General features: G+C 43.4%; 2 protein-coding genes, 1 long non-coding RNA gene and 1 pseudogene across 4 annotated transcripts in view; 1 reads left to right on the plus strand and 3 right to left on the minus strand.

Annotated features, from left to right (window-relative positions):
- Nucleotides 1–10,615: 10,615 nt before the first annotated feature.
- Nucleotides 10,616–39,974, minus strand: DGKE (diacylglycerol kinase epsilon). Its single transcript, XM_070357276.1, has 12 exons — nt 39,775–39,974; nt 38,886–39,362; nt 31,033–31,192; nt 29,354–29,473; nt 26,593–26,736; nt 26,196–26,353; nt 25,765–25,816; nt 21,536–21,649; nt 20,473–20,544; nt 16,607–16,734; nt 16,271–16,382; nt 10,616–15,896 (listed from the first exon to the last, which is right to left on the minus strand). The coding sequence occupies exons 2-12, from the start codon at nt 39,338–39,340 to the stop codon at nt 15,717–15,719; spliced, it is 1,695 nt and encodes a 564-aa protein (XP_070213377.1). The 5' UTR covers nt 39,341–39,362; nt 39,775–39,974; the 3' UTR covers nt 10,616–15,716.
- A 13,772-nt stretch (nt 39,975–53,746) lies between these two features.
- Nucleotides 53,747–57,868, minus strand: LOC138992039 (uncharacterized). The gene is made up of 3 exons (XR_011467842.1): nt 56,462–57,868; nt 54,472–54,536; nt 53,747–53,882 (listed from the first exon to the last, which is right to left on the minus strand). It is a non-coding gene; the product is annotated as an uncharacterized lncRNA (long non-coding RNA).
- Nucleotides 54,421–71,679, plus strand: part of C19H17orf67 (chromosome 19 C17orf67 homolog) — a 29,399-nt gene continuing 12,140 nt past the window's right edge. For both annotated transcript variants that reach the window (XM_005905704.3, XM_070388898.1), the window contains exons 1-2: nt 54,421–54,491; nt 55,410–55,510. In XM_005905704.3, the coding sequence (XP_005905766.1) occupies nt 54,437–54,491; nt 55,410–55,510 (156 nt within the window). In that variant the 5' untranslated portion in view covers nt 54,421–54,436. The remainder of the gene's footprint in view (nt 54,492–55,409; nt 55,511–71,679) is intronic.
- The window catches only part of LOC102277630 (sorting nexin-7-like), a 19,867-nt pseudogene continuing 7,201 nt past the window's right edge, over nt 59,014–71,679 (minus strand).

The following is a 71,679-nucleotide window of genomic DNA, read 5'->3' on the forward strand; positions in this document are numbered from 1 at the left end:
CCAAGTAAAAACAAGCCAGCACCAAAGGACAAATAGTATATGGATTCCGCTTCAATGAAGTACTTAGAATAGGCACGTTCGTAGAGACAAAAAGCAGAAGAGTTGACCAGATACCGGAAGAAGTGAGAACTAGGGAGCTGTTGTTTTGTGGGCTTGGAGTTTTTGTTTGGAATGATGAAAAGCTTCTGGAGATGAATGGCGGCGATAGTTGCATAATGTTTGTGAGTATACTTTGTTGTTGCTCAGTCACTAAATAGTGTCTGACTCTTTTCGACTCCATTGATTGCAGCACATCAGGCTTCCCTGTCCTTTGCTATCTCCTGGAGTTTGCTCAGATTCATGTCCGTTGAGTCAGTGATGTTATTTAACTATCTCATCCTCTGCCACCCTCGTCTTTTTCCTTCAATCTTTCCCAGCTTCAGGGTCTTTTCCAATGAGTCAGCTCTTTGCATTAGGTGCCAAAGTATTGGAGCTTCAGTTTCAGCATGAGTCCTTTCAATGAGTATTCAGGGTTGATTTCCTTTAATCAACTCTCAAGTTGATTTCCTTGAGAGTCCAGGGGACTCTCAAGAGTCTTCTCCAGCATCACATTTTGAAGGCATCAATTCTTTGGCATTCAGCCTTCGAAAAACCATAGCTTTGACTAGACGGACCTTGGTCAGCAAAGTGATATCTCTGGTTTTTAATACACTTAAGTTTGTCATAGCTTTTCTCCCAAGGAGCTAGCGTCTTAATTTCATGGCTGCTGTCTCTGTTCACAGTGATTTTGGAGCCCAAGAAAATAAAATCAGTCACTGCTTTTACTTTTTCCCCATCTGTTTGCCATGACGTGATGGGACCAGATGCCGTGATCTTAGTTTTTTAAATGTTGAGTTTTAGGCCAGCTTTTTCACTCTTCTTCGCCCTCATCCAGAGTCTCTTTAGATCCTCTTTACTTTCTGCTGTTAGAGTGATATCATCTCCATATCTGAGGTTGTTGATATTTCTCCCTGCAATCTGATTCCAGCTTGTGCTTCATCCAGCCTGGCATTTTGCATGATGTGCTCTGCATATATGTTAAATAAATAGGGTGACAATACACAGCCTTGACATACTCCTTTCTCAGTTTTGAACCAGTCCATTGTTCTATCTTTGGTTCTAACTGTTGCTTCCTGACCTGCATACAGGCTTCTCAGGAGGCAGGTAAGGTGGTCTGGTATTCCCATCTCTTTAGAATTTTCCAGTTTGTTGTGATCCACACAGTCAAAGGTTTTAGCGTAGTCAGTGAAGCAGAAGTAGATGTTTTTCTGGAATTCTCTAGCTTTTACTATGATCCAACAGGTGTTGGCAATTTGATCTCTGGTTCCTCTTCCTCTTCTAAATCCAGCTTGTACACCTGGAATTCCCCGGTTCACATACTGCTAAAGCCTAACTTGAAGGATTTTGAGCAGCTTACTCACTTAGAAAATTGAAATTATTATCTGCTCTGCCTTGTCAATTGGGTTTTGTGAGGAATAAAGAAAATACTTCGTATAAAATTGCATTATAAATGATCAAATGCTCTACAAATGTGAGTTATTATGCTACTTAATTCCAGACCATATGGTTCCAGTTTACTTACTTTCTTACCACCCTTCAAATAACAGGTTCTTACTAGTCTTCTCTCTTCCCCCTGTTGTCTGGGTGTTTCATTGGCCTAGAGTCTATTGCCATTACCTGAATCATGTTCACAAGCTTTGGTGTCAGATCCTAAAGGTCGCTGCTGCTCTTACCAAATTAAAGCAAGCCTCTTGCATTATGTTAGAGCTTATTGTTTTTCTAAGAAACAGGAACTGACTGCAGCTCGGCTCCTCCTTTCCCAAAAGAAGAAAGCGAGTTATTTAAAACAGTGCTTCTTAAACCACTTGTAGTGAAATAGCAGATGTTTTGTTTCTTTTTAAAAATTTCCAGTACACTGTAAAATATTAATAAAGAGAAACACCAATTAAGTAGAGTCAAGAGACAAGAAGGGAGAGCTCTGAGACCCTGTGATGATAGCAGAGCCCAAGAGGAAGAAGAAACATCCCTCTTCTTTCGTGGCCAGGACTCAGCCTTTGAAAAGCCATGGAGTCTGTGTTAACTACAGCCCTTGCAACTTCCTCCCCACCCCCGCCAATAAAAGTGTGTTCCTTGCCTTCCTCATGGTTGTAGACCTTGAGTTGCAATTCTCTACTGATTGTGTATAATTGCTGGAGAACTAGCTGGTAGTCCAGTTTTAGATCAACAGCATCAGGTATCAATATTTTTATAAAATATAATAAGGAGAAAAATGACATAAAGAGACATACACAATAAAAAACACATTTTTATTAGGATTAGATCCAATAGCCAGCTATCAAGATAGCTATACAAATTCAAACTCTTAACTCTCAGTTTCTGCACTTAAATAGTCTAAAATAGTCTGTGGGTCAAATTTTGAGGAGGACAGATTTTAAAGGTTACAAAAGGGACTTCCCTGGTGGTGCAGTGGGTATGAATCCTCCTGTCAATGCAGGGGACATGGGTTTGATCCCTGGTCCAGGAAGGTTTCACATTAAGCTCAAGCACCATGACTACAGAGCCCACGTAGTATATCCACACACCTAGAGCCTGTGCTCTGCATCGGGAGAAGCCAGCACAATGAGAGGCCTGAGCACCACCACCCAGAGTAGCTCCTGCTTGCTGCAACTAGAGAAAGCCCGGGCGAAGCAATGAAGACCCAGTGCAGCCAAAGATAAGTAAATAAAATAAATTTATTTTAAAAATAAAGGTTACATGATTATATTATTAAACAGGACAGTAAACTATTTAAAATAATGAAATAAGTTTTATCATTGATAATACTTTACCAGTATTAACTCCTATCATCTTAATAATACTGTTGTAAAATTCAAACATTATAAATCTAAAGAAAATAGCCATACATATCATGGATTGGAATACAGGTCTCCCTGAAGCATGTCTAGCACTCAATTGACTAGTATGCTTTGATAATTAATCTGATCAATTCAAAAGATACAAATATTCTATCCTTTACTTTGTTATTTACTTGAATTTACATAATTGTAAATCAGTTAATGTTCACATGAGTTTATAATTTATTATTTTAATCACATAATTAGCAAATAATTTTCAGTATATTCACATTAGGTTTCAACTGGGGAAAAGTTCTATATTGTTTTATTATTTATTATAGATATCTCTTTTTTTTATTTTTAAAAATAAAAGTGTAAAAAAAAAATAAATAAATAAAAATAAAGGTTACAAGAGCATTTTGTGAAAATGAAGCCCAGTAGAAAATCTGATTGCTTGCTGGTCGGTGGATGGGCTTTCTGGGTCCAATCAACTGCAGGGGAGGAATTGTCACATGTCTAAATATGGCTGTAGCATCTTGACTCTTCAGCTGGTCTAATAATTAAATTCATAAAAGACAGATTAACAGAAAAACACACAAATTTATGTACATATGGGGCCTAGTAAAGATATGAAGTCCCAAAGGACAGTCAGGTAATTGAAGCTTCTGTAACATCCTGAGCTAAGGGAAGAGGCAGGGGTACAAAGGGGAGGAAGGCCATTGGTAGGAAGGCAGAGGAGATGCTTGAAAAACAAATGTCCTGTTCTGCTGATGAGTTTCTTAGGTAATAAGGTATATCTGGTAATAGCTCTCTTTTTGGTACAGGCTCCTTTCCAACGTAAATTTAGGCAACTGAGGGGGTTGTAAGGGCTTCCCAGGTGGCGCTAGTGGTAAAGAACCTGGGTTGGGAAGATCCCCTGGAGGAGGAAATGGCAACCCACTCCAGTATTGCTGCCTGAAAAAATATTGTGGACAGAGGAGCCTGGTGGGCTGCAGTCCATAGCGTCGTGAAGAGTTGGACACGACTGAAGTGACTTGGCACGTATGCACAGGAAAGGTAAAGAAATTTTCTTGCATCTACTGGCTTTTTGACTACTGTTAGCCCAAACTAAAACTCATGCCAAAGTGGCATATATGGGAGACCCACTCTGTTCCTGTTCATGGTCCTTGGCAGAGCTTTGGTTGGAGCATTTCACAGAGAATGGAGCCTGAGATACATGTAGCCATGCTCCACGAGCACTCACAGGCTCCAGGAGAGCACACAGGCTCCAGAAGTACACACGGGCTCAGCAAGCACACATGGGCTCTGCGAGCGCACATGGGCTCCAGGGGCACTCACAGGCTCCAGAGGCAGACACGGGCTCCAGGAGCGCACACGGGCTCCGCGAGTACACACGGGCTCCGCGAGCACACAGCACTGCAGTTTGCCTGGGTTGCTGAGTGCAGCCCGTCAGCAACTTCATATGTTCAAATACTGTTGGGTACCCACCTGTGCTGGAAACTGGAGGCTAAGTATTCCATAATTCATAGAATTTTCACAAAGACATGCAAATACTCATCAGTTTGAATGCAAAGATGACCAGGGTGAGCAACCTGTCATCAAGAAGCTCAGTGTACACAGATTTCTCATAGATGAATTTACCTCTGTCTCCTCACAAGTAATACAAAATTTTTATTTTCTAGTTCCCACAAATTAAATTTCTACATATAGGCAACATGTAGCCCTTTCAGCTCCTTAAAAATCTAATTATTTCCATGTGTAGCATCCTTGTTTCTTTGTCTGGGGGAGTCCTTTTGAAGACTGTGCCTAGCACAATGATGAAAGTGAAAGTTGCTCAGTTGTGTCTGACTCTTTGTGATCCCATGGACTATACAGCCCATGGAATTCTCCAGGCCAGAATACTGGAGTGGGTAGCCATTCTCTTCTCCAGGGGATCTTCCCAACCCAGGGATCGAACCCAGGTCTCCCACCTTGCAGGTGGATTCTTTGCAAGCGGAGCCACAAGGGAAGCCCAAGAATACTGGAGTGGGTAGCCTATCCCTTCTCTAGTGGATCTTCCCAACCCAGGAATCGAACCAGGGTCTCCCACACTGCAGGAAGATTCTTTACCAGTTGAGCCACAAGGGAAGCCCCAGCACAATGGTATATCTGCCTATACTCAACTTTATAAAAATAATTACATTGATTAATTGTTGGCTGTGCTGGGTCTCTGACGTTGTGTGAGTGCTTTCTCCACTTTCAGAGAGCAGGAGTCACTCTCTAGTTGTATGCAGGTTCCTCACTGCTGTGGCTTGTTGCAGGGCACAGGCTCTGGGCCCACGGGCTTCAGTAGTTGGCGCACGTGGGCTGGGTAGTTCCAGCTACTGGGCTCTAGAGCACAGGCTCGATAGTGGTGATGCGTGGGCTAAGCTGTTCTGCGGCATGTGGGATCTGCCTAGGTTGGAGACTGAACCTGTGTCTCCTGAATTGGCAGGCAGAGTTCCTTATAACCAAGCCAAAAGGGAAGCCCCTATATTCAACTTTTTTAATACTGTCGGCTGTGAGGTTGATGATGAAAAAGCAGCAGGGATGAGGGCCTGGGATTAACATCCAGCCCTGAGTTATCTGTCTGTAAAATGAAGTTCATAATGTCCACCTCACAAAATTGTGGGTTATGAGATAAGGGTAAATAAAAGCCTGTAGCATGATACTCAAGTGCCCAAGCTGTAATTTCAGAAGTCAAAATGTGAGGAGTTCCCTGGCAGTCCAAGGGTTATGATAGGGTAGATTAATAGGATAGTTATAAAGACAGTTGTCGAAGTCCCAGTAGGGGACTACAGATAGAGAAACCCAGGAAGCTTTGGGATACCATTCTACGTTAATGATCTCTCAAGAAAGCTATCAGAATGTCATGGAACAAAGTGGGCTTACTTAACTATAAAGCCATAAATAAAAGCACAAGATATGCCCCAGGACATTAGGTGAAAGAAAAATGTCACCACCCTTCTGATTTAATAAGCATTCAAGCTGGTTTTAGAAAAGGCAGAGGAACCAGAGATCAAATTGCCAACATCCGCTGGATCATCAAAAAAGCAAGAGAGTTCCAGAAAAATATCTATTTCTGCTTTATTGACTATGCCAAAGCCTTTGACTGTGTGGATCACAATAAACTGTGGAAAATTCTGAAAGAGATGGGAATACCAGACCACCTGACCTGCCTCTTGAGAAACCTATATGCAGGTCAGGAAGCAACAGTTAGAACTGGACATGGAACAACAGACTGGTTCCAAATAGGAAAAGGAGTACATCAAGGCTGTATATTGTCACCCTGCTTATTTAACTTCTATGCAGAGTACATCATGAGAAATGCTGGGCTGGAAGAAGCACAAGCTGGAATCAAGACTGCCGGGAGAAATATCAATAACCTCAGATATGCAGATGACACCACCCTTATGGCAGAAAGTGAAGAGGAACTAAAAAGCCTCTTGATGAAAGTGCAAGAGGAGAGTGAAAAAGTTGGCCTAAAGCTCAACATTCAGAAAACTAAGATCATGGCATCTGGTCCCATCACTTCATGGCAAATAGATGGGGAAACAGTGGAAACAGTGACAGACTTTATTTTTGGGGGCTCCAAAATCACTGCAGATGTGGTTGCAGCCATGAAATTAAAAGACGCTTACTCCTTGGAAGGAAAGCTATGACCAACCTACATAGCATATTGAAAAGCAGAGACATTGCTTTGCCAACAAAGGTCCATCTAGTCAAGGCTATGGTTTTTCCAGTGGTCATGTATGGATGTGAGAGATGGACTGTGAAGAAAGCTGAGTGCCAAAGAATTGATGCTCTTGAACTGTGGTGTTGGAGAAGACTCTTGAGAGTCCCTTGGACTGCAAGGAGATCCAACCAGTCCATCCTAAAGGAGATCGGTCCTGGCTGTTCATTGGAAGGACTGATGCTGAAGCTGAAACTCCAATACTTTGGCCACCTCATGCGAAGAGTTGACTCATTGGAAAAGATTCTGATGCTGGGAGGGATTGGGGGCAGGAGGAGAAGGGGACAACAGAGGATGAGATGGCTGGATGGCATCACCGACTTGATGGACATGAGTTTGAGTAAATTCCGGGAGTTGGTGATGGATAGAGAGGCCTGGCATGCTGCAATTCATGGGGTCACAAAGAGTTGGACACGACTGAGCGACTGAACTGACTGACTGAGTGATGGCTGGGGCTTCCCAGGCGGTACAGGGGTAACGAATCCACTGGCTGAGGCAGGAGACGCAACAGACATGGGTTCAATCTCTGCGTTGGGAAGATCCCTTATAGAAGGAAATGGCAACCCACTCCAGTATTCTTGTCTGGGAAATTCCATGGACAGAGGAGCCTGGTGGGCTATAGTCCAGGGGGTCTCAAAGAGTCAGACATGACTGAGTACACACTCACCAACATGGTAATCCCAGTTTGACCTCATAGGGTCAGACAATTTTCTGCCCAATTCAAAGGAAGTGTTAGTGATGTAAGTCCGATGTCTCCTCAAAGAAGGTGGTCTTTCCCCCTCCCCTAATTTCCTTTGATTATAAAATTGTAGCCCACTTAATCCTTGGGGTAGAGCTCTGTCACCTGCCCACTTGATCTCTTTGAAAGTGTTAGTCTTTGAAAACCTGAAAGGGTTAGTCTTTGTGACCCCATGGACTGTAGCTTGCCAGGCTCCTCTGTCCATGGAATTCTCCAGGCAAAAATACTGGAGTGGGTAGCCATTCCCTTCTCCAGGGGATTTTCCTGACCTGGAGACTGAATGCAGGTTTCCTGCATTGCAGGCAGATCCTTCACTGTCTGAGCCACCATGGAAGCCCTACTTCTTGCCTGTCACTTTGCCTCTTGCTGAATTCCTACTGCTCTCAGACAAAAAACCTGGGCCTCAGTAAGTCCAGACGCCAGGTCAGTCAGTTCAGTTGCTCAGTCATGTCCAACTCTTTTCGACCCCATGGACCGCAGCACACCAGGCTTCCCTGTCCATCACCAACTCCCAGAGCTTGCTCAAACTCACATCCATTGAATGGGTGATGCCATCCAACCGTCTCATGCTCTGTTGTCCCCTTCTCCTCCTGCCCTCAATCTTTCCCAGCATCAGAGTCTTTTCCAATGAGTCAGTTCTTTGCATCTGATGGCCAAAGTATTGGCGCTTCAGCATCCGTCCTTCCAGTGAATATTCAGGACTGATTTCCTTTAGGTTTGATCTCTTTGCTGTCCAAGGGACTCTCAAGAGTCTTCTCCAACACCACAGTTCAAAAGCATCAATTCTTCAGCACTCAGTTTTCTTTATAGTCCAACTCTCACATCCATACATGACTACTGGAAAAACTATAGCTTTGACTAGATGGACCTTTATTGGTAAAGTAATGTCTCTGCTTTTTAATATGCTATCTAGATTGGTCATAGCTTTTCTTTCAAGGAGCAAGCATCTTTTAATTTTATGGCTACAATCACCATCTGCAGTGATTTTGGAGCCCCTCAAAATAAAGTCTCTCACTATTTCCATTGTTCTCCATCTATTTGTCATGAAGTGATGGGACCGGATGCCAAGATCTTTGTTTTTTGAATGTTGAGTTTTAAGTCATCTTTTTCTGCTCTCCTCTTCCACTTCATCAAGAAGCTTTGTAGTTCCTTTTTGCTTTCTGCCACAAAGGTGGTGTCATGTGCCTATCAGAGGTTATTGATATTTCTCCTGACAGTCTTGATTCCAGCTTGTGCTTCATCCAGTTTGGAATTTCACAAGATGTACTCTGCATATAAGTTAAATAAGCAGGATGACAATATACAGCCCTGATGTACTCTTCCCAATTTGGAACCAGTCCGTTGTTCTATCACACCAGCTATGTGATTCTAATTAAAAGACTGTAGGGGACTTCCTGGTGGTCCAGTGGTTAAGAATTTGCCATTCAATGCAGGGGCCTGTGGGTTTGAACCCCGGTTGCGGAACTGAGATCCTTGGGGCAACTAAGCCTGTGAGTACTAGGCCATGACTACTGAGCCTGAGAGGCACACCCAGAGAGTCCAGATATCACAACCAAGAGCCCTCATGCTGCAACTAAGACTGGACACAGCTGGAAAAAGAAGACCGTGGGTTCCAGGCCTGAGCAGGGTTTTGGCTGGGTCCCAATCCTGGCCACATGGGCTCAAGTCCAAATTCGAGGTGCACAGTTTCAGTCTGGACTTGGTGCTTTCTCTGCCATGGCCTGGATTCAATCCCTGGTTGTGAAACTGAGATCCTACAATTGTGTGATACAGCTGGAAGTTAATAAAAGAAGGTGAAAACGTAGAACTGTCAGGGGCTAGTTTCTTAATAGAGAGGCTTCCTTATGAACTTCTGTAAGTATAAAGGAATTCATGTTTCAAATCTTTGATTCAGAAAATGTGCATTATAATTGGCATAGTTAAGAAGGGCAATGAGCAATGAGTTTTATTTTCAAAAAATTGTAAAAATGGAATTTTTGTAAAGATGACCGCTTCAGCTGGACTGTAGGCTCTCCTTCCTCTAATGAAATGAATACAAACTTTTGCCACAAAATGTCATGTGAAAGCCAGATCATAGTTGTTAAACCATAAAGCTTTATAAAAATTCAAATGGGGACTTCCCTGGTCGTCCAGTGGTTAAGACTTTATTTCCGGTGCAGGGGACTCAGACTACATCCCTGGTTGGGGTGCAGACAAAAAAAATAAAAATTCAAGTGGAAGGAAGTGCAAATTTCTGCCAGGTGTGATACCTTCACTTTCCCCCTAATATAATCTTCATATAAGTCAGTGGGAAAGAAAGAAAGAAAGTCGCTCAGTCGTGTCCGACTCTTTGCGACCCCATGGATTGTAGCCTACCTACCAGGCTCTTCCGTCCATGGGATTTTCCAGGCAAGAATACTGGAGTGGGTTGCCATTTCCTTCTCCAGGGGATCTTCCCGACTGAGGGATTGAACCAGGGTCTCCCACATTATAGGCAGACGCTTTACCATCTGAGCCACCAGGGAAGTCAAAGTCAGTGGGAGGCTACAGGTAATTAGTTGCCAACCCATATTTTGTAATTTTTTTAACTTTTTATATTGTACTGGGATGTAGCCGATGAACAGTGTTGTGATAGTTTCAGGTGAACAGCTGAGGAGGACTCAGTCATGCATATACTTGTATCTGTTCTCCCCGGAGCCTCCCTCCCACCCAGGCTGCCACATAACATTGAGCAGAGTTGTGTGTGCTACCCAATAGGTCCCTGGCCAACCCACTTTAAAATTACGGTTAATGTAAAAAACCCACGTTTCTACCTTTTCTAGAAAGATGCGTTCTGCTCCCCTGTGGTCAGTGCTCTAGTTTGAACAGTCCCACCACCCTCTCCTTCATTACCTGCCTCTTTCCTCTAAGCAGCTGAATCTGCAACCTCTATGTTGGCCTATCACCCACTTTCACAGCGGGGCTCAGGCAGAACAAGTAACTTGCCTAGTGTTAAACAGTGGCAGAGGCTGAGTTTTCAACCCAGATACTGCAAATAAATTCTATACTTATTCCACTGTATCAGCTGAAAATGAGATGAATTCACCTTATTTGACTTCCTTTACTGCTCTACTCTGCCCTGAGTCAGTCCTTAAGTATGTATTTTTTTATCCATTCAGGCGGATCTGACCCTGAACTTGTCACACACTGTAACCTCTGCCCTGCTGTACAAGTGCCATCTTGTGTGAAACTAACTCAAACTTGTTTTTTTCTCATTGTTGTATCAAAAAAACAACACAGAATCACACTTTTCAAATGCTGTGCTTTACATTTTATTAAAAAACAAGCAAACATCTTCAACATCAAATGCTTTAATTCATGTTTTTCTGTCAAGCATTGACCACATTATAGACCCAACACAACGAAAGCAATTAACACAGGGTAATTCGTGATAGGGACAGAGTACGGAGGCCAAGGGGGCAGAAAGTGCACAGGACCAGCTGGCTGCTTGAGCTGCTCGTCCTTGACACTGTGGTTCACAAGAGCCAGTTCAGTCAGTTCACCTGCAAGTAATCACGGCCAAGGATCTGGCTGCTCTAAACTTGCTTAAAACAGAATTAAAATCCGAGTTTGCTTACTGTTGGGCTCATTCAAGTTGATCAAATTGGAGAGAAAGAGTGCTGGCAGAGCCCAGAACGGGAGTCCTGTGTTCTCATGAGCCATCGTCACCCAAGTACACAAAGTGCCCGTCCTTACTGTAGGAGTTTGCTCAGTAGCCCAGGCTCCTCATCTGATCAGAAGTCCCTTTGCCTGGACAACGTTAGAGCAGCAAGGAAAGCAACCTAACTTGCCAGCTCTCTTCCCCGTTTTGGGTCAGTCATCAAAAAGCACCACAAGACGGCGACTTCCTGTAGTTTACCTTGTAAAGCGCGTTCTGCTTTGACATTTCCCTTTAGCGGTGAAGTGGCTTGGGGGGCGTTTTTGCAGAGACTGAGGAAGCGTCCTAGGTCCACCGTCAGCAGAACACTTAAATTTATAGCCTTTAGGTGACGATTTCTGCCGACACTTCTGTAGATGACTAACCTCAATCATTAAATTTTGTGAACGTCCCTATTAGAGGGTGACAGTTTTTGATACTTTCTCCAGAACCTTAGAATATACCTTTTTGAAACCTGTGAACCTCATGCACTGACGGCACTGTCAGGGCCGTGAGGGTAAATGTGTGTGTATTTACAAAACTAAAATGAATTAAATACACGACCATTTCTATACTTCACTAAAATTAGAAGTACGAGGAACAGAGGCTAATCAGTGCTTTGCTATTCAACAAAATGCCTTCAAAATGTGAGAAGTAGCCAAGTGGCCATATTCCAAGCAGCAACCGAGACATCCAAAATACTCTTTTTAATGTAAAAATCAGTAGAAAATGAACCAGGTGACAGAGTCATTATACTGGCTTCCAAACTCTTTGAAAGAAAATAGTGGAATTTTTTTTTTTTTTGAAAAAAGGAAGTGCTTTGTCTACTGAAATCTGATCTGAAGCAGCACCCCAGCATGGGGAGAAAGCAGGGGCCCTCCAGGGGTCCATTCCACCAGCCCCAAAGCACCGCCTGTCCTCCAAGACTCCACAGATCACAGCCCCAAACCCACACAGCTGCACAGGAAAACCTGGGGCTACCAACTTTTATGTAATACAGCTTATCAATCTGGATAGGATATGACAAGTTTTTCAGAGTTCCTTTAAAGGAAAAACAATTTAAGAGTATCTAATTAATTCAAATTTTCGGCATGGTATCTACCGGGCAAAAGCCCTGGGTGAATGCAGGAGGTGCAGATGAGTAACTAACATTTCAGTTGCATCAGAAGCACCAGAGGTGCAGACGTCCCTCATCTCAAGACACCCTGCTTCCTGAAGTCAAGGGCTGGTTCCCGGGCTGAGGCTCCCACACTGTGAACCAGCTCGCATGGTGACTCTGATACTACAGGCAGCCTGCAGGGCATATTCTGAGAAACGGGAGACAAGCCTCCAGGAGAAATCTGAGAAAGGCAGGGGTATACTTTTAAAAGGCAAACCCAAACAACCTCTTCTGTCTTACTGCTGAGAACAGACCTTCATTCAGATTGAGATAGAGTAACAACACTATTTTTTCTTTTTAAATTTCTAGAAATTTTTAATAAATCTACCTCTACCTACATTGCTATCCCAAATTAGGTAGAATTTTTTTTTAAAAAGTCTGAATATAAAGTGCTGGTTCTTGTTTCAGTATTATCAGCTTGAGGGAAAACCACATAAAATTATCACCCGTTCTATTGACCTTTTCAGCTGAACAAGTACAAATTACGTATTCGGATCCACATGTATATGTAAATTAATATCATCTTTAAATTTTTTGGTCAGTGCAAATTTAAAATTCCATAATATACATTAAGTACAATTTTGCTTTATATTACAAATGCACACTATTTTCTTTTGACATGCTGGTAGTATTCATTTTTACAGCAAAAAGGACTGTTCACAATTTCTGAGTCACAGTATATTTTCCAGCTCTAGGTAGGCAAACATTTCAAAAAGCAAATACTACACGTTTTTGACACATCCTAAAAAAATAAAAATAAATAATTTTGACTATAACATTTCATAAACGTTAGCTACAATAGGGTTCACAGCTAATAGTTGAAGAAAACATAAAACACCTTTAAGATCATGTAATCTTATCCTTTGGCAACTTGTATGTTACAACACAAGTCAGTTTGATTTCCATTAAACAAAAAAAAGCACTGAAAATTCTCAACATCTACTTATGGGATCCCTAAGAAGCTGCCAGGGATTCAGTATTTAACCTACTAAGATTGCAAGGAGCTAGGAATTGTATTAGAATAAAAGGAGAAATCTGAAAACAGACATGAATACAAGCTTTACTTCACATATTTCTTCCTGAGCATTTAGAAGTTACTATTTTTAAATCAGAATAGTTTGAAATGGAACAGAAAAATTCTATGGCAAATCATTTTTTATAAAGTGTGGACTCTCTGGTAATGTCAACAATTGCTACCCTAATATATAACTTGCAAACATGAGTCTTATAAATTGTATTTATTTAAAACAAGGTACTTGCCTATCCATTTATTTGAAATGCTGGGTAAATGTGCCTAAAAAGAGAATTTTTCTAAAATATGTTATATGATATGATATTCTGAAGTAACTTTCCTAAAAAAATTAAGTCTGAATGAGTGAATAAGGTTAACAGATAAACTTCGTGAAGGTCAAACTTCAGTGGATTATGAAAATGAAAGACCAGTTTGTTTTTAAGTAAATGAGGGTGTTTTATATGACTCTGTTCTAAATCCAATGTAACATTATAGCTAGAATACAGTTTTAAAAGTAAAAAAAAAACTATATAGTTATTTTGATTATTTTAATTGATACCCCCTATTAACTATTTACTTTGATTATTATATAATTAGTACTATGAATTATAGATAAAATATAGCCTAAAGCAAAGTGAATCTAACAGTATATTTGTAAAATGTGGTATCGGTAACAATTTTGATCACAAATTAAACAATGAAGCTCATTATACTCAAAACATGATCAGCCCATGAAAGAAAATCTGCACTCTCTCCCAACCACCACCACAGGTAGCTACTGTGAATGGTGTGTGAGTAAGGTGAAAACAGATCTTCTCACAAAATCTTACAATACTAGAATTTAGCTGCTCACATTGAGATCTGGGAAGAGATTACTTTAAGCAAAATAAAAGCATTCTAATGTAACTGACTACTACTGTATACATTTCTTAGTTGTTCCTTCAAAACATGGCCTGGGCCTGAAGGTGACTGAAATTTAAGCTTCTGGCAACTCATAATAGACAACAGATTCATCCACAGATCTTTAAGGGGAGCTAATGGTGTTTGGTGGAAGATACATTCTAGTTCTTCAGAGATTAATGGCATAAAAGACCACCAAATCCACAAATGGGCCATCTGTCCTAAAAATACCAGGCTGGGGACCCCCTGGGGCAGCCTCGCTGTGGAACCTGAGGGAGCAGACTGGGGAGCAGCAGAGGAGCACCCTCGGAATATTTCTGAAGAATAAGAATATCCAGATAATATATCTATCAGAAGAATTATGGGTTTTAATTATTACTTAGGCTACATTTCTATCTGTGAGTAGCAGAATTTATGATCAATTTAACTTATTAAATAAAGCAACATATTGTAAACACTAAACACAGGTATACCACGGTGAAGAAAATAAATAAGTAAAAAAAATATATCTCTCATTTTAAAATAAATATGATACAAACATTTTAGCAGAGGATTCTATCCATTTCCCCAAGGGAAAATTCTGTTAAGTATTTTGGATATACTCCTGTATTTCAAAATACTGTAAGACCACCAATTTTTAAAAATGTATCAATCAATACTGAACTTGTTTTGAGCAATTAACCTGACTGGTAAATTTTCCTTAGTATATATTTTTTGAATTGTTGACACTGTCTTTTAATCAGAAGAGAATTTGGTGAACAGTCCGATTTGAAACTTGTAACTTTTTTTTTTTTTTTTTGACTGCCACTCCGCACAATTTTAGTTCCCTGACAGGGGATTGAACCCCATACCCTCTGCAGTGGAAGCATAGAGTCTTAACCACTAGAATGCCAGGGAAGTCCTGAAACTTAAAACTTTCAATGCAAAGTGCTCTGAATGTGGATTTTTACAACTTGCCTAGGTGGTCCCCTTTTGGCTATACTGGAGTATAACAAGATGGCAGATTTCAGCTCAACTCGGTCATTAACAGAGTTAACCAAACAACAGCAGGAGACTGAAAGTGTCCTTAAAATAAAATTTAAAACAAAAAATCTGAGTGTTGCCTTCCTTTTACATTTCTCCTTTTAGGGTTTCCTGGAAATAGATATTTATGTGTCCACTTGGTGCTGGGCTGCAAGAAGTCTTAAGAGACATGCTGCAGGAGGATGCCCAGCATGACACCAACCATCTCCTTTCAAAAAAGCAAGTCATTTTTAAATGTTACAGTGTCATCACACTCAACATTAAAATGGCAATGATTTTCCACCCACACCTGGCTGGATATACGTGTCCAATCCACTGTGTGGTTCAAGAATAAGGACCGGGAGGGAGCACACAGGTCAGCGAGCCTACCCGCAGACACAGAGCCTTTGTGGAATGTTCTGTGACTTTCTGCTAGTGCTGTACGGTCAAAGTGTTTGCTGCAAAAAGAGCAGGCATTTGTAAACAACCGGAGGTCTGGCTGTTTTTGGAATGCTATTTACATAAATGCATACCCACTCTACTACTGATGAAGTGAAGACTAAGCTAGTTGACAGCTCTTTTTTGGATGAACGGGTATCTAGTTGTTTGCGAGGATTCTACACTAAGTCCTCATGTCCTCCTCCATCTACTCCGTTTCCTTTGTATCCTCTTGATCTGAAGTACTAGAGACGTCGTCATCCGTTTGTTCTCCAGAGAAATACAACATCAGGGCGTGTGTCTTGTGGGTTATGGTGACAGTGCAGGGCCCCTGGGCCCACGGCTCCCCATCTACCTGCATGGGCATCATCGAGCACTTCAAGATCAGCTAGAATTATGGGGAAAAATGGGAAAACAGTTAGTCCCCAGAAAGCTCAGACAAATCTTCCTTAATAACATCTTGAGTCCTTTAACCCATCTTAGGGACATTTCTTAGCACTGTACTCTTAGAAAATTAATCTGAATATATTTTATTCTTCAATTGTTTAAAGGATTCTTTTTCATTGGACACTTCACTTCTTCAACTGGACTGAGGGCCGTATTTCCTGTCTTTCCCCATCCTACTCAGCCCGGGTACAGGATGACCGATAGCATGGGCTGTAAACCACATGTTTGTTTAGGGAAAGCTATAGTATATTATCTTCTAAACCTCAATGGCTTAGAAATGAGACAAATTATCCACTATAGCAATATTTCACCTACTCGCACTGTATGTGCTTGTCCTATTCGAAAAGGATTCGCCAGTTTCACTTGAATCTGAGCACAGTGGAAAGACCCATATACTCCGACGACTTCCAATAAACCATCATCATGCCTAAAATTGGACAAAGGAAACATGGATTATGTGATGCGGTAAAATAGAACTAGCCACAATAGGACAATTACTTTTCAGCATAGGTGGACCGTCAGCTTATTAACTACTGACATTAATGAGGTATACAAAAAAGAAAATCTGTGGTAAAAATGTTAAAAGTCTACAAAGAACAGACTGCTTTAAAGAAACCAGTGTCATAAAAAACCAGTTGCAAATGTACATACCTGGCTAGAGGGTAAGTCTCGTCTCCCATCCCTTCCCACAGTCTGCAGCCACCACCCCAGTAGCCGATATTCAGAACGATAATGCCTTCCAAATTCGGCAGTTCTACTCGCTCACCATCCAGCTCTAGCTTTAAAGAAATACAAGGAGTAAGTTACTTTAGGGCACACTACTTTCAGACACAGCCACTCAGAATCCTATCCACTTTCACATACATGTGAAAGCTGGTTGGAAGACTGCTTCCTACCCAGGTAATCTAGCCTTTCTCATTTGTTCAATGTTTATTGTAATAAATGAATAACAGTGAATTTTTTTAAATCAACGACATCCTTTTTCTTACATCCCATTATTTTTTCAGGCTTTACCTAACTTGCTGTTTTAACAGCATCGCACACTGCCAACCCCTTCCTCTTTCCCTGAAATATTCTCTTCCTTTGCTTTCTGGGAACCAGACTACTTCTCTGGGCGTCCCTCTGCCACTGCTGAGAGCTCCACTCTCAGCCTCACACTGAAGGCATTTCACACAGCCATGTACTGGGCTCCCTTCTCTTCTCTACACACTCTGGATGGAAAGCTGAGCCACTTCTGTCTTGCTAATTGCTATCTCTGTGCTGAAGGCTCTATTTTTTGTTGGTGCAGGAAAGTGAACTGGGCTAGATCTGTATATCCAACTGCCCACAAAACATTTCCCACTGACTGTGGCTCCTAAAACTCTCATGCACAAAGCTGAGTTAAGCATCTTCTCTGCCATCTACTTTCCCAGGAAAGGTTAGCACCAGCTGTCCTCACCCCCTAACTAGAAACCTGGAAATTACCTTTGACCTCTGTCTCTTCACCTTCCATACCAATTAAGCACTAAAACCACTGATGCTACTTCTAAGTCTCCATCCCTTGCCGTCATTCCTGACCACACCCTAGTCCAGCAGCCACCGTTTCTCTAGCTCTGCTCTCCTCTTATTCACCTCTCAAAGGCTGGTTAGACTGACACTTATCCCGATTACGTCCCTTCAATGGCTGGACTCAGTGTTCACGATGAACTCCAAGTGCCTTTATAACAAGTCACCAGTTTCTCTGTGACCTCAGCCTCTGCCTGGTTCTCCAGCATCAGCTCTCGCCACTGTCTCTCCTGCAGGTTACACTCCAGCCCGAACACACTCAAATATGCTATGTTCTCTCCTGCCTCTGGGCCTTTGCCCATGTTGTTCTTAGCCCAGAATAACGTTTATTTCCTTCATTTAGCTAAGTTTTAATTTGCAGATTACAGTTTGTAACTTCTTCCAGAAAGACTTCCTCATCAGTCACTTTCCCTAGACAGTTTCCAGTCTGTGGGTTATGTTCAGCTCAGTTCAGTTCAGTCACTCAGTCATGTCCAACTCTTTGTGAGCCCATGGACTGCACCACACCAGGCTTCCCTGCCCACTACCAACTCCCGGAGCTTGATCAAACGCAAGTCCAATGTGTTGGTGATGCCATCCAATCATCTCATCCTCTGTTGTCCCCTTCTTCTCCTGCCCTCAATCTTTCCCAGCATCAGGGTCTTTTCCAATGAGTCGGTTCTTCCCATCAAGTGGCCAAAGCATTGGAGTTTCAGCTTCAGCATCAGTCCTTCCAATAAATATTCAGGATTGATTTCCTTTAGGATGCACTGGTTGGATCTCCTTGCTGTCCAAGGGACTTTCAAGAGTCTTCTCCAACACCACAGTTCAGAAGCATCAATTCTTCAGTGCTCAGCTTTCTTTATAGTCCAACATCCATACATGACTACTGGAAAAACCACAGCTTTGACTAGACGGACCTTTGTTGGCAAAGTTAATGTCTCTGCTTTTTAGTATGTGGTCTAGGTTGGTCATCGCTTTTCTTCCAAGGAGCAAGCATCTTTTAATTTCATGGCTGTGGTCACCATCTGCAGTGATTTTGAAGCCCCCCCCAAATAAAGCCTCTGTTTCCACTGTTTCTCCATCTATTTGCCATGAAGTGATGGAACAGGATGCCATAATCTTAGTTTTCTGAATGTTGAGTTTTAAGCCAACTTTTTCACTCTCCTCCTTCACTTTTATCAAGAGGCTCTTTAGTAGTTCTTCGCTTTCTGCCATTAAGTGGGGTGTTGTCTGCATATCTGACGTTATTGATATTTCTCCCAGGAATCTTGATTCCAGCTTGTGCTTCATCCAGTTTGGCATTTTGCATGATGTGTTCTGCATATAAGGTAAATAAACAGGGTGACAATATACAGCCTTATGTATTCCCTTCCCGATTTGGAATCAGTCTGTTGTTCCATGTCCAGTTCTTTTTTTTTTTTTCCATGTCCAGTTCTAATTGTTGCTTCTTGACCTGCATACATATTTCTCAGGAGGCAGGTAAGGTGGTCTGGTGTTCCCATCTCTTGAAGAATTTTCCACAGTTTGTTGTGATCCACACAGTTAAAGGCTTTGGCATAGTCGATAAAGCAGAAGTAGATGTTTTCCTGGGACTCTCTTGCTTTTTTATGATCCAATGGATGTTGGCAATTTGATCTCTGCTTCTTCTGCCTTTTCTAAATTCAGCCTGAACATCTGGAAGTTCACGGTTCACATACTGTTGAAGCCTGGCATGGAGAATGTTGAGCATTACTTTGCTAGCATGTGAGATGAATGCAATTGTGTGGTAATCTGAACATTCTTTGGCATTGCCTTTCTTTGGGATTGGTATGAGAACTGACCTTTTCCAGTCCTGTGGTCACTGCTGAGTTTTCCAAATTTGCTGGCATATTGAGTGCAGGACTTTCACAGGATCATCTTTTAGGATTTGAAAAAGTTCAATTAGAATTCCATCACCTCCACTAATTTTGTTCACATTGTAAGGCCCACTTGACTTCATATTCCATGATGTCTGGCTCTAGATGAGTGATCACACCATTGTGGTTATCTGAGTCTTTAAGATCTTTTTTGTACAGTTCTTCTGTGTATATAATTCCTGTAAGACTCCGTATTTTCCTTATATTATTTCTTATGCCATATTACAATGTGGTTTAAATGTCTTTCTTCTCTCCAGACTGCAAACTTAGTGACAGTGAGAGATTTGTCACTGTATGTCTAGTACCTAACACTGTGCCTGGCATTTAATGGGTGGTTTCACAGGTGATTTTTGTATAAACAGACGATTAGACAAAAAAATGTGCTACCTCATACGCTTTACTCTACCCAAGTAATCAAAGTCCAGGAAAAAGGAAATAGGATAAAGCAGAAGGGAACATTCTTCACAGCCAACCTCACCATTCCCCCTGTGCCGTGAGCTCAGAGTCTGTCTAACCAGAGCAGCAGCTTTCCGAGCTGAGTGTGCTTTGAGGCTCCTCCTTCTCTGCTCATTTTCCACTCTTTCCCTAAGCTGTTTATTGTCTGGCTCTTTCCTTACTTTTTTTTGGCCATGCTGTACGGCACAGAACAAAGATACATTACAACCATAACAGGAATTAAACTCTGGGCTTCATCTTCTCTGAGAGTCCGTGACTCAGGCACTGTTGTCACAGAGCTTCACACTGGTCATCACACATGATGAACAGCATACAGATGCTGTTCAGTATAAGAGTTAAACAGACTCTGGAGTTACATAAACCTGGGTTTAAATGCTGGTTACCTGTATCCTTGGGCACTCTGTGAACCTGGGCAAGTTATTTAATTTCAAATAGCTTCATGAGTGATGGGAATATAGTAGTATCTGCCTTACAGGCTGTGGTGAGAATTTAGTGGGAAATGTGTATGAAGCACTTAGAGGTGTCTGGTACACAATAAATACTCCATTTGTGTTATCGAAATATGTTAATAGAAAATTCAGCATTTTTGTTTAAAAAAAGTTCATAGTCCAGAGACCACCTAAAAGTTTAAAAGCTTACCTCAACTTTTTTATTCAAATCTTTACATTCTTGCACTAAACAATCTTTGGTTCCATAAAATAAGTAAACAGCCTATGAGAAATGGACAGAAAATATGATATTAAAGCAATCTAACAAGCCCTGTAAGCTAGAAAAAGACACTGAACCAAAGCTCCCTGATGTGACGACTGAGTCACGTATCCACAGAGTGGACTAGAGACTGATGGGAGAAGGAACCATTATTACTACAGAGTTCAGCCCATTTTTTTAGGGGAATGTAGGATTAGGTGGTTTGTGCTTAAATGGTGTTTTCTCCCAGTTTATCCAAAAAGCTACACCTTATAAAGAAAATTTTGCCTTTTCCTAGTACTTAACATTACTTAATGAAAGTAATGCAGGCAAATCTAGCAAACATTTTATAATCACTTTTGAATATAGAAAGGTTGATGGAAGCATTGAGATGCTAATTACCATACTGTATAAACAGCAATACTATTGTGTTGGTAACTATATTAATAAAAGGGAGCTATTCATAAATTTCAAATATTTGTAAAAAAAGAACCAGGAACAGATAACTGTAAAACAGAACCAGCATCTATTTGTCACATCCTGTTGCTCAATCACCAAAAGTCATTAAAAAAAGGAATCAATTGTACTAGAAACCAGTTAAAACTGTGGTAAACAAACGCTCCTTTCTTGCCTCGTTTGCCTTGTAGAGTCTTTTCAGGCCTATGCAATCTACTTTTCCACTAACGGCTTCATCAAAAATTTATCTTGCCTAAATTTACTTCCAATTCTAGTTGCCATTTGAGTAAGATAAGCTACCATATATTCCATTTAGTAGGCATCTAAGCAAAATATGCTCTAAACATTGCAACTGGGAGTTAAAAAATTTTGTCATGGATACTTTAATAAAATACATTTAAGGATCTAATTTGACAGTCTTATACAAAATGGAGCAGGCAAATGTTTCCGTAAGTTAGTTCTATCTCAATCTAGTTGAAAGAGTGCTAGGTATAATTGAACTATTGATTTTTACTGTACCTTAGGTGATAAGCAGGAAATGTTATTTTATCCAACACACCTTATTAAGAATTCTGCTAGAAAACAGAGATGGGGCCTTCTCACGATGAGCGTGAAAATTGAGGGCCATGAGAGCATCAGGTCCAATAGAAAAATAGTTGTTCATTGTGAATTCCTGTGGAAAAGGGTAAACAACAGATTATGCTTCCATCCATGCCTGTGTCATTTATTAAACATATAAATCTTAGTCTTTATGTTCTTTATGAAAACTGAGTCATTTACTTTTTACATAAGCTATTTTATGCTATCCAATGACATTTCCAGAGATAAAGCTTCAGTTTAAAGGCTGATTCTTTAAGACAAAATTTCACTTTCCATTTCTGGTTAATATGCTACATCTAAACAGTTCTACTCTACACCCAGGCTTTCAAATCCTGTGTTCTCAATATTTGCTTGTACTTCCAGCACTTCTCAGGTTCTCAGCTTTTTCAGTCTCCATTAGGCTATTGGTGCTTGCTCAGTTTATCTTACTTCCCAGTCCAGCCTGGGTTCCTCAACTGAGCTGCACTTGGTCTTCTCCCTGAGCAATAGCTTGCATATCTGACTTCTTGTTCAGTGGGTCAGACTAAAGGTTGACATGCCCCGAATATTAATGCATTTTCTTCCTATTCAAACCTGAAACCCTATTTTTCTTATTTTGGTTAATGTCATTTTCACGTATCCTGTCATAAAAACTAGAAATCTTGTAGTAAAGTTTTTTTTCCCCCCGCTTCCCCTAATAGCAATCAGTTGCCAAGTCTTGATCAATACTACTTCTAAAATGTCTCTGAACAGGGAAAGTGCTGAGTCATGGTCTGGAAATGCTGAGTCATAGTGAGGAAGGTGCTGTGTTATGGTGAGGAAGTAAGTAGTTCTCCTCCTAAGATTCCCTTTGTTTTGTCACAGTGCAGGTTTCTTCCCTATTTTCACATTATCCCCAGTATTTTTCTTTTTCTTATTTTCTTTCTTGTTTTTATATATTATTAATTTTAAATTGGGGTTTAGCTGCTTTACAATGTTACATTAGTTTCCACTGTACAACCAAGTGAATCAGCTCTATGTATACACACGTCCCCTCGCCCTTGGACATCTCTCCCCATAGCCACTCCCCACCCCACCCATCTAGGTCACCGCAGAGCACCAAACTGAGCTCCCTGTATTATACAGAAGCTTCCCACTAGCTAGCGATTTTACACACGGTAGTGTGTAGATATGTCAATGCTCTCGATTCATCCCACCGTCTCCTCCCTGTTGCGTCCCCAGGTCCATTCTCTATGTCTGTAGCTCTACTCCTGACTTGCAAATCAGGAGTTGCAAGGTTCATCAGTACCATTTTTCTAGATTCTACATATATGCATTAATATACAGTATTTGCTTTTCTCTCTGACTTACCTCACTATGTATGACAGACTCTAGGGCCATTCACATCCCTATAAATGACACAACATAATTCCTTTTTATGGCTGAGTATAGAAAGAGCGCCTGAAGAACCATGGATGGAGGTTCGTAACATTGTACAGGAGGCGGTGATCAAAACCATCCCAAGAAGAAGAAATGCAAAAAGGTAAAATGGCATTTTTATCTCCTCTGAGGAGACCTTGCAAATAGCTGAAAAAATAAGAGAAGCGGAAGGCAAAGGAGAAAAGGAAAAATATACCCATCTGAACGCAGATTTCCAAAGAATAGTAAGGAGAGATAAGAAAGCCTTCCTCAGTGATTAATGCGAAGAAATAGAGGAAAACAATAGAATGAAAAAGACTAAAGATCTCTTCAAGAAAATTAAGAGATACCAAAGGAACATTTCATGCAAAGATGGGCACAATAAAGGACAGAAAAGGTATGGACCTAGTAGAAGCAGAAGATATTAAGAAGAGGTGGCAAGAATACACAGAAGAACTATACAAAAAAGATCTTCATGACCCAGATAATCACGATGGTGTGATCACTCACCTAGAGCCAGACATCCTGAAATGTGAAATCAAGTGGGCCTTAGAAAGCATCACTACGAACAAATCTAGTGGAGGTGATGGAATTCCAGCTAAACTATTTCAAATCCTGAAAGATGATGCTGTGAAAGTGCTGCACTCAATATGCCAGCAGATTTGGAAAACTCAGCAATGGCCACAGGACTGGAAAAGGTTTGTTTTCATTCAAAGAAAGGTAATGCCAAAGAATGCTCAAACTACCGCACAATTGTACTTATCTCACACACTAGCAAAGTAATGCTTGAAGTTCTCTAAGTGAGGCTTCAACAGTACGTGAACCGTGAACTTCCAGATGTTCAGGCTGGATTTAGAAAAGGCAGAAGCAGCAGAGATCAAATTGCCAACATCCATTGGATTATAGAAAAAGCAAGAGAATTCCAGAAAAACATCTGCTTCACTGACTATACTAAAGCCTTTAACTGTGTGGATCACAATACACTGTGGAAAATTCTTCAAGAGATGGGAATACCAGACCATCTTATCTGCCTCCTGAGAAATTGCTATGCAGGTCAAGAAGCAACAGTTAGAACTGAACATGGAACAACAGACTGGTTCAAAATTTGGAAAGGTGTATGTCAAGGCTGTATATTGTCACCCTGTTTATTTAACTTATATGCAGAGTACATCATGCAAAATGCTGAACTGGATGAAGCAGAAGCTGGAATCAAGACTGAAGGGAGAAACATCAATAATCTCAGATATGCAGATGACGACATTCTAATGGCAGAAAGCAAAGAGGAACTACAGAGCCTCTTGATGAAGGTGAAAGAAGAGAGCGAAAAAGTTGGCTTAAAACTCAACATTCAGAAAAGTAAGATCATGGCATTCGGTCCCATCACTTCATGGCAAATAGATGGGGGAACATGGAAACAGTGACACACTTTATTTTTGTGGTCTCCCAAATCACTGCAGATGGTGACTGCAGCCATGAAGTTCAAAGATTCTTGCTCCTTGGAAGAAAAGTGATGACCAACTTAGACAGCATATTAAAAAGCAGAGATATTACTTTGTTGACAAAGGTCAGTATAGTCAAAGCTATGTTTTTTTCAGTAGTCATGTATGGATATGAGAGTTGGACTATAAAGAAAGCTGAGCACCAAAGAATTGATGCTTTTGAACTATGGTGTTGGAGAAGACTCTTGAGAGTCCCTTGGACTGCAAGGAGATCAAACCAGTCAATCCTAAAGGAAATCATACCTGAATATTCATTGGAAGGACTGATGCTGAAGCTGAAGCTCCAATACTTTGGCCACCTGATGTGAAGAGTTGACTCATTGGAAAAGACCCTGATTCTGGGAAAGATTGAAGGTAGGAGGAGAAGGGGATGACAGAGGATGAGGTGGTTGGATGGCATCATTGACTCTATGGACATGAGTTTGAGTAAGCTCTGGGAGTTGGTGATGGACAGGGAAACATGGTGTACTGCAGTCCATGGGGTCACAGAGTCAGACACGACTGAGGGACTGAACTGAAATAATGTTCCACTGTACACATTTACCACATCTTCTTTATCAATGCATCTGTCGCTGGACATTTAGGTTGCTTTCATGTAAATAGTGCTGTAATGAACACTGGCATGTGTTTATGATTTTCTACAAGGAAGACAATACAGATGGCGAAGAGGCACATGAAAAGATGCTTAACATCAATAAGTATTAGAGAAATGCAGACCAAAACTATAATGAGGTATCATCTCCCACTAGTAAGAATGACCATCATCATAAAATCTACAAACAATAAATGCTGGAGAGGGTGTAGAGAAAAGGGAACCCTCTTGCACTGTTGGTAGGAATGTAAACTGATAGAGCCACTATGGAGAACAGTATGGAGGTTCCTTAAAAAACTAAAAACAGAACTACCATATGGTCCAGCAATCCCACTACTGGGCATATACTCTGAGAAAACCATAATCCAATGTATCTTTTTAAAACTATAGACTTGCCATCTCTGTGCTACCTCTGTATTATTTGCTATTTACTAACCATGATGTGCACCCTCCAGTCTATTTCCTCTACCTGGGGAGTCTTTTGTTTCTTTCTCTGTTGATCTAAATTGTATTTACATTTTAAGGACCAACTCCCATGTCACTTGCCCTGAAATCTTTCCCGCCTGATCCACCAGGGGAGAAGCAGGCACACCTGCAGCCTGTTCCATAACCAGCTCCCCAGAGACAAGCACCTGTTGCCGTGTCCCACCACAGTGCCACAATGGAAGCACTCCACAATGTCTGTTGAAACCACTAGCAACTGCAGCCCCAAAAACATACCTTGGGTTTTCTTAAGTTGTAGTATCCTTTATTTGTTACTTGAACTTTCCATCTAAAAAATAAAAGTTTAAAAAAATCAGTAATTACTAACAAATTAATTGTCAGTTAATTATAATTATTACCAATCAACTCTGGATATCTGGTAGATAAGGTTCTTCTATTAAAATAGCTTTTGGGAAATGAATACATTTAAATGACTATGTAAATCTTGAGAGGAGTACTCAGCCTAACTTGTTACCTAACTTATGATTTACATAACAACACAATATACAGCAACAAAATAAAACACCAGTGTCCACACATAAGTACAACTGACATAGTCTTTTACATTTAAACTACATTTAACTTTAGAACTACACAAGTCTTCATTTATAATTCAAGGAATATTCCCAAAGCTCAAGAAATCACTTTTGAGGGTAAGTATAACTTACCTATCTAGTTTAACTCCATCTGCTTCCATCACGTTTCTTAAGACTTGTGCAACTGGGATTTCTCCCGCATAACCTGTACCCCACCCCAAGGTATTGGATAGATCATTGCCTGTTCCCAGAGGCAAGACTGCAACTTGTGGAATGTATTTCTCTTGTCCCTACAATATAGAAGATTATTTTAGATTTTTCTCTTCAGACTATTTGGAGGGTAATAATATTTGGTAAAATTCAAAGCCCAAAGCAATAAAGATACAAATAATAACTACTCAATCACAATATTCAAGGTTGGCAAGGTCTTCTAATATTCACCTGCATAATAAAAAATATAACCACAAATACTTTGTAACTTTCTTGGAAGTGCTTCTGTGAGAGGCAAGGAGATCTTAAGGATGGATACCTTAATTTTCATTTCGTCAAGGGCATCCAGGACCCAGCCGACAGTCCCATCCCCTCCACAGACAAGCACTCGAGCTGAGTCATAGGGAAGAAGAGTACAAAGTTGTAGGGCTTTGATGGGGGGAGTTTTAGTAACATCAAAAACCTATAACGTGAAAGAAAAGGAAAAAATTATTTTACCCAACACTGTCACCCACCTGTGAGGATAATTTCCCTCTAGATGAGGACCTAGATGTGCTTAAATAACAATGCTGGCATTTATCTTTATGCTGGGCAGTATACCAGACTATAATCACTGTGGCTCATCCTGAGTGAAGTGAGTGAAAGTCGCTCAGTCGTGTCCGACTCTTTGCGATCCCATGGACTATACAGTCCATGGAATTCTCCAGACCAGAATACTGGAGTGGGTAGCTTTTACCTTCTCCAGGGGAGCTTCCCAACCCAGGGATCGAAACCAGGTCTCCCAAATGGCAGGTGGATTCTTTACCAGGTGAGCCACCAGGGAAGCCCTAATGCTGCCCCTAAAAAGCACGAGCAAACAGCATTCTACTGGAAATGGAGACATAGGAAGGTTAAATAACTTGCCCATGCTTCCTCTGATAATTAAGTGCTGACATAGAAATCCAATCCTGTATTCTATCCACTGTACAATACTGCCACCTTTATGTTCACATAAAACCAGGCTATGCTCAGTTCACCTTTAACCAGTGCTTCCTATTCTATATGGGATTTAAAAAATCCATTACTAGTGCAAGTCAGTACACATTTCTGGAAAACAATTTTGCAATATGAGTAAAATGACATAAAGATGAAAGGATCCATAATACCTATAATTCTATAAACAATCTAGGAAAATATTTCAAAAGATGAAAAAACTGTGTATAGATAATCAGTGCAGCATTATTTATAATCATACAAGTGTAGAGACAAACTCGACTGCCATCAGCAGGAGACTATAAATATGGACACATCCATTTGATGGTTTCTTAGTCATCACATATATAATTATGAGGACTAGGCTGCAACACTGGAGAAAGCAATGGCAACCCACTCCAGTACTCTTGCCTGGCAAATCCCATTGATGGGATTTAGTTGAAAAACTAAACAACCCATTGTGCAGCAATCATTCTTTCCAATTCGTAATTTTCTCTTTCAACATTACACAACTTAAGAAAATATAAAAATCATTTTAAAAGGAAAGAGAAAGGGAAGTTCCCTGGGAGTTCAGTGGTTAGGACTTGGTATTTTCCCTGCCATGGCCTGGGGTTCAATCCCTGGTTGTTTAGTTTTTCAAATCCCATGGAGGAGCCTGGTGGGCTGCAGTCCATGGGGTCGCTAAGAGTCAGACATGACTGAGCGAATTCACTTTCACTTTTCACTTTCCTGCATTGGAGAAGGAAATGGCAACCCACTCCAGTGTTCTTGCCTGGAGAATCCCAGGGACGGGGGAGCCTGGTGGGCTGTCGTCTATGGAGTCGCACAGAGTCGGACACGACTGAAGTGACTTAGCAGCAGCAGTAGCAGCAGCAGGTTGCAACACGGGAGAACATACTTTCAGGTAAATGCAAAGTTAGATTACGTTGAAAGAAATCCCAATATATGAATGCATGCACAATTCATGGAAAGAACATGGACAAATGAAAACAACTGATGTATCTGTGTAGAGGTACTGCAGGTGATTTTCTCTTTTTATTTTTAAATTTTACTTATTTTGGCTTTGCTGCGAGGCTTGTGTGATCTTAGGTCCCCAAACAGGGACTGAACCCCAGGCCATGGCAGGGAAAATGCCAAGTCCTAACCACTGAACTCCCAGGGAACTTCCCTTTCTCTTTCCTTTTAAAATTATTTTTATATTTTCTTAAGTTGTATAATGTTGAAAGGGAAAATTACAAATTGGAAAGAATGATTGCTGCACAATGGGTTGTTTAGTTTTACAAAGTAGAAGCTGCTAGCATGTCATCTCAGTCTCAATGGCATGAACCTTTTATTCTTACTTTTAAAACTGAGGTATAAATTACATATAATGAAATTCACTGATTTAAAGTCAACAATTAAATGAGTTTTAGGAAGCTTAGTGAGCTGTGCATTATTCAGTTTAGAACATTTTCGCTGCTCCAGTAAGATTTCCCATTAGTAAGTGTCCATTAGTCACTCCTAATTTCCAGCCCTAGTCTTAGGCAATCACTGTACTCTCTGGCTCTATAGATTTACCCTTTCTGAACAGATCAATAAGGAATCATACAGTATTGATCCCCTGCATTGTGCTTCTTTCACTCAGCATGTTTTTGAGGTTCATTTAATTTGTAGTATGTATGTACTAGCATTCCTTTTTATCACTGAATATTCCATTCGTATGGGTACGTCACATTTTGTTTTATCCAGCCACTGACTGATGGGCTTTTCTTTTGGGCTATCATGAAAAATGCTGCTATGAAAATCTGCATAAAAGTATTTGTGGGATATGTTTTCATTTCTGTTGGGTAGATTCCTAGAAGTGCTATGTGGTTTGGGAAATTTAAGTTTGAATTTTTAAGAGACTGTCCAAGTAGTTGCTAAAGTTGCTGCACCATTTACATCCCTACCATGAGAATCCCTCTTTCTCCACAAATTCAGATGGCTCAATACTATTTTCATAATTATTATTCTTCCCTATAACCAGGTGATTACTGGCTTAAAGCATTAACAACCATTACAATTTAGGGAAAATGTACAACTAAAACTGAAAAGATTACTACAGAAAGCAAGGTCTCCTCTTTGGTTACCTGCACGGGATTTAGGAGGATCCTGAATTCTCCCAGCAATCCTTCTCCCATGTTAGTCCCACTACGAGAGTTGGCCAGGATTATTAATGGAGTCCACTGCTTTCCAAGTTTAGAGGCTAGCTAAAAAAATGAATGTGCGTTAAAAGACCCTAATATCTCAAAGACAGTTTTTCATTTCTTATTAACAACAGTGCTGTAAATCTGCTGAGAGAAAAATCAACTATCCCAGTCAGTACAATATAAAAATGAAAGAATTCTAAGAACGGAAAGAGATGAATTAATTTCTGCTTAATATATTAATATAAATTTCTTCTACATTATTCTAGATAAGTTATCCAGTATACACTTGGGTACTCATGTAAGAAGGAACTCACTTAACAAGGAATTCCACTGCTAAATCAAATTACTAGAAAGTTTTGACTTAAACTGAGTTAAACATCTGTCTTTCAGTAACTTTCCACTTTTGATTCCTGAAGTAAGGAATAATCTCATTTGTTCTTCCATATAACTGTTGTGTTCAATCACTTGAAACATTATATCATTTATTGGTCTTGCCTCCCAGGCAACACATTTCAGTCCTTCATAGAAGGGACATTGATCTTCTCTGCTCTCTAAACCCTGACTGTGCTTTTCTGGCTGTACTCTAATTTTCAAGCTTTTTAATTTTTTTGAATGGTGTATTCAGAAATATATTCAAGAACCCAGATTTGCACAAAACCCTAAATCAAATTAAATTCATGTTTCTCTACTCTAACCACTTCTTTCCTCTCCCCTTCTCCTCGTGAGTATAAACATTAATGAAGACGTTCCCTGGTTTTACTTAGTGATCCTCAGTCTCCTATGTCAGACTGAAATCAGAGACATAAGGGGTTGTGTATTTTTTTAAAAAAGTATCACAATAACATTAAACATAATGTTTTTAAATTTTAAAATGTCTATTTTGGACTTCCCTTGTGGGAATATTCACTATTATTTGTGGCAGGATCTAATGTGCAACAAATTCTCGTCTCCAGGTACCCTATATGAGGTTCCACAGGAAAACATTCTTCAGAACAACGTGTGACTAAAAATCTACCTTCTTTTTACTGACAATAATGAGTTCCAAACCTGGCTGTTCATCAATCATCTGAAAACTTAAAACAAATACAGATTCTGGGGACTTATGGCTACCTGCTCCAGTATTCTTCCCTGGAAAATCCCAGGGACAGAGGAGCCTGAAGGGCTCCTGGAGGGCTGGAGGGTACAGTCCACGGAATCACAAAGAGCTGGACACCACTGAGCGACTAACACTTTCACAATATGGTGGTGCTGGTTTAGTCGCTAAGTTGTCCAGGCTCCTCTGTCCGTGGGATTTTCCAGGCAAGAATACTGGAGTGGGTTGCCATTTCCTTCTCCAGGGGATCTTCCCAACCTGGGAATCGAACCCGGGTCTCCTGCACTATAGGCAGATTCTTTACCAACTGAACTACGAGGGAAGCCCAAAATATAACACATCCCAATTTCTCCTTAGACCTGAAAGAACTCAAGTGCCAAAGTTCCTGGCACATCTTTAGGAAGTGGGTAGGGTATCATGGCTTACCATAATGATTCTTCGCACACACACAGTTCTCAGTGTTTCACACTGACTTAAATAACTTTGTGGAAATAAATTATGTAAAGAAAAAATAAACTCTGATTACCATTTCATAATCTGTTTTTTTGTCTTTACGCATATGATTAATGGAGGTTAAATAACTTGGTGGAATGATGAGGTTTTTGAATTCTCCAAAATCACACTTTTCATTCCTTAAGCTATTTTTCATACACTCATCATGTACTGTTTTTTGACACCAAACGCACCTGAGAGAAGGAAAAAAACAGATAATAATTAACTGGAAACAATAATCATACTAATCTGCAAACCAATCATTTTTGTCAAAAAAACAAATTGTAATCTTATCACCAATGAAAAAATCTGGCAAGTAAAAATTTATAATTGCTTTCTACACAGTCAAAATAGAGCAATAAACTTTGAATAAACTTGTTTAGCAGTAGTTCTTAAAGTGTGGTCTGGGGAAGATCATTTCTGGGTGTCTCTGAGGTTGAAACCATTTTAATAATAATATAAGATGTTATTTCACCTTCATTTCTATCAAAAGCATATAGTAGAATTTTCTGGAAGCTTTATGGTATGTGCCAAATCCACGGACTGAATGCAGAAAGAGATACAAGCCTCTAGCTGACTTCCACGCCAAAGAAATGTACCAAAAATATAAAACGATGTCACTTTCCTCTATTTTCACAAAATATTTTGTTACCAGTATTATTTTTAAAGTGAATATTTTAACCGTTTCTCAGTTTTAATTTATAATGTGGTAAATACCAGTAGATGTAATCCACATAAGCAAAGCTGGTCTAGAATATGGTTCTGTGTACTATATATTTGGGCTTTGGCTGAACAGGATCATTAGGCCTAAAGGCCTACAGCTTAAACACCCAACTGGCCCCAGTACTTGAAGAGTTCTTCAAGGTTCAGTCTGAAAACCTCCTGATTTATAACCATCTATGACCACTTCAGCAAAGATAGCAAAACAGTCAATTTCTTATTGGCAGTTAATATGAAACAAATCTATACGTTTACATCTAAATTACAGGCAGAGACATTTATGTTCAAATTTGTCTCTGTGTTTAAATCATATGAAACGAGAATAGTGCTGGCCAAGGTCTTAGGTTTCTATTATTAATCTACTAAGTATTTAATCCACTCACGGATAAGGCAGATCTGACTGTACAGATAGAGCAGGCCAACAGAAAACAATGGCTGTAACTAAATAAATTAAAAAAAAAAAAAAAAAGGATACAAACTCTTTCACCCCAAGGTCAACTCTCTTGGACTTCTATTTTAAGGCTGTTTTTTTCCGGTTGGATGTTCAGTTTTGTCAAATAATTACTGCTATTGACTCAAGAATCCTAATTACTGCTCAAATTATAATTATCTGCCTGATCTGTTAGAGGGAAAATGTAAAATAACTTGCACCAGACTTTGTTAACACTTGCTTTCAACCTAAGCTTGAGAAATTACAATTGATTGCTTATGTAGCCAAAGTATTTTACCTCCACCTACTGTGCTACTGTACACTTTAAACTAGTGCATTGTTACTGAAAATAATCTGAAAGGAAACCCCACTGAATTATTTCACAACGGTTTCCTCTGGGAAGAAAAGTGGGACTGAGGAATGAGAAGAACACTCACTTTTTACTCTACGTTCTTTTGTATTGTTTGAGTTTTAAACATCAGTATATATACATAAACTACTTGAATAAATTTTTAGAAGTGTATTTTAGGTGATCTTAGCTTTAAAGTAAAAGTGTTAGTCGCTCAGTTGTGTCTGACACTTTGAGACCCCATGGTCTGTAGCCTGCCAGATTCCTCTGTCCATGGAATTCTCCAGGTAAGAATACTCTAGTTGGTAGCCATTCCCCTTCTCCAGAGGATCTTCCTGACCCAGGGACTGAACCCACATCTCCTGCATTGCAGGTGGATTCTATACCGCTGAGCCACCGGAAGCCCAAATTAAACTAGTAATCTGCAACAAAGCACAAATCAAATTAAGCAGTAATTCACCATATCAGTGGAGGATTTTTGATTTTAAGTGAAAGTGAAAATGAAGTTGCTTAGTCGTGTCTGACTCTGCGACCCCGTGGACTGTAGCCCACCAAGCTATCAATTTTCAAGACAGAATAAAATTTGCTGGTATGGGAGGCACTTCATGCAAGTGGGTATTCTAGAATCTAGATCTTCCCGACCCAGCAATTAAACCCAGGTCTCCTGCATTGCAGGCAGATTCTTTCCTGTCTGAGCCACCAGGGAAGCCTGTAATGCTTGAGAATTTAGAAAATATAGAAAGACATAAAAGTCATCTAGAGATAGTTACTCTTAACTTTTTGATATATTTAATCTCAGTTTTATAGCCCTCATATATTTATTTTTCATGTTGGGGGTAACAATGTATATATGTCTGGAGGTACTTCTCCTTGAAATTGTATCATGAATTCTGTCCTATGCCATTAAGTATTTTTTTTTCAAAACATAGCTTGTAAAGATGTATAATATCACATCACATGGACATAATTCATTTAATCCTCCCCCCTCTAAAAAATTTAGATAGTTTGTCTAAGTATAAACAACCTGATGCACAACCTTAAAAATAAATGAAATTATTTCCCTGGAATCTTTAGAAGTCAAATTACTGAATCAAAGGGCATGAGTTTTCCTAAGTTTCTTGAGATGTCTGTCCAGAATGCTTGATACCAGCACACAAAGGTGTCCATCATATTTAATACTCGCTCAACACTTTTCCTTGATAATTTGATGAGTGGAAAAGTACTTTGTTGTTTTAATTTGGAGATCTTTGATCACTAGATGAAGCGGAATAATTTTTCTGCCTTGTTTTGTGAATTGATTCATAGCCTATCTTTTACTAGGTTTTAATAACTGCACGCACTGTTATGTAGGATATCAACTTCTTTTCTGTCATAGTTCCTGCAAATATTTCAGTTTTCTCTTAAATTTACTATTTAATGTACTTAAGTTTATTTTTTGCTAGACAGATCTATATTCCCTTTGTGGTTTATTTAAATGCTTTCAAGCTTTGAAGACCTTTACCTTTCCAAATTAGATAAATATTCACCTATAGCTATTTTCCCCCTCACAATTCAGCTTTAATCCAGTGCTTCTTAACCTTCTGGGGCTACAGATTCCACTGAGAATCTCATGAAAGTGTTAGGCTTCCTGGAACCTTATCTATGAATTAACAATTCCTGCTTCAATCCACCTGGAGTTTATTTTGGTATAGAGTGTGATATGAAGCGTTAACTGTTTTCCTCTCAAAGAGCACTTGTCCAAGCACGACTGATAAAGTCATCTTTTCTATCCCATTGATTTGTGACACCTTTATCATTCACTAAATTCTCATAAATTTCAGAAAAGACTGTTTTAACCAAGATGATGGCTATTATCAGCCTTTGTTCTGTTAAAGTAAAGCCAACATACTCACTCCTTAGGCAGCACTCTATTTTTCCTGAGAAATACCATAATCAAAATCGAGACCTGTTTTCTTTATATATTTTGTAATTGGTGTTTTACTTGATCTAGATTTCAAATCTGATAGGAAAATAAGACATTAATAGCAATATTTTAGTTTTAGCAGTCATGTTTTTGAGTGACTGTTTATGATCTTTATTCTTTTCCTATTTTGAAAAATTTTAAACCCTTACACAGATGTCAAAAGAATAGCAAAATGAATACCTTTAAACCAACCCTTAGCTCTGATTCATAATTAACATTTTTCTCTCATATTTTCTTTCTTTCTTTCAAAATAAACTCATATTTTGATGTATCATTTGGAAAGAAAATTGTGGACATTATGAAATTGCACCTTTCAATACTTCAGCAACTATTTCCAAAAATACAAGGGTAGTCTCCTTGTTTTTTTAAATGTTTTGCATTAGAAAAAAAATTTTTTAACAGCAACACAGGTAAGCCTATCACCCATATTCCAGCATTAGTAACTTATTGTAATTACTTTGCTTCATTTCTGTATATCCATTTCATGTGTGCTTAGCCACTCAGTCATGCCCGACTCTCTGCAAACCCATGGACTGTAGCCTGTGAGGCTCCTCTGCCCATGGGATTCTCCAAGCAAGAATACTGGAGTGGGTCGCCATTCCCTTCTTTGATCTTTCTAACCCAGGGATCAAACCCGGGGTCTCCTGCACTACAGGTGGATTCTTTACCATCTGAGCTGCCTGGGAAGGCTCTATTTTTTGGTGCACAAAAGTAAATTACAGACATTAGAATATCTCCTAAATACCTCAGCAAGCAGGGATATCACTGTTTAGATTTTTTTCTTTTGATTTTACATATGATGAAATCTACAAATACGTACATTTTCTGAGTTTTGACAAGTAAATATAATCATGAATCATAATCATGTTCATCATCTTATGAACACATAGAACATTACCCTATGAGTATTTTTGTGCAGGAGTATGACTGCTTTATTAAAAAAAAGTTCACAAGGGAAGAAAAAACACTTCCTGGCAACACTGCTTATTAGTTTCTCTAAAGTTGCCTGTTAGTAACTTTACCAAAAGGTACCAATTCTCAGTATGCTGGAAGAGGCAACAGAATTATATGTGAAACTGAGATGGTCACCTAAGAAATTCATGTTACAATGGGGTTCAAACTACAAACATATGTGCTTCCTAATTTGCGGAATATGTTTTATTGGAATATAGATCCTCATTCATTTATGTACTGTCTCTTGCTACTTTTGTACTGTGACAGATGGTAGAGTGAATTAATTATGACAGACCATATGCTCTGCAAAGCCTGAAATACTTAGCTTGGCTCTTTATAGGAAAAGTTTGCCCATCTCTGCTCCAGAAGATAACTTGTTATCTTTCATTGTTTCACATAATTAATGAAGTGAATAAACACATACCAATAGAACATAAAATCAAAAAGTTAAGATCAAAGCCTAAAGTTGCCAACATTGCCTTCTAAGAGTCAGAAGTTTTGTATTATTAATCACAGTGGGTATGTATGTGGGGTGGGGTGTAGTGAAGAAAAGGATATAAATAAAAATATAATATAAACCAAAAAGTTTTCTTAACAGGAGACAGAACACAGTTTTATTCAATAACATAATGAATACTTAGAAAAGAGAACCCAACTTCCTACTTTAGTCAGACGAGAGGTGAGAAGAAAGAAAAGCAGCGAGGGGCGAGAAATGAGAGGATACGAGATGCAAACACACTGCCATGGGTGAGGTGGAAGCAGGAAAACACAAGAAAGAAAGAAGGCTACAGGGAAAATAGGATCCAACACAGTACCTGGCACAAAATAGATGCTTAATATGTGAAACCTAAATAATGACAATGGGACTAAATTAAAAGTCCTTTGCCCCTTATTCTGTAGTTTTTAACTGGGTTGCAGGTTTTAAAATCAGCTATCACATGGCCCTTTGAAATTCTATCTCGTTGAATAGTCTTCATGGTTTACTTGAAATCTTGGACTTCCTAAGAATGTGAGGCAGTCACAGAAGGAGCCCTCCCCAGGGCTGGATAAAATTCAAAGAAGGACAGTCTGGTCTGTGTTTAAAGATTATAAATATTTAGTTTCCTTATCTGAAATATCTCATTCCTGCAGAAGGTCACAGCAGACTGTAATCCTACATAAAATGATCAGCTAAAATAAATCAGAGCATTGCAGAATACATACTATTAATACTTCAGGTCACTGCTCTTTTCTTCTGGGAATAATAAACATTTCCTAAATTGTAAAGAAACCATTTTTACCACGGGTTAAGGGTTCTAGCACGCTAGGAAGAGACTGCTCAGTAACCCGGAGAACAAGCTAAGGAGGAAAAGGAGGTCTTTAAGGACAGAGGCTCATGTTTAAGAAGTACATAAATATAGCAGTAATTCTTAAACTTTAGAATCACCTGCAGGGACTGTTAAAGCAAAGATTATTGGTTCCCAGCCCAAGTTTCTGATCCAGTGGGTCTGGGGTGAGGCTAACGCCAGGAAAAATAGAAGATGCTCAGTTAAATCTGGATTGTAGATAAACAACAAATAATTTTTTGGTTTAAGTATGTCTCAAATAATGCAAATATTTTTATTTCATTTTGTGTTAGATGCAAATCTCTGGTTTTTATTCTGTGTGCTAATCTAAATCTGTGTTAGAATTTGCATTTCTAACAAGTTTCTGAGTGATACTGATGCTGCTAGTCTGGGGACCTTACTTCAAGAACCACTGATACACAGGATATTATGTCATCATCAAAAAGGAAAAATTAGGAGCAGGGATGAGTAGATTAGGGACGGATTCCTGGAGGAAAGGGCACAAGATAGTCATTAAGGATGCCAAGAAGCTAGCCAGGAGGATACTTCAGCCTTGAGGAAAAGAAGGGTGATATGAAAAGTTGGTATTTAAAGGAAACCACAACCAGCCTGATGTTGCTGGTGCATAAAGCTTAATGCAGACAGTGGTAGAGAAGACTAGAAGGGCAGGCACGGTCCAGAGAGCACAAGGACCTTATATACCACGTTAAGCACCTGGAGTTTATACTGAAAGACCATCATTGTAAGTGATGGGGGTTATGGGAGGGTTTTAAACAGAGACCCCATCAGATATGTATTTCTAGAAAGATCACTTAATTGGAGAATCAGAGCACTGTGATTATTTGCTAAGGAGTAACTGAAATGCAGTTAAGATATTTACAGAAATCATTTTAATCTAATTCTGCACAGACAAAAAGAAGGGAAGGAAATAATACTTCATGTCTTCTTTTAAACCAATCCCAATTCTCTAAGACTAAAGTTTAACTAGGAAGAGAATTATGAAAAATTTTAAAAAAGATACTGGTAACTGAGCTCTCACTGAGGCCAAAAGGACACCTAAATTTGAAAGATATCAAGTAAAAATGGTTATAAAACTGTAGTTGTTGAAAGCATATTTTTAAAGTCTTAATCTGATGTGTAAGATGTTAGAAATAATTGTTGATATAACAGTGCTCATGCTAATTTAAAAAAAGGACTTTTAAAAACAAAATACAAACAAAAAAAGTAACCTGCTATCTCATGCCAGTTTTCTATTTCTGTTCTTAAACATGGCTAGGGACTTTTCAACTTGTCAGAAACAAAATCCAACACAATGAAGATGTCCAGACTTAAGGCAGAGACAAGACTGAACTGGAGGTTAGAAATTCTGGAGGCCAATTCTATTTTACCACTGAGTAAAATTCTCTATCAAATTCTCTCAAATGTAAAATGAATTAGCAAAGATAATCTGCAGAGAAGCATCCCCTTTTATTACCAATGTCTAACACGAGCAAAGAACAGCTTCACCTATTTTCGGACGATATTTAAGTACACACATGTGTATTTAAAAGCTATTAAAATATTCTTGGCTTAATCAAAGTCGCTTGGCTAAGATGCCAAAGGTCCTGAAAGACCATCTGGCAAAAGGAGTATTCCTTTAAGTGTTCTTTCGGAGTGTGCACTATAGCACCAAACCTATATTAAAAAAAAGATAACTAAAGTGCTGCCCTGGAATGACACCTGTTTTCATTGTACATTCATAATACAGAACCCAAGATGAATCAGTTTTGCAATTTTAGGGAAAAATTAACTGGTGCATACTTCGTTTTTCTTTATGCAAAATGGAACTAATCAATAATTAACAAAAGTTAAAATATAACATACATTGGCCATAAAGTCTGCAGCACTTAGAGACCTCTGGATGAAAGTTAAGAGCCAAGTTTTACCCCAAAAGGGCAGGTTGGCTAAGGAGTGTGGGCCAGAAGCACTCGATAAATTACTGCAAATCTGCCTCGTTCTACCATTCTAGGGCTATATATTAACTTGTTTCCTTCAAGTGGGCAGGTGAAGTCTTTTGTGGCGATCAAAGCAGGCCGCTGACACCCACTCTGAAAAGCTTGACTCCCTCCAAACACTGTGGGGCAATCAGGCCCCACCGAAGCCGTACCTGTAATCGCAGAGCTTGGGCTGGTTGCCGCACTGTTGCTTGCAAACCACACAGTAACTGCACAGGGGGACGTTTCCCCGGATCCAGTGGTGGGGCATGGCGTCCACGGCCTTGCTGTCACTCTTGAGCATGATCTCCTTGCAGGGGAAGCGCTTGTCGGCCTTCTTGAGGCAGCCCTCGTCCACGCGCAGCCCACAGCAGTCGCAGAAGGCGCCCTGCAGGATGTGCTGCGCGCACACACAGCAGTAGGTGGGCTGGCTGAACAGGTCCGTGTCGCGCCAGCCGTGCTTGCTCTTGCGGAAGATGTCCCTGCGGTGCAGCTGCCGGCGCGACCGCTGGACGCTGCACCAGAAGGTGAAGAACACGGGCAGCAGCACCGAGCACAGCGTCCACAGGACCAGGTGCCCGTCCGCAAACAGGCTGGCTGGGGGCGCCGGCCGCTCCTGGCCTTCCATCTTCTCCAAGGACGGCGTCTGACTGGGAGAGACGCGGGCGGGTCCCCCACGGGCTCGCTGTCCCCCTGCAGCCCCCCTCCCTGTCTGTCAGGTGGCCCCGCTCGCCCCAAGAAGGCGCGCGCGCCCCGCCTTCCCCACGGCCGGACCCCGGAGCCTCGGGGTCGCCGACGCGCCTAGTCGAAGGGGCGGCGCCCGGGGCCGTCACGCTCCCCTCCCCGCCCAGTCCTCGCCAAGCCGCGGGGAGGGGAGCGACCCCACTGTGGAGGAAGGCGGCGCGGCGCCCGGCCTTGGGGCGCCATGGTGCACGGGCCTCGCCCGCAGCCGTTAACCCAGGCCCGGCACACGCGCGCCTCGGGGGCTCAGGGCCCCACGGGCCCGCCCACCGCGCGGCCTCAGCGACCAGGGTGCCCTCCCCGCCCGCGCGCCCGGCCTACCTCGTGTAGGGCTGGGGGTTCGGCTCCGGGGCCCAGGCCTCCGGCCTTGCTGTCGCCCTCGCGTCGCCGCGAGTCCCGCGGGTGTGCGGACTCCGCGGGAGAGGCCGGCACCGCCGCGGCCGCGGGTTATGGGGCGGGGCCTCAGCCGGAGTGCTTGGACTGCGAGGTGTGAGGTGCGCCCGCGAGGCCGCGGGGCCTGACGGGGCGGTGCCTGACGGGGCAGGGCTAGATCTGGGGGGCGGGGCCTCGGCGGGAGCACCCGGGCTGCGAGAAGGTGTGAGTGAGACTGCGAGGCCGCGGGGCCTGACGGGGCGGCGCCCGACGGGGCGGGGCTAGATTGGGGGCGGGGCCTCGGCGGGAGAGCCCGGGCTGAGGGGAGGCGTGAGGTGTGACCGCGAGGCTGCGGGGCCTGACGGGGCGGGGCCTCGACACGGAGAGGGGTTAGATCGGGGGACGGGGCCTCGGCAGGAGCGCAGGGGCTGTGAGGAGGTGTGAGATGCGACCGCTAGGCCGCGGGGCCTGACGGGGCGGGGCCTCGAGGACAGGGAGGGGCCTCGCGGGAGGGGCGGGGCTAGATCGAGGGCCTGCCCAAGGGCGGGCCGGTGAGCGGGAGGACAGTGGGCGGAGGAACAGTAGAGGGGGCTTTGCTGCTGCTGCTGCTAAGTCGCTTCAGTCGTGTCCGACTCTGTGCGACCCCATAGACGGCAGCCCACGAGGCTCCCCCGTCCCTGGGATTCTCCAGGCAAGAATACTGGAGTGGGTTGCCATTTCCTTCTCCAATGCATGAAACTGAAAAGTGAAAATTCGCTGAGTCTTCTCCGACTCTTAGCGACCACATGGGCTGCGGTCCACCAGGCTCCTCTGTCCATGGGATTTTCCAGGCAAGAGTGCTGGAGTGGGGTGCCATTGCCTTCTCCAAGAGGGGGCTTTAGAGGCTTCCAATCCCATGGACGGAGGAGCCTGGTGGGCTGCACTCCATGGGGTCGCTACGAGTCGGACACGAAATGAGCGACTTCACTTTCACTTTTCACTTTCATGCATTGGAGAAGGACATGGCAACCCACTCCAGTGTTCTTGCCTGGAGAATGCCAGGGACGGGGGAGCCTGGTGGGCTGCTGTCTCTGGGGTCCCACAGTCGGACACGACTGAAGCGACTTAGCAGCAGCAGCAGCAACAGCCTGTAATCACAGGGAGCTCTGGCATGAATGATTTATTTACAAAGTATACGTTTTTCTATGACCTGTAGCCTCACCCCTCCTCACTATCAGAAGAAGGTGGAACCTGGCACAGTTTTGAACACGGAAAGGGAGAAAACTGGCAGTTTTGAGTGTGCTATATAGTGATTGAAGGGGACAATCCAAGTCAAAAATTGGTGGCTGTTGCCTGCGCTCTTACTAGTTACTTATTAGACACACACTGGCTGCGGGCTCACTGTGTGCCAAGCACTGTGCGAGGAGCTCCAGCTTTCTTGTAGTGCCAGGACTGTTGAAATCTGCTTAACAAGGAGAATTTGGTAGCCTTTTTTAATGACTTAGAGCACCTTAGCTTCCATCTTTGCACTTAGCAGGGGCCATGCTAAACTTATCATGCCCATTTTACAGATGAGGAAAGCCAAGGTAAAGAGAGGTTGAGAAATACGCTTGATGTCATAACTCAGTGTTGGGACTGATATCACCTTAACTTCATCATTGAAGTTCAGTTCAGTTCAGTCGCTCAGTCGTGTCCGTCTTTTTGCGACCCCATGAACTTCAGCATGCCAGGCCTCCCTGTCCATCACCAACTCCCGGGGCCCACCCAAACTCATGTCCATTGAATCGGTGATGCCATCCAACCGTCTCATCCTCTGTTGTCCCCTTCTCCTCCTGCCCTCAATCTTTCCCAGCATCAAGGTCTTTTCAAATGAGTCAGCTTTATGCATCAGGTGGCCAAAGTACTGGAGTTTCAGCTTCAACATCAGTCCTTCCAATGAACACCCAGGACTGATCTCCTTTAGGATGGGCTGGTTAGATCTTGCAGTCCAAGGGACTCTCAAGAGTCTTCTCCAACACCACAGTTCAAAAGCATCAATTCTTTGGTGCTCAGTTTTCTTCACAGTCCAACTCTCACATCCATACATGACCACTGGAAAAACCATAACCTTGACTAGATGAACCTTTGTTGGCAAAGTAACGTCTCTGCTTTCTAACAGGCTGTCTAGGTTGGTCATAACTTTCCTTCCATGGAGTAAGCGTCTTTTAATTTCATGGCTGCAATCACCATCTGCAGTGATTTTGGAGCCCCCCAAAATAAAGTCAGCCACTGTTTCCACTGTGTTTCCCCATCTACTTGCCATGAAGTGATGGGACTGGATGCCATGATCTTCATTTTCTGAATGTTGAGCTTTAAGCCAACTTTTTCACTCTCTTCTTTCACTTTCATCAAGAGACTCTTTAGTTCTTCACTTTCTGCCATAAGGGTGGTGTCATCTGCATATCTGAGGTTATTGATATTTCTCCTGGCAATCTTGATTCCAGCTTGTGCTTCATCCAGCCCAGCCTTTCTCATGATGTACTCTTCATGTAAGTTAAATAAGCAGGGTGACAATATACAGCCTTGACGTACTCCTTTTCCTATTTGGAACCAGTCTGTTGTTCCATGTCCTGTATGCTTCCTGACCTGCATACAGGTTTCTCAAGAGGCAGGTCAGGTGGTCTGGTATTGAAGTTAGCATCAGTCTAAATGATCAAAGGGGCTTCCCTGGTGGCTCAGTGGCTTCTTGTTGTGGAGCACAAGCTCTGGGGCACGCAGGCTTCAGTACTTATGGCACACGGACTCAGTTGCCCTGTGGCATGTGGGATCTTCCTGGATCAAAGATCGAGTTGGTGTTCCTTGAATTGTGAGGTGGATTCTTAACCAGTGGACCACCAGGGAAACCCAAGGTGTGATCTTTGACCACCTCCATTGGCATCATCTTAAAATATGGGTTCCCAGGTCTTCATCAGATCCCTGGATCAGAATTGTACTGGAGTTAGGAGTCTACCCTCTTAACAAGCTCCCCAGATAATTTATTTATTTATTTATTCAAACATTTGTTCGGTTTAAATTGTGAAATGTATATATCACACGTACAAAAGATTTTTATAAAACATATGCACAGTTAAAAAAATAATAAGCACATGTATGCCCGCCATGTAGATTACTGTATTGAACATTAAGAGCCTTTCCTGTGCCCACCTGATGGCTATGCCTCCTCCCCATCAGGAAACTGTCATCTCATTTTTTGTGTTCTCCATTCCTCGTTTTTCTTTATAGTTTTACCCTTCCTGAAAGTGTCTCTACACAATATACTTTTGTTTAAGCCCAAGCCTGGCCCTGTCAGGAAGTAGCAGTGAAGCCAGTAACACGCGAGGGCTCCCAGGATGACAAGATACACTGAGCTGGGTCTGGGACAGAATCTGGGCTCAGTTTCCTCCCTGAGAAGATCCCACCTGGAGAAATCAGTGGGGGTGGGCTTGGGAAGATTGTTCATCACCATGGGCGTCAGCTGGGCCGGGCTGTAGTTTGAATATCTGGAAAAATATGGCTGGGGAAGGGGATGCTTTCTAGTTTTGCTTCTCAGCTTGGTAAGACTTCCTTCAAGGTCTTAGAAAAAGATCCACGTAGAATGCTGCTCAGGGAGGAATGAGTATCTTTAGCTGATCCAGGCAATACGCATGGTCATTAAGATAAACAAGATACAGATAGTCTGTCCCAGGCTTACCCAGCCGCCTATCCTCAGTGTGTCTCCGTATCGTGATGCTGACCTGGACCGCCTGTCCCCCATGTCAGAACACAGAGGTCGTCTTGGGATTCCCTTCACTGCCCTCCTGTTTCCATCTTCAGTTTCCTGGGTCATGTGACTTCCCCTTTCTTGGTGAATTCTCTACGGTTTGTGGAGCACATCCTTCAGTAGCTTTGAGAGCAAAGATACATGGGAAGCATATTTTGAGTCCTTGCATGTTTACAAATGTCTTTATTCCACCTTCTATACCTCATTGTTTATCTGCATGTACAATTCGAAGTTGAAGAAATTTTCCTTCACACCACTGAAGACAGTGCTCCATTTCTGCTTTCTTTCATTGTTGCTGTAGAGATGTCTGAGTGTTGCTGATGGGCTTCCCTGGCGTCTCAGGAGGTAAAGAATCCTCCTGCCAGAGCAGAAGACACCGGTTCAATACCTGGGTCGGGAAGATCCCCTGGAGAAGGGAATGGCTACCCACTCTAGTATTCTTGCCTGGAGAATTCCATGGACAGAGGAGCCTGGTGGGCTACAGTCCATGGAGTTGCAAAGAACTGGACATGACTTGACATCTAAACCACACCATTAGGAGATGTCTGATGTTATTCCTGATCCCTACAATGTGACTTGTTTTTGCTTTCCTGAAGCTTGTAGAATCCTCTCTTCTTCTTCAGTGTTCTGAAATTTCACAAAGATGTGCCTTGGCACGCGTCTGTTTTCATCTGTTTTGCCAGATTTGCCTGGCCCTTTCAGTCTGGAAGCTCATGTCCTTCAGTGCTGGAATTACTTTGTTGATTTCCTCCTCTTTACTGTCTGAGTTCTTTTTGAAACTTCTGTTATCTGGATGTTGGACCTCCTAGACTGTTCTCTCTCTCTCTTTTTAAAATAGACTTTATTTTTTAGATTGGTTTTAGATTCACAGCAAAATGGAGCAGAAAGTGCAGAAAATTCCCTTATATCCCCTGTTGCCCCACATGCACACCCTCCCTCATCATCAACGTTCCCCACCAGAGTGGTGCGTTTGTTACAACAATCGATAAACGTACTTGGACACCGTATCATCACTCAAAGTCCACGGTTTGCAGTAGAGTTCACCATTGGTGCTGTGCATCCGCTGGGTTTGGACAAATGTAGGATGACACTTATCCACTATTATTGTGCCAACGCAGGACAGTTTCACACACACAGACACACACACAGAAGCCGTTCAGTCGTGTCTGACTCTTTGCAACCCCATGGATTGTAGTCCACCAGGCTCCTTGGTCCATGGGATTTTTCCAGGCATGAATACTGGAGTGGGTTGTCGTTTCCTTCTCCAGGGGATCTTTTTGACCCAGGGATTGAACCCCAGTCTCCCGCATTGTAGGCAGACGCTTTACTGTCTGAGCCACCAGGGAAGTCCATCAAAAATACAGAAGAGTAGTAGTAAGTTTCAAAAGGATGTCAGTTGAGATCTTTTTTTATAGATGAAATCTACTTCCTAGAAGTCAACTTGCCAATTATATGCACAGCTGGAGACAAGAGGCTGCAAAAAAAGGTCCAATTGGAAAATATCTTGGGTACCCAATTAGATCCAGTTATTCTGCGTCTGTGGATTTAAAATGACCATCATCCACGGTGGAATAGATGTGTCCCTTGTTGCTTAGAAAATCCACAACTAGCTTGATTGAGGCTACAGACATGTGTTGGAGTTGGTTCTTGAGATCCTGAAAGTTCAATCCTTCAGGTCTTGGCAAGCCTTGATCAAATTCAGCACCTGCTTCTGGGCCACAGTGAGGCCATTTGCTGCCCTACAAATCCTCTGGGTTCTGCCTGTTCCTCACCCCTGGTAACCACTGATCCTTTTCCTGTTTCCATAGTTTTGCCTTTTCCAGAATGTAATATAGTTGGAATCCTAGGATATGTAGCCTTTTCAGATTGGCTTCTTTCATGTAGTAATGTGCATTTAAGTTTCCTCCATGTCTTTTCATGGCTTGATAGCTTATTCCTTTTTCGTGCCAAGTTGGAGAAGCCAATGGCACCCCACTCCAGTACTCTTGCCTGGAAGATCCTATGGACGGAGGAGCCTGGTAGGCTGCAGTCCATGGGGTCGCGGAGAGTCGGACACGACTGAGCGACTTCACTTTCACTGTTCACTTTCATGCATTGGAGAAAGAAATGGCAACCCACTCCAGTGTTCTTGCCTGGAGAATCTCAGGGACGGGGGAGCCTGGTGGGCTGCCGTCTATGGGATTGCACAGAGTCGGACACGACTGAAGCAACTTAGCAGTAGCACTTTAAATTTAGGGCTAAGTAATTGTCTGGATGTGACACTATAGTTTATTTACCCTGTGACCTACTGAAGGACATCTTGGTAGCTTCTAGGTTTTGACAGTTATGAGTAAAGCTCCTAGAAATATCTGAAAGCAGTTTTGTTTGGACATACATTTACAACTCCTTTGGATAAAAGTCCTCTCTGTAAATATTCTAAAAGACTTCCATCGCTTTATTCTTGAATCTTTTTATTGAGTTTTTAATTTCTAAGAACTTTTTTGTTGATTTTTTAAAATGAATGTTCCTTTCCTTACAGCATCCTATTCACACCTCCTGGGAGCAAAATCTTTCTCTCATCTCTCCAAGGATACTCTGTGTGTGTGTTTCCTTCTGTTTTTGCATTGCCTGTGATTACCCCAAGTTGCTTTTTCCTGTAGCTTCTTTTGTCTTCATCTTCCACATCAGAGTCTTTCTCAGATGTCTGATGACCCTCCTGGTGAGTCTTTGGCCTCTTAAGATTTGAGAACCACGGCTAGAGTGTCTCTTTATCCCTCAAGCTTGTCATCCCAACTGAAATCCCACAGAGAAAAACAGCACATATTTCAGTAATTTTTTTTCTCCAGGAAAATTGGAGCTTTTCTGTTCTAGTTACAGGCCTTGCCCTTTTCCTGAATGAAATACGACAGAGGCCTTAGAGGTGGTTTCCCGAGTTAGTCAGTGCACGCGCCACCCCTTGTGTGTTTATTTGCATTGTCTTACATTCCTCTGCCTTTGCCAGTGCCACGGGCATTCCTATTTAATTAGGCTGGAGAGGCGCTGGCACCGGCAGCCAGGGACCTGGTGAGACCTTGGCCGTCCTTACCTGCTGGGCAGATGTAAGCTGAAGCCGGTGTCCGGGCCCAGAGCAGACTTTGCAGCCCGCTTGGAAAGGGTCCTGTCCAAGGCCATTTTATTGCTGCTTCAGAGAGGAAGGTGTGTGTGTGTGCAGCAGTCCTGAGGCTGTGGGAAGAGAAACCCAGGACGGGTGTGCAGAGACAGTGGGGGAGAGGTAGGAGATGGGGAAAGCAGCTCACACTTAAAAGGTGCCAGATCTTCTTACCTAAGTAACGATGGACTTTATTTCAATGAATTTTAAATTATAAAATTTTATCATTATAAATGTATAAATTATAAATGTATAAAATTAATTTAATATGTATTTGGCTAATCTCAACATCATTTGGGCATTATGTTTTTTTACAGCCTTTCTGTCATGTGTCTGAGAATGAGGAAGTTATACAAATATTGATAAGAGTGACTTCGCAGAGGAGGAAGAATAGTAACAACAGTAGTAACAGTAGTTTCCAGGTATTAGTTACATCTGTCAAGTACTTGACACGTTCTTTCTCTTTAAAGTCTTAAAACACGTTAAGAGGTAAGTTTTATTATAATGATCATTCCTGTTTTTTTAAATTAATCTATTTATTTTAATTGGAGGCTAATTACTTTACAATATTGTAGTGGTTCTTGCCATACATTGACATGGATCAGCCATGGGTGTACATGTGTTCCCCATCCTGAACCCCCCTCCCACTTCCATCCCCCATTCCTGCTTTAAGATAATGAGCAGACAGTGACTTGAACAGTAAGGAATGTGCGCAGCGTCATACAGCTTCAATGTAGCACAGGCAGTGTTTCGGAGCCAGGGTTCAAGCTCAGGTCTATGGATGACTCCACAGCTCACAGTCTGGACCATTGTACCACTCCGTCCACACAGTAGGTATTCATTCATTTTTGAATGAAGCTCTGGCAACATCCAATTATTAACTTGGACCCCAAAGCACCCAGATTTGCACATGCTGACCATCCCATTACACCCCTGACCAATTTTATTTCCTTGGGCTCCAAAATCTCTACAGACAGTGACTGCAGTCACAAAATTAAAAGATATTGCTTCTTGGAAGGAAAGCTATGACAGACCTAGATAGTGCATTAAAAATCAGAGACATTACTTTTCTGACAAAGGTGCATACAGTCAAACCTGTGATTTTTCCAGTAGTCATGTACGGATGTGAGAGTTGGACCGTGAAGAAGGCTGAGTGCCAACGAATTGATGCTTTCAAGTTGTGGTGCTGCAGAAGACTCATGAGAGTCCCTTAGACAGCAAGATCAAACCAGTCAATCCAAAAGGAAATCAACCCTGAATATTCATTAGAAGGACTGATGCTGAAGCTGAAGCTCCAATACTTTGGCCATCTGATGTGAAGAGCTGACTTATTGGAAAGGCCCCTGATGCTGGGAAAGATTGAAGGCAGGAGGAGAAGAGGGCAGCAGAGGATAAGATCGGTTAGATAGCATCACTCAGGCAATGCACATGAATTTGAGCAAACTTCAGAAGATAGTGAGGGACAGAGGAGCCTGGTGTGCTACAGTCCATGGCGTTGAAAAGGGTCGGACACGACTTAGCGACTGAATAACAACAGCATCAGTTATCTGTTGTCAGGGTAATGCTGCCTAACAAAGTGTTCCTAGCTCGTTTGTGCGAACTTCCTAACTCAGGGATCAAACGCTCGTCTCTTAAGTCTCCTGCTTTGGCAGGTGAGTTCTTCACCAGTAGCACCACCTGGGAAGCCCGCTCCCTAATTCCGTGACTTGAAGTAACAATCATTCCCTGGTGGCTCAGACGGTAAAGAATCCGCCTGCAATGTGAGAGACCTGGGTTCAATCCCTGGGTTGGAAAGATCCCCTGGAGGAGGGCATGCAACCCACTCCAATATTCTTGCCTAGAGAATCCCATGGACGGAGGAGCCTGGTGGGCTACAGTCCATGGGGCCACAAAGAGTCGGACACGGCTGAGCAATTAAGCACAGCACACACAGTCTCAAGAGCCTGCAGATTATTGGGAGGCTCTGCTACAGGCTGTGGTAGCTGGAGGGCAGCTGAGCAAGGCTGGGCTGGGCTGGGTGGGTCTGCTGCCGGCTGCACATCGGTGTAGACACTGTCCATGTAAACTAATTCTGAGACCAAGCTTGAAGGACGGCAGCTGTCCAGGGAAAGCTCTTTTTGCAGCGATGACTGCAAAATGCAAGAGGGCACACCAAACTACACAAATACATTTCCTGCCTCTGTTTGGGTCATGTCTGCTACCCTCCCACTGTCCAGAGCCCGTCACTTGGCCGGGCCCAAAGTTAAGGCACAGGACTGCAGAACCATATGGTAAAGAAGGACATGGTAAAGATGTCAGTGGTAAAGATGTGCAGTGGCGATGGTGAAGAACCGATGCTAAGAATTCAGTCTACCTAGCCCACGCCTAAGATCTCACAGTGTGCCTGTAAATTAACATGTGGGTGGGTACACATGCAGGTTATGGAGGTACCTTATGAAGAGTGTACAAGAATCATATGTACATGGTGAATATATAGCATTTGTAGTCTAGTGGAAAAGAGAGCAAAAAAAGAAAAACAGAAAAGAGAAATTAAAAAGAGAACAACTACATAAGGAAATGTTAGTATTTATTTAATTGGCTCTGGGCCTAAAGAATGTGGACATATTATAATTCTCTTGGGACCGGTTCAGCAGCTTTCTATAGTTAAAAAGAAAAGATGTTCCCTTGTTTCTGAAGTTTAACTCACAGAATTTGAAATCACTGTCTTATCCTATTGAAACACTATGCTGTGTGATTATGTTGAGAGCTTGATGATGCTGGCTTTATCACCGATCCTTAAACTTTGAAGAATTTCTTTTTAAAAGAGATGGGAGGGCTTCCCTGATGACTCCGTGGGGGAATCGGCCTGCCAAAGCAGGAGACATAGGTTCGATCGATCCCTGACCCGGGAAGATCCCACATGCCACAGGGCAACTCAGCCCATGCAGCACAACTATTTAGCCTGTGCTCTAAAGCCCAGAAGCTGTACTACTGAAGTCCATGCCCCCTAGAGCCTGTGCTCTGCAACAAGAGAAGCCGCCGCAATGAGAAGCCCTCACGTCACAACTAGAGAAAGCCCACAGAGCAACAAAGACCCAGCACAGCCAAAAATAGGTAAATAAAAAATTATTTAAAAAAGAGAGACAGATAGGAAACCGATACAAATGAAAATGTCCATTATGTCAGGGTGCTGTGAATATGGGTGGTAGTATTCTTCCTTTGGGGCTTCCCTGGTGGTTCAGATGGTAAGGAATCTGCCTGCAATGTGGGAGACCCAGGTTCAATCCCTTGGTTGGGAAGATCTGGAGGAGGAGATGGCAACCCACTCCAGTGTTCTTGCCTGGAGAATCCCATGGACAGAGGAGCCTGGCGGGCTACAGTTCACGGGGTCGCAAAGAGTCAGACACGACTGAGTGACTAAACCTTGCTTTTTCCTATTCTTTCTTTATATATTCTTCAGTCAGTTCATTCGCTCAGTCATGTCCAACTCTTTTCGACCCCATGGACTGCAGCACACCAGGCTTCCCTGTTCATCACCAACTCCCAGAGCTTGCTCAAACTCATGTCCATTGAGTTGGTGATGCCATCCAACCATCTCATCCTCTGTCATCCCCTTCTCCTGCCCTCAATCTTTCCCGCCATCAGGGTCTTTTCCAACGAGTCAGTTCTTCACATCAGGTGACTGAAGTATTGGAGCTTCAGCTTCAGCATCAGTCCTTCCAATGAATATTCAGGACTGATTTCCTTTAGGATTTAGGATTGACTGGCTGGATCTCCTTGCAGTCCAAGGGATTCTCAAGAGTCTTCTCCAGCACCACAGTTCAAAAGCATCCATTCTTCAACGCTCAGCTTTCTTTATAGTCTACCTCTCACATCCATAGATGACTACTGGAGAAACCATTCTTAAATGTTGTCATGCCTCAGTATCTGATGAGGGCCTTCAGATCAGTTAAAAAGATAGGAAAACAGTTTGAGGCACTGCAGCGCCGTCTCTCTCCACCTCCCGTGGATTCTCTGGTGTTGTTGGCAACTTACGGAATAGTGCACCTTGGTGGCCTTGAGTGCCTTCCCCTGACCTTGGTTGTCCCAGGTTCTTCTCTCTACTCTGCCACCTTGTGGATTTTTGGGGAACTGTGCCTTCTGCTGTGAGCCCGGGTGACTCATCTAACTGATGCTCCCAGTTTCCCTGGAAGTGATCATAGGCAAATAGAAGGAAATTCTCCCCACCAGAATGACACTCTCAAGATTATCTTGCACTTTGAGTTTTGCCATTGTTCCCTTTTGTGAGATGATATCCCCAGAGCCCCACCTGAAAGGCATTTGAATGACCTGCCAGTATCACACCTGGGTGGCTTTTCACCTGAGACCTTGAAGCAGTATCCCAGGGTGGGATACAGCCTTTCTCCAGTAGCACTTCTGTCCACTCAAGGTTCCCTCTTCTTTCTGTTTTTTTTTTTGTTTTTGTTTTTAATTATAAAAGTAATACAAGCTTACTTAGAGTTTTGGAGAAGGAAATGGCAACCCACTCCAGGATTCTTGCCTGGAGACCTCCATGGATGGAGGAGCCTGGTGGGCTACAGTCCACGGGGTCACAAAGAGTCGGACACGACTGAGCGACTTCACTTTCACTTAGAGTTTACAATCCAATGGAGGAGACGGATTTTAACAAGTAAACAAAGACAACATTTACCTGTTTACAGGGAGTGCTATGAGGTGGACAGTTGTGGTGGTCGTGGCAGGGAACCTTCATTATGTAGGGGTGGTGCTTGCTTATGCAAGGGAAATTACAAACGGATACCTGAAGATTGAGAAAAACCCAAGAACAGGGAAGAAGAGCATGTGCAAAGGTCCTGGGTGGGAGAGAGCTTGTTAAGTTGAAAGTAATGAAGTGTGGCTAGAATGGCATGAGCTGGAGGGGTGTGCTCGGACTGGGTTTGGAAAGGACCACAGTCCCTGATAACACAGCATCCTGTAGTGCATCGCAGGGATTCTCATTCTGTTCTGAGCACAGTGGGAAGATAAAGAAGGATTATGAAGCAGGCAAGTGATGAGGCCCGATTTATATTTTGTGTTTCTGTTTTAAGAAGACTATCATTATTGCTACATGGAGAATGGATTGAAGCAAACAGGGAGGGAAGCTGGGAGACCTCTTGGGAGATGGGCACAGGCAGCTGGGTGAAAGGTAATAGTAGCTTAGAATCTGGTGGCGGCAAGAGAGATGGCAGAAAGCAGGCCCATGTGGCTACTGAGCACTTGAAATGTGCAGGTGTTAAAGATGTGGTACAGAAAAAAAAAGAATCTGAAATATCTCACTATTACTTTATCTCGATTACTTGTTGAAATAATATTTTGGATATTTCATGTTAATAAGTATAATGAAAAATTATTATCTTTTTTACTATAAAAATGTGGCTACTAGAAAAATGTAAATTATGTATTAGTAGCTTGCATCTATGACTCACATTATGATTTTATTGGACAGTGCTGATAAAGACAATAGTTGCCAAATTAAAAAATACTTTTATAGTAAATTTACATTGGATACATAGAAATTTCTAGCTAGGTATAAACTTTTTTTTTTGGCCCACAGACGATGTTTATTTGGTATAACAATGCAGCTAATGTTTGTTCTAACCACAAAGAATAAAAAGAATAAAAGGCTTGACAATGCACATAAAAAGCCAAGGTGTTTAGTGTGACAAAAATAGTGCTCCTAAAATTTCTCAATAATTACAGTTATTGAAAACTGTATGAAAACAGAAGGATGTTAATAGCAACAGAGTACATAAAACCAAACATAAAATATTGAGCAAATTAACATATGAGGCGACTTTGCTAACAATGCATGATTTTTTCCCCCTTGTTTATACTCTGTTCAGACTATTTTTATACCAACAGAATGGGCAGAACACTTTGGTTTAATATCAGTTACACAGCATTAGCATAAACTTGGAACACTACCGATAGGAGGCTGTTTTCTTTTGAGTGGGCAAAGTAACCACACAAACATCAGATCCCTTCTCTGAGCTGAGAATTTTATCCCAATCAATGCCAAGTACCATCCACACACATATTTTATAATATATTTAAAATTTTTTGTGATATATATTTGGTGATTTGGATTTTGAGATTTTATTATCTTTAAAAAAATACACTTCAGTGTGGAGTGAGGCTGCTTAGAGTGGGACTGACAGCATACTGCCAGAGCCCTTCTGGGGGCATAATGGGAAGAGTGCTGGGCTTTAAAGACAGAAGAATTTGGCTGGACTTCTGCATAACATGTGAACTTGGACATTATTTCACCTCTCTGAACCTCATTTCCTTGTTTATAAAAAGATGAGCTATGCAGCTCATTCCATTGCCTACGTGGCTACGTGGTAGGCGCTGTTATTTCTTTTGTTCAGGAGAAGAAACTGAAGTTCAGAAAGGGTAAGTGGGGACTTCCCTGGTGGTCCATTGGTTAAGAATCTGCCTGCCAATGCAGGGGACACAGTTCGAATCCGAGTCCTGGAAGATCCCACATGCTGCAGGGCAACGAGACCCCCTCCTTCCCCCCCCACACAAACAACTACTGAGCCCAGCCCGCGAATGGCAGCTACTGAAGCTCTCTCACCTACAGCGCATGCTCTGCAGCAAGAGAAGCCGCTGCAGTCCCTGCAATGAGAAGCCCGCGCACTGCAACTCAAGCAAGCCCGCACGGAGAAAGGAAAACCCAGCACAGCTACAAAGAACAAAACTTTCTTTTAAAAAAGGAGAGAGGATAAGTGACTGATGGAAGGTTACGTTCAGTTCAGTTCAGTTCAGTCGCTCAGTCGTGTCCGACTCTTTGCGACTCCATGAATCGCAGCACACCAGGCCTCCCTGTCCATCACCAACTCCAGGAGTTCACTGAGACTCACGTCCATCGAGTCAGTGATGCCATCCAGCCATCTCATCCTCTGTCATCCCCTTCTCCTCCTGCCCCCAATCCCTCCCAGCATCAGTCTTTTCCAATGAGTCAAGTCTTCGAATGAGGTGGCCAAAGTACTGGAGTTTCAGCTTCAGCATCATTCCCTCCAAAGAAATCCCAGGGCTGATCTCCTTCAGGATGGACTGGTTGGATCTCCTTGCAGTCCAAGGGACTCTCAAGAGTCTTCTCCAACACCACAGTTCAAAAGCATCAATTCTTTGGTGCTCAGATGGAAGGTTACATTGCTAGAAAGACATAAACCCCAGGCATGAACCCTGGTCTAGCTGGCTACAAGGTCAGCTGAAAAAAATTTCCCCCTCATCAGGCTCCTGGCTATTTTCCATGCCCACCTCTGAAATTATTGAGGAAGTCAAATTAGATTGGTGAATGGGCTTTGGAAAAATGTCATAAAATATGCAAATGTAAGAGATGACTCAACCTCAATGAAACAATAGGAACATAAACAGAAGCTACAGATAAACACAAGCTACTCCAAGATGTCTATGTATCTGTTTAAATGAAATGGTTGTCACGTGTTGCTCTGTCAAATTCAAGCTCTGAAAGCCATATGACAGAAGGATAATTTCCTTCCTCAGGACGAAAATTTATAGGAATTCAGAGGAAAATATTTTGGTGATCATAATAAAAACCTCCGAGTCAGATGAGTTTTCGCATCATGCCGTGAGCGCTGTGAGTCAAAGCACAAACAGCGTTTGGGCCGGATGTGGCTTCCTTCAAGTAGGCTGGCTCTCTGTGGGGGGGATTCATTCTGCAACAGGCAGAGAGAGGGCCCGGCAGGATGAAGGGGTTCTTTGTGCTTGTGCTGTATCTCACCTTGCTGATTTTCTTCTCAGGTGAGCGTTAAGTCCCGAAACCGATTTCTTTGCTGACAAGATAAACTGGAATAAATGTATTTTATATTTTTAAAGTATTTTTTCAGAATTTCAAATAATACCTAATACATAATAATTCAATGCTTTTTTTTCCCTTAAGAGTAGGCTCCCAGAATTGCTATCATAAGAGATAAATTTTTTTTAATCTTTAAATGCATTTGAATACTAATTCTCAAAAATGCTGATCAATCTTAAAATTTGACATACCTTTTTTTCCACATTTTTTTTTTGGGGGGGGGGAGGCTGTGCTGCCTGGCTTGTGGGATCTTAGTTTCCCGACCAGGGATTGAACGTGGAGTTCCCTGCAGTAAAAGTGGGAGTCCTAACCACTGAACCACCAGGGAATTCCCTTGATATACTTTTATTATGATAATGGCTTTTAGAGTTTGTGTATGATTATCAAAACTTGATTTACTTTAATTATAATATCTGTTTTGAGGGATCGTGGGTGCTTACCAAGTTTAACATAATCTTCTTGTCATGGGGGAATCTTCTAGTAACAATTTAAACTTGATTTTAGTGTGTTGAAGCTTTGAAAGAATCTCACCAAAGCAACCCTGAGGGATAAGAAACACACTGACCAGGGACCTGAAGAAAATGTGTTTAAAGAAACATATCCATTAAAGTAATGGCCACTCTTAGAGGAATGGGTCATCACAGTAGGTAAATAAGTTTTAGTTATGCAGCCCTAGCCATCTTAGGAACAATTAAAAATTCCTTTCTGAGCCTTTGGGAAAGCCAAGCCCTCTGAGACAGGTCTCTGATAGAACTTTTGTGTGCTGACCCAAACTGGACTTGCAAATGCCTGGCCTTGGACAGCGAGATGGCACGTGGATGGGGGTGCCTGAGAGTCCCCGAGGTCCTTCCTGACTTTTTCAGGGGCCTCTCCCATTCTGACGGAAAAGCAGGCCAAGCAGCTCCTGAGATCCCGGCGCCACGACAGGCCGAGCAAACCCGGATTCCCTGATGAGCCCATGCGGGTGAGTTCCAGGCAGGCTCTGGGCTGTTTGAAGGGACAGGGAGGTGGCTGGAGTGCTTGTTCATTATGAAACCATCTGAGGTGGTCCTCCCAGCCCAGGGAGGGCATTAGATGGAGGCTCTATAGAGTCTCAGGTGCAGGGTGATCACCTTCTCACGCCGTTCTCTCCCAGAGGTGACAGCCCCACTCCCCTGCTGTTCACACAGGCTTTAAACGGAAACAGTGCAGCCCCCACTGGGGGTCCAGGATCCCGAATGGGCTGTCGGGCGGCTCCTCTGAATGGGACGCTCAGGAGCTGTGCCCCGAGTCTGGTGTCAATCCTGTCTTCTCCCTCTTGCCTTGGGCCCCGGGCAGGCTGGCCCAGCATACCCGACCAGTGGCGATGCTCTGTCTGGGCAAGGCAGGATCTCTGCCCTGCTGCCACCAGCTTCTGTGCTTGCCCCACACCTCTAATTTCAGGCTGGGTCTCGGCTCAGCCCTGTGGGATCCTGGTGTCCGCCTAGTTTTTCTGGACCAGGAGCCCCTCTCCTGCCCTCATTTTGTGACTTGTGCTGGGTGCAACAAGACCCTGCCACCCTGGTTTGTCTCGCCTTCCCATGACGGAAGTGCTCACATTCCCACTCAGGTGAAGGTAAGGGCTTTCCAGGTGGCTCAGCGGTAAAGAATCTGCCTGTCAAGGCAGGAGACGTTGGTTCCATCCCTGGGTTGGGAAGATCCCCTAGAGAAGGAAATGGCAACCCACTCCAGTATTCTTGCCTGGAGAATCCTATGAACGGAGGAGCCTGGTGGGCTACAGTCCATAGGTCACAAAGAATTGGACCCGACTTAGCAACTAAACAACAGGTGAAGGTAAGCCGCAGCGACCCCGGCAGAGTCAGCACGTCTGTGAAGCTGTGTCTGCGGTCCAGGCTGGTCCCACCCTGTGTCCACGCCAGCCAAGCCCCACACTCACCTCTGTTCACTGTGTCCCTGCGACAAAGCCCCGAGGATCTGCAGCAGCAGTGGCTTAGCTGGATTAGTCCCTTTAAAAGGCTCTCATTACCATGCATAGTGGTGGCTGTGAAACCGTTGGAGTTTGAATCTCCCCATTTTCCAACTATGGAACTTTGAAGACGTTCCCTCATGTTCCTCAGTACTCTTCAATATTCTTGACTGTAGAAAGAGGGTAACAAGTAGTACTACTTATATTACTATGATATCATTGTTATAAACAATAGCGTAAAGCAGCTCCTTTGTGAGAACAGAAGAAGGTAATTCATACTAAGGCACTTAAAAGAGTACTCAGCAAGCAGTAAGACTCCTCTGCCTACTAAGTGCCAGGGACGGCGTGCAGCAAGGCTGCAGATGGTCCTGCGGGTTTCTGCTCCCCGCCGGTGGGAGACACAGAGAAGCCAGCAAAGCGCTGTTTCCCAGAGTCGCTTAGAAACCAAACGAGGGCTTCAGACTGTGAAGGGTGGATGTGGCTTTGTTCTTTTTGGTGGGAGAAGCCAGAGGCGGCTGGAGTCTCTGAGTGCAGGGGGACGGGAGCGGGAGCGGGGAGGGTGCGGGGATGCTGGACTTCTCGGTTCAGCGGAGGACAGTCAGAGGATGAGTGAGTCGGGGAGGGCAGACTCGGGCTTTAGACACAGCGTTTAGAAGAGGTCCGGGATTGAAGTCCGAGTCTGCCGGCGCTCAGAGGTGGGCATAAGCAGAAGACCCCTAGGGGCTCAGAAGGAATGTGAGGGGATAGGGCGGAACCAGGCAGGGGGCCACGTGAGCGCAGGGGACAGGGGTTGGGAAGGGGAAGGGTGGAGGGTGACGGAGGCGATGGGGAGCAGGGTGCCTGGCTCCAGGTCCCTGGCGGCCCCCAACTGGTTCTTTGTGCTTTGGGGGTGTTGTGTGGAGGGGCTGTTCCAGAGGCTCTTCCTCGTGGGCCCCGGAGGCTGGGGGAGGCTGGTCACGGGGCTGGTTCAAGGCCCTCGTGGGCCCCGGAGGCTGGGGGAGGCTGGTCACGGGGCTGGTTCAAGGCCCCCACAGGTGCCCGAGAGATAGGCTGTGCTCGGCTCCAGAGTGGGCCGAGTGGTTTCTCCGCCGGCGTCTGCTCCGAGCTCTGATTGTGGAAAGACGACCTTGCGGGGATTGGAGGCGGTTTAGGCAGCAGGTGGGCGGGCCGTTAGGTTCCGCTTCCTGCCTCCGGCTTCCTTCCTCCGCCTGTGCCAGCTACGCAAGATGCTCGACTCTGTCCTCAGACACGGCTGCTTGTGGTCCTTCCATGCCCAGAATGCCCCAGAGCTCCTTCTCTGACTGTTTCCCTCTTCCCAGCTCCTGATCATCACCAGCCTTCATCTGTGACAACCCTCCGCTTGCCTCCGGCTTTGCTATTTTCTGGAATATCTGGCTTTGGGGTTTTGTTAATTTGGTCGTCTTTCTTAGGTTTGACCACCGGCTCGGGCTTCCCAGGGGGCGCTAGTGATAAAAAAAACTTGCCTTTCAATGCAGGAAATAGAAAAGACTTGTGTCGATCCCTGGGTCGGGAAGATGGCCTGGAGCGGGGCATGGTGACCCACTTCAGTATCCTTGCCTGGAGAATTCCTTGGACAGAGGAGCCTGGAGGGCTATAGTCCATAGGATTGCAAAGAGCTGGACACGACAGCAGTGACTTAGCATGCACGCACGCACCACTGACTCATCTTAACTCCTTGAACCTGCCTGATCTAGTTCCTCTGATTCTGTCTCGACTCACCCACCGTTTCCTACACATCCTGTGTGTGGTACAGTCCTGTGTGTCCCTCAGCAAAACACTGACCTGTGTCTAGAATCCTTAGCCACTCAGTCAAAGTTAGAGAAGTGCTTGTTGTGACCTATAAATATGCAACAAAGCAGTTAGTACTTAGTTTATACCTGTAGTTCTCACACAGGGGTGATTTTGTTCCCCTACCTCGGGGACATCTGCTGATATCTGGAGACTTCTTGGGTTGTCACAGCTGCTGGGGGGAGGGTTTACTATTGGCATCTAACGGGTTAAGTTCAAGACCGCTGCTAAATATCCTACAGTGCCCAGAGAAGCTCCCACAACAAAACTCATCTGGCCCCAACTGTAATAGGGCCGGAGGTGAAGAAGCCTGTCTGCAGTGCTGAACAACCTCTTCCTCTTTCACTGTGTGTGTCTCTCACACTGTCGCTCACAATCACCTCCACCCACGTATGGTCCTGGCTGAACCAACACAGTTTCCGGAATCACATTTTTTTTTCCTTAGGAGCGTGTTTCTTCACCTTGACTATGTGCTGTAATCAAATGGGGAAGTTAAAAATATGCCACCTGGGACCCCTTAGGGATGGGTGGCCCGAGGTGTGACATCGGGGAGCGGGTAGAGGCCCCCAGATGGCATCAGTGTGCAGCTGAAGCCCAGAACCACCAGCCCGGGCCTTCTCCGGGGAGGCCTGCCACGGGTAACAGTGGGGAGCACGTTTAGAAAGCAGTTGAGTGTTGAACTGAGTGGTCTGGAGAATAGGTGGCTTAGCTGTTTATATGCAGGTGAGAGAGAGAGCGTGTGAGAGGGGTGAGTGGTCGAGCAGAGAGCCCTCCATGCTGACCAAGACAGGCTCCGAATTACACTCTACATCCGCTGTGCCCTGCCGAACACCGGGCCTGAGGCCGTAGACTAGACGTTCTTTCTTTTGAGAAGCATGTGTCTGTGGTACGGATAAGGATGAACCAGAGCCTTCCATCCTGACTCCAGTTATCTAACGAGGTTACCTGGCACACGGGGTCTGAGGAGAGGGCCTCGAGCTCTAACCTGAAAGAGGAGGGAGGCTGGGCAGGCTTCCTGGAAGAGGCACCACTGAGCTGAGGCTCGAAGGATGTGGAGTTTGCAGACAGCGTGTGGGTGGGCGAGCTGGGACGAGAGCGCCCCGCAGTGTGATTCCAGGCTGTATTCTGTACAGACTCATTCTGGATTATGGCCTTTCGACTCGGGGTGAGTCCTTTCCCTTTCCTGGAATAGCCGTTGTCTCTGTAAAATGCAGAGTTTGGCCCAGAGTCTGGCTAAAATGTTCATCCCAGGCTTTCTAATCTAGAATCTGGAGACAGTGCCAGGGCGACCGTGTTCTTGGTGCCAGTCAGCAACTGACAGGAAGAGCCCACAGCCAGACCCGGACTTGGCAAAGGACCAGAGGGGCTTGTCTGGAGCTCCTGGAGGGGCTTGTGTGGGGGTCTCCCCCACACGCCAGCCCCCCTCCAGCTGGCCCTGCTGCCAGGGGCCCGCCTCCTGCACTTGCTGCCTGACTTGGTCCCCCCTGTGTCTCGTTGCTGACTTTTCCTTTCAAGGGATTTACTGAGGGCAAGATGAGCAATACCAACCACCTGTTGTGTAAAAAGGGGCAACTCAGCCCTTTTTAAAAATTATAGTATTTTTTAGTTGAAGTGTAGTTGATTTACGATGTTAATTTGTGCTGTACAGCAAAGTGAGTCAGTTATATATACACACATACATACATACATACATACATATATTCTTTCTGTATTGCTTTCCATTACTGTTTATCACAGGATATTGACTATAGTTCCTGTGCTATACGGTTAGTTGCCTTATTGTTTCGATTCACCGCTTTCAGCTGAGCGACTGGTGGACGTCACCGCCGTCTTAACCCGTGTCGCTGTCGAGTGTGAGCCCTGGGTGCAGTGACCTCTGTTTGTCAGCAGGTCACCAGGAGGCCATGAGATGCCCCTCTGACCGCATTAACCGCACCTCGTGGCTCTTTACCTTTTGCCGAGACCACTTTCTACCCTCCTCCTTTCTTTGTGCAAACCATTTACCTACATGTTCCTGTGTTAGGAATGGACACACTGTTCTGTGTGTTCAGGGCGGCAGATATTGTGTGTATGTGAGAGAGTTTGTGTATGACTGTGTGTGTATAGGATATATATGTACTTGAGGGTGTGTATATATGAAGATATGTGTGTGTATGACTATACGTGTGTGTGTGTGTGAGCGTTTGTGTATGACTGTGTGTATAGGATATAAATGTATGTGAGATTGTGTATATATGAAGGTGTGTGCATGTGCATGACTATACATGTGTGTGAGGGTATGTGTATGACTGTGTGTATAGGATATATCTGAGGGTGTGTATGTATGAAGGTATGTCTGTGTACAACTATACGTGTGTGTGTCAGGGTTTTTGTATGACTGTGTGTATAGGATATAAATGTATGTGAGGGTGTGTATGTATGAAGGTGTGTGCGTGTGTACAACTATACGTGTGTGTGAGGGTTTGTGTATGACTGTGTGTATAGGATATATATATATAAATGTATGTGAGGGTGTGTATGTATGAAGGTGTGTGCATGTGTATGACTATACATGTGTGTGAGGGTATGTGTATGACTGTGTGTATAGGATATATGTGAGGGTGTGTATGTATGAAGGTGTGTGCGTGTGTACAACTATACATGTATGTAAGGGTTTGTGTATGACTGTGTGTGTAAAGGATATAAATGTATGTGAGGGTATGTATGTGTGAAGGTATGTGTGTGTGTATAACTAGACGTGTGTGTGTGTGAGGGTTTGTGTATGACTGTATGTGTATGAGGAAGTGTAGATATGTGAGTGTGTGTGTGCATGAGGGTGTGTGTGTGTGTGTTTTGGAAAAGGCATCACAGGATAATGTTTTTCAGACAGCCTGGATTCCAGTTTCCTCTGTTTTGACCTTGAGTGTCTAGGATACACGGGATGATAGGTGATGGGCACGGAAGGTCCTCTCAGGGCCAGGTTGGGAGGCGCTGGCTGTCCCAGCGGAGTGGACTTTCATTCGGTACTGGGTGGGAGCCACAAGGGGTTTGAAGCGGGGGGGTTAAGCTGGCATGGAGGAGCCACTTAGAGGCTCAGGACACAGCCTCTTGAACTCTGGCCTTCAGGTCCCATTATCCACGGGACGTAGGATATTACGTTTCTGGACATGTTATGTAACCTGGAGATGGACAGGTGGGCTGGGACAGATGAGCAGCATGGGTCTGTCCTTGGGAGCTGAGCCTGGAGACTCACGTGCTCAAAATTACCGAGAGATGGCCGGAGGGTTATTTCATTTTGCTTCTCCCATCTGACGGACGGTGCACAAGAAAACCCTTTCAGAGAGAAGAGAGGCCACTGATGAGAGGAAACGGATGGTGCTTTGGGGAGGGATCAAGAATTCAAAACGAAAGCAAATAGGCAGATTTGTAGTCGTCTCTCCTCAGGAGCGTCTATGAAGCAATGTTTATATTCTTGACACTTGGCTTAAATATTGGCAGGTGTTGGCTTCTGTGGGATGATAGGTGTTTTGGAAGCAGGTTCAGACAAGCTTTGCCCACACATCCCGGGGGCTGGACTGCTTTGACAGCCTGTATCCTGCAGACTCACGGCAACAGCCGCTCTGTCCTGACTGTGTGGTGGGAAGGACAGAATAACGCCTTTGAAAAGATCACTGGTGCGCCCTCCTTTGTGGGGAGGCCTGGCTTCCGCCTCAGAGGAGTGGGAACACCTTGCTGGCACCCTTGACGGAAGAAGGTGAGGACCGAGGGAAAGAGCAAGAGACCGGCTCTGGGGAAGGAAGCCGGAAGTGTTCTGAGTGTCTGGAGGCAGCCAGGGAGGAAGGGGTGGAAGCCCCAGAGGCGGGGATGGGGAGAGGGGTCGGGGTGGGATGGCTGGGGAGGTCAGAGAGGCCCACCTCTAACAGAGCTCCAGTGGCGGGAAATAGCCAACACATTCATTTTATGGCAGGGCCTTGGCGTTGAGTTTGAACTCGTTTTCTGCTCTGTGACCACCCTGTGTGGCCCTCACCCAGTAAGAAAAGTCTGCTCTACGTAGCAACCTCGAGTTAGTGTTTCTCTGGGGGAGTGACGGAGGGCAGTTGTGTGCTGCGTGGGCTGAAGGTGGCTGACGAAAGGGGAAGGGACGCACTCGGATCTGGAAGCTGGAGTGATGGGGGAAACGCGACCCCTAGATCTTCAGAGAAGCGGGGGAATTGGGTTCTAGATGTCGCAGGAAGGCAACAGGCCCTCTTGGAGGGCTAGGATTCACGTGAGGACAACCCTTCTGGGGACATCTGGGTGTTCGTTGAGTTCACTTACTCTGCTCTAGGATTTAGGACTGAAGGTTATGAAGACATCATGCTAGAAGTCTCCAGATGCTCGGGTAGGAGGAACAGCCTGAGAAGCAGAGGGAGACAGGGCTGTGTGGAAAGAAGGGCTGGGCTTGGGGTGCAAGGGGAGAAGCTGGAGAAAGATAGTCCTGAGCTTTTCCTGGAGTGTGTCAGCAGTTGCGACTGCACTTCTGCTGATGGTCAGGGTTTGGGGGCTGAACTCTCAGAACTCCAAAAGTGGGCCCCGGCCCAGCTGGTGGGCTTCACTTGGGAGCCCACCAGGCACGCAGAGCCTCAGGCTCCTCCCCACACGTGAGCGAGGACCTGAGCCGCAGGCTAAGTGCGAGAAGTGCTGTCCTGGAGGGGCGGTCCTTAGCTTCTACTCCCAGCGTCCTGGGGACTGGGAGCAAGCCTGCGCTTGTTTTGTTTCAACACAGGGATCCCTCTTGCTTCCCTCTGGGCTCTCTGCTTGAGTGGATTCCTCTTTTCCAGGATGCCTGGTCCCTGGCTTCTCTCTCTGCTCTGTGGTCTCTGCTGCTCAGCCACAGTTTCCTTTGCTGGGTTCTTAGCGCTCGACAATCCTTTAAACATTGGAGCATTCCAGGGCTCTGCTCTCTGCCTCTTATAGTCCCCTAGTTGAAACATCACCTCTGTGCCGATGGCTGCACACTCCTAAGTCCAGCCTGGGCTCTCTCCACGAGCTCCCTCATACAACTGTCTGCTGGGCTGTTTGCACGGAAACATCTGGCCAGCAGCTCAGACCTAACCCTCCCTGCCCTTGCCTTCCCCTTGGGGTAAGGGAGGTGGCCACCCCCTCCTAGTTGTGTGAGCCTGAAATCCAGCATCTGACCACTTCTCACCCTCTCCTGCCACCACCCGAGTCCTTAGAGTGGCCCGAGCCACATCCTTTCTGGACCCCTCGGCTTCTGTTCTCACCAGAGCAGCTAGAGTCAGTTCTTAAAAACGTAAGCCAGACCCCATTTTTCCTCTGCTTAAACCCTTCCAGTGACTTCCTGCCTTGCTCCCAAAACTTTGCCGTGGTCCGACAGTGGCCTGCGAGGCCCTAGAAGTCTGCCCACTCCCTCTGTTCCCTCCTTGACCTCCGCCTGTGACGCATCCCTCTCCCTGCCCCACCCCTGTGGGCACGCTGGCCTCCTCCCTGTGCCTTCAACGTGTCAGGCTTGTCTGCCCCTTCACTGCTGTGGGTCAGGCTATGGGGCAAGCAGGGTTGCCTTTATTTCGTGACTTCTTTACTATCTTTTATTTCTACAAGAAGTAAAACTTCTTGTTCTAGTTCACTTTAAATTGAAGCGTAGGATATGTATTATGCTATGGTCTGAGGGTTTGTGTCCTCCCCTCCCCTCCATTCATATACTGAAATCTGAACTCCCAAGTGACGGTATCCGGGGATGGGGCCTTTCGGCAGTACTCAGGTCATAAGGGCTCTGCTCTCATGGATTGTAAATGGGATTAGTGTCCGTATGAAAGAGGCCCCAGGAAATCTCCCCAGACACGTCTGCCATGTGAGGATGCGAGGAGATGTCTGTGGCCGGCCAGGCAGCCCACATCCGCCCCTGCTTCCACCCTGATCTGTGATCTCCCACCTCCTGGGCTGGAAGAAGTCAGTTTCTGTGGTTGGTGAGCTGCCCAGTCTGTGGTATTTCAGGTTATAGAGCCTGAATGGACTAAGACATGTTACAACTTATTTATTTTATTTAACTCTTCCTGGAACAATGGGCATTGTAGCTATTTCTGATCATGATATCCTTGTACACATGTATGTTTTGCCAAGTTCAATGATAAGAAATGAAACTTCTGAGTCAGAGGGTTTATGTACTTGCAATTGAAATGGGTACTGCCAAATTGCCTTACCAACTCCCATCAGTAATGTAGATAAAAATACCTAGTTCCTTGTATTCTTGGCAACACTTGTTCTTACCAGACTTTGCATGCACAACATTCAAAATGGGAATAAATAAGATTTTAAAAGGAAGCTCAACTGCATGCTTTTTTATCTGTTTCTCTTAATATTATACACAGTTCTTCATATTATTAAAACTCTTTATAACCATAATGATAGTAAATTACCCTCTTTTGTTCAATCATTTCCACTATCTTTTTAAATCTAATTTTTCATTTTAAACTTTTTATTAAAACTGAGTCTTTGCAATATATTTAAAATGACATATTCCACAGACAAATATTTAAGAGAAAACTTCTTTATGTATAATTATTGGCATACAAATTTAAGAACATATTTAAAACTAAGCTAAATATTTATATGTATATATAAATATAGCCAAGTTGGAAGTGGAAGTGAAAGTTACTCAGTCATGTCTGACTCTTTGTGATCCCATGGAATTTTCCAGGCCAGAATACTTCCCAAGAATTTTCCAGGCCAGATCTTCCCAACCCAGGGGTTGAACCTGGCTCTCCCACATTGCAGGCAGATTCTTTACCAGCTGAACCACACAGGAAGCCCAACAATACTGGAGTGGGTAGCCTATCCCTTCTCCAGGGGATCTTCCTGAACCAGCAATCGAACTGGGGTCTCCTGCATTGCGGGCTAATTCTTTACCAACTGAGCTATCAGGGAAGCCCATCCAAATTGGATATATATCCAAATTCATATCAATGATCTGGAACACCTGAGTTTTAAGTTGTTGGTTTTCCAGGTAGTGTGAAACACCTTTCATCCACTTTAGAAAGGACCCAGGCCATCTAGAAAGAATAACTTTGTTTAACAGACACTGTTTCCCAAAGATCACATAGAAGTCTTCAATGCAATTACAATTTATCTTCAGAAGCTTCTTCCAAGTGGAGATCTGTCCGTTGATGTAAGGAAGGAGTCCCATGTAGCAAGGCGCTAAATAACGGAAACACGCCATCAGGAGATCAGATCAGAGAACCCTTTCACTGTTCATCCTAGAGAATGTTCTCCTCAGCCATGTTTGTAAATGCTGACTTGATATCATTTTGCATTGTTTTGTTTCCATCTTTCCCCATCTGCTTTCAGGGTTTTATTAGTGTACTCCACTTCCAGTTTTCCAGTCTCTTCTGTAAACAGTATCTGCCTTTCTGGAGGTCAAAGCTGCAACTGTGGAATCCAGTTCTGCCTGTCTTTGGTCTCTTCTTTTCCTGACACCCATTAACATTTCAGTGTAAAGCACACACTCACATACGACAGGAAGCAGGGCCTCTGAGAGGCCGGACATCTGTTTTCAGAGGCCTTACAGCGTTTGTCAGTGCAGCCGGCAGCACCTTGCAGAGTATCAGCCAGATCTCCTCTGATGCTGACCGCAGAATATGGATTGGGTCATATTCTTTCATCAAAATATTCCCTTTCTTTCTTGCAAATTCTCTGAGATGTCTTAATCTATCAAATTTATTTTCTGGCTGAATAGTTCAACAAAGTTATTCATTTCCTTGGATTCCTCGGGGCGACTTTTAACTCCTCTCATTGATAATGCGGCTGCTCTGTCTGCCCCATCCTGCTGAGTAATCTACGCCCTTGCTTCTTGCGAGAAGAGAGTTGCCAAGCTTGTGCAATAGGAAAAACTTAAACGTCCTCATTAAATGTTAGAGTCGGATGATCAGCAACTTGGTTCAAAAATTTGTGCAATGCCTTCCTGCGTGTCTCAGCGATGTCACCATTAAAGCATTCCACCATTCCTTTCACTATAAACATTTCTGACAATGGTGGAATAATCAAAGTGGGTTGTTCTTCAAGTTTTTCTTTTAATCAAAGAAAACCTTGATAATGTCTCCTAACTTCGAATTCACTGGAGTCAAATTCCCCATGAGATGTCTTAGTAGTAATACTGTAAGTAATAAAAGTTTCAATTGTACTAACATGGCTTTCAGGTTCATCAACTATAACGAAAAGAAGGAGTGTGCCTTAAATTTAATTTTTATTTTATATTGGAATATAGTCTATTTACAATATTGTATTAGTTTCAGGTATACAGCAAAGCGGTTCAGTTATACATATATCCATTCATTTTCAGTTTATTTTCTCACATAGGTTATTATAGAATATTGACTAGCATTCTTTGTGCTATACAGTAGGTCCTTGTTGATTATCTATTTTATATATAGTAGCTGCTGCTGCTGCTGCTAAGTCACGTCAGTCGTGTCCGACTCTGTGCGACCCCATAGACAGCAGCCCACCAGGCTCTGCCGTCCCTGGGATTCTCCAGGCAAGAACACTGGAGTGGGCTGCCATTTCCTTCTCCAGTGCATGAAAGTAAAAAGTGAAAGTGAAGTCGCTCAGTCGTGTCCGACTCTTCGCGACCCCATGGACTGCAGCCCACCAGGCTCCTCCGTCCATGGGGTTTCCCAGGCAAGAGTACTGGAGTGGGGTGCCATTGCCTTCTCCGGCAAGGATATGCTGATCCCAAACTCCTAATCTATCCCTCCTTGACCTTTCCCCTTTGGTAACCATAAGTGTGCTTTCAAAGTCTGTGAATCGGTTTCTGTTTTGTAAATAAGTCCACTTGTATTATCTTTTTAGATTCGACATGTAAGTCCTATCATATGATATATGCCTCTGTCTGACTTAGTTCACTTAGAATGACAGTCTCTAGGCCCATCCGTGTTGCTGCAAATGGCATTGTTTCACTCGATTTTATGGCTGAGTGATACTGCATCGTACACATGAACTACCTCTTCTTTATCCCTTCGTCTGTCCAACATTTAGGTTGCTTCCATGTCTTGGTTATGATAAATGAACGTCAGGGTGCATGTATCTTTTCTAATTATGGTTTTCTCCAGACATATGCTCAGGAGTGGGATTGCTGGATCATATGGTGGTAGCTCTATTTTAGTTTTTCAAGGAACCTCTATATTGTTCTCCACACTGGGTACACCAGTTTACATGGCCACCTACAGTGTAGGAGGGCTCCTTTTTCCACTATTTTTTCTATTATAAACAACAGTCTAAAAGTTTGCTCTTATGGTATTTTTAACATTTTGAATAAGTTGCTAAGGACATATTGCCAGAAAATAAATTACTGGGTCCAAGTATACAAATATTTTTAAAGCTTTTAGTATATATTTCCACACTGCTTTCTAGAAGTTTTATTTATTTATTTCCTGCCACAACTCGAGAAAAACCGCTAGATTCCCCCGTCATCACGAGATGAGGCCCTTCTTTTCCTGCAGGGCCTAGAGAGCAATCCCTCTCAAAACTCCATAGGAGGCTTGACTCCCTTTAGGCTACTCAAAGGGCTCCAAGAGATACCCGTCACAACTTGAGGAGAGCAGAGCTCTTTGCTTCAACCCGAGACGAGGCCTGACTCCCCAGGTGAACCTTGAATGCAACCCCGAGATCCCTGTTGCCACTGGAGAGGAACACAGAGTTTCTGGACACAAGTCTAGATGAGGCCTATTTTCCCTGCAGTGACTTTCGAGGAATCCCGAGGTGCCCGTCACAACTCGAAATGAGACCTGACTTCCCCGAGGCAATACGAGCGGGACCCTGAGGTCCACGTCGCAACTCGAGAGGAACTCCAAACTTCCCGCCAAGCCTCTAAAAGTTTTAAAGGATAATTCATGCTCTTGTCCTCCAAGAGTGTTCCAGTGGAGGTTTTAAGGTAAAGATATGAGGGGAGCATGATTATGGTATCTTAAATTGTAGATCAGTTGGCCGTTTCTGGGGCAGGAGGAGTGGATGCGGTCAGGTAGGATGAGGGATCAAAACTGGCTTGCTGGCGTCTGTGTGGACACGTGGGTGCTATTCAATGGCATTGGTAACAGGAGGAGGAAAGGTTATCTGGAATGCAGATGTGTTTGAAGTTCTTCTCTGACAGCACCTGCCTTTGTACTTGTTTCTTCTCCTCTTGCCTACCTGGTTAACTCTACTTATTTGCAGAGATTGACCTGAAATGACGCCTTTTTAAAGAGGATTTCCTGGTGTCCCCATCCTCCCACCATGAATTACAGCATCCCTCTGGCCTAGCACTCACAGCATAAACTTGCTATTTCTGACTTAGAAAAACAAAAAACAACCAACCTCTCTCTCTCACTAGACTGCTCTAAACTGCTTGAGCAGATGGACTGTTTGTTTCACTTCTGGGCCCCCAGCACCAAGCAGAGTTTGACATTTACTAAATGCTCATGATACTTATTTCCTTTCCTCTCTCTGCTTCTCTCCAGGGGAGAAGTGTTGTGGGACATAACTCTACCATAGAACCTGGAGGTTATTTCAAAGACGTCTTCCCCATGGCCTTGCTTAAATTCATTAAATTTCTCTTAGTCATTCCAAATTTTAGGGAAGAAATTACTGCCAACTGCTGGGGTGAACCATGGAAATTCTCTAAAAAGATGACATCTGAGCTAAAATTATGTCCTTTTTGATTGTATTCGTAAGCACTTGTGTGCCCTGGGAATATGCTTTCCATTTTGGCCTGTGTTCCTTTAAGGAATGTTCTTGTTGGGCAAGTATAAATCATATTAGCTTTATTGTAAATAGTCTTTATAAAATATGCTTTCATATTTGGCGCCTTGACAAATGTATGTAGTGACTCCATTACCCTTTCGTGCCCTGTGATCTCAAAAACCAGTTCAGAGGCAAATTGTGCGCATAAATGATTTGCCTTCTTTTAGGACTGAGCCTTCTGGTGGCCCTGAGCAGTTAAGTTCTGAGCCACCCTACTGCCTGTCTGATTACCTTGCTTTTACTAATGAGCAAAATACTTCATCCAAATGTCAGTGGATCTTTAATTCCATGCAAATGTCACAGGAAGAAGTTTGCCTTCTTGGAAAAAGATCCCACCTTGATAGATTAACTGTCTAGTTTATGATTCTCAGCTAAGCTCAGGTTCCAGTGGGTTTTTAATTTCATTATCACACCTCTCCTGTGCCATTATAAAGGACCTCTTCCAATTTCTGCTCTAATTACTGAGAAATTATTTACTTAAACCATTATAGTTGGCATTGGACATGGAAAACAGATATTGGTTTTTGTTTGCTTTTCTTCCCCATGAAGAAAGAAATTAAAAAAAAAAATGAAAACTTATTTTCCATCTACCCTTCTTTCTTGATCCAGGAACATTTGAGATTATCATTAATGCTGGGCCATTTCTAACCTAGCCAACACAATTGTTGAATTTGTGGTTTTCAGCAGATTTGCAGTTTGGCTTTTCATCTTTGACTAATGATTGCTTTTAGGCCTTTGTGGCGTATTCATTTCCCTAACATTTTAAATAAATAGTGAAATGTCATGGAAACCAGAGCTTGTTTCTTTCTCCCTCTATGTGTGCGTCTGTATTGTTTTTCTTCAACAATGATTTCAGCCTCTATTTAGGAGTGTGAAATATATATATATATTTCATTCTTGGATGTTCTTTATGTACATTTGGCCTGGGCCATTATAATGGGCAGATTGACACAGATACCCAGGAACCTCCCAGGGAAGAGTTAGTGAGATTATGGAGAAAGAACAGTCATTTCAGTTACTCATTCACTTGTTTGTACATTTCTTCTGTGTGTTTTACTGAGGCCCTACTATGTGTCAAGAAGTAAGTCATATACTAGGTATGTCTTGGTCACTCATCAAAGAGCCAGATAGGTGTTTGGCTGAAAGGAACAAGGATTAAATGAGTAAGGATGCCAATGAGCATGTAATTATAAGAGGTGCGTAAACGCTGTTTTTCAGTGGTGATATTCTTTCCTATCACCACCGATCTCATTGGAAAAGTCTTTTTGGAAACTATCAGGTTCATGGTTGCAAATGTAAGTTTCCCAAAGTTCTAATTTCCTCTTGAAAGCTCAAATTTCATCATCTAGTAACAAGCACCGGCAGTTGTTTTCCTGGAAGTGACAAGCTCAGTGCGTTAGTTTTTGGACAGATGCCTGCCAAACAGGCGCACGAAACGCCTAGTGCAACCCTTGACCCTGACATCCCCCAGGTGCTTCTTCTTGAGAAAATCGTTGCACTCTGTTGGGCAGCGGAAGTGCTACTTGTGTACTTGCTATTGGTCACTCTCTATGGCTTTACCAGGGCGTGTTTCAGTGAAACTGGCCTGTTAAGCCTGCTTTGTTTTTATTATTTATTTTAGCTGTGAGTGTGTGATGAAGGACAGTGTGACCCCTAGGCTAGCTGGGTGCCTTCACTCCTGCAGAGGTGTCAATTTTACGCACAGTGATGGGGCTTCCCAAGTGGCTCGGGGGTAAAGAATCCGCCTGCCAATGCAGGAGATGAGGGAGACGTGGGTTTGATCCCTGGGTCGGAAAGATCCCCTGGAGTAGGAAATGGCAACCCACTTCAGTATTCTTACTTGGAAAATTTCATAGACAGAGGGGCCTGGCAGGCTACAGTCCATGGGGTCACCAAGAGTTGGACATGACGGAGTGACTGAGCACACACGTACGTGCATAGTGAGAAGGCAAATGTCTTAATATTGTTTAAAAAGTAGTTTTGACATCATGGACCGGCGAGGGGAGCACAGATCATGCTTTGAAGACCACGGCTTTAGTCTTTTATTCAACAAACATTTATTGAAAGTTTCCTGTGGACCAGTTCCTGGGAGAGATGCTCCATCCACAACTTCAGGGCATGGTCAGGTCTTCCATATCAAATAGCAACCAAAATTAACTGAGGAGGGCTTAGTCAAGGACTGTTTACAAAGGTGTGGCAGGATGAAGGGGAACTGACAAGAAATGATAAAGGCTGCAGGGCTGAGGCTCCCGAGGCAGGAGGGTGGAAGGGAAGAGTGTGGTTCCCAGACCTGGAGGGGCAGACCTCTAGAAGCTGGGTCATCAGGGGAGCAATGCAGACCACCTGCCGGGAGTCCTCGGGGAGGTACCAGGGGAGTCCATATGGACTCCACCTCTCGCCTCCTGCCTCCAGTCCTCTGCTGGCACCTCCTCCTCCAAACCCAACTGGGAGCTGCAGGACAAAAGCATCCGTGTTGCAGTTCATCTAGGTCAGCCTCTTAGCGCCAAGGGCCAGGCGAAGGAAGGGAGAGAATGGGTTTATTTATTGATTTATGGTTGCACCACGCCACATGAGAGATCTTAGTTCTCTGATCACGGATGGAAACTGCACTCCCTGCATTGGAATCCAGAGCC

This window comes from Bos mutus, chromosome 19 (genome assembly GCF_027580195.1).
Source record: "Bos mutus isolate GX-2022 chromosome 19, NWIPB_WYAK_1.1, whole genome shotgun sequence".
Classification (NCBI taxonomy): Eukaryota; Metazoa; Chordata; class Mammalia; order Artiodactyla; family Bovidae; genus Bos; species Bos mutus.

What these genes read in the sequence shown, in the direction of transcription:
- DGKE (XM_070357276.1), bottom strand. Translation starts at nt 39,340, where the DNA reads ATGGAAGGCCAGGAGCGGCCGGCGCCCCCAGCCAGCCTGTTTGCGGAC. An exon ending in AAAAAACAGATTATGAAATG is followed by an intron (nt 29,474 to 31,032) that starts GTAATCAGAGTT and finishes TCATTTTTTTAG; the next exon opens with CTAGCCTCTAAACTTGGAAA. An exon ending in ACAACTTAAGAAAACCCAAG is followed by an intron (nt 21,650 to 25,764) that starts GTATGTTTTTGG and finishes CCTTTTCCACAG; the next exon opens with GAATTCACAATGAACAACTA.